Source organism: Chelonoidis abingdonii, chromosome 14, assembly GCF_003597395.2.
Source record: "Chelonoidis abingdonii isolate Lonesome George chromosome 14, CheloAbing_2.0, whole genome shotgun sequence".
In the NCBI taxonomy this organism is placed as follows: domain Eukaryota; kingdom Metazoa; phylum Chordata; order Testudines; family Testudinidae; genus Chelonoidis; species Chelonoidis abingdonii.
This window is the reverse complement of record NC_133782.1, coordinates 20,070,010-20,141,453: the sequence shown is the minus strand read 5'-3', so window position 1 is coordinate 20,141,453 and position 71,444 is coordinate 20,070,010. Positions and strand designations below refer to the sequence as shown.

At 47.3% G+C, this 71,444-nt stretch overlaps 1 protein-coding gene, 1 long non-coding RNA gene and 1 pseudogene across 2 annotated transcripts; 1 reads left to right on the top strand and 2 right to left on the bottom strand.

Moving 5' to 3' along the window:
• Nucleotides 1-17,758: 17,758 nt before the first annotated feature.
• On the bottom strand, nt 17,759-18,834 carry LOC116817348 (P2Y purinoceptor 1-like; annotated as a pseudogene).
• An 8,501-nt stretch (nt 18,835-27,335) lies between these two features.
• Nucleotides 27,336-40,352, bottom strand: CCN5 (cellular communication network factor 5). The gene is made up of 5 exons (XM_032767369.2): nt 39,840-40,352; nt 36,619-36,835; nt 33,645-33,896; nt 33,061-33,263; nt 27,336-30,190 (listed from the first exon to the last, which is right to left on the bottom strand). Exons 1-5 carry the CDS (start codon nt 39,897-39,899, stop codon nt 30,167-30,169), a joined length of 756 nt encoding a protein of 251 aa, XP_032623260.1. The 5' UTR covers nt 39,900-40,352; the 3' UTR covers nt 27,336-30,166.
• Nucleotides 40,353-40,673: 321 nt separating this feature from the next.
• On the top strand, nt 40,674-52,366 carry LOC142047774 (uncharacterized). The gene is made up of 4 exons (XR_012657027.1): nt 40,674-40,769; nt 44,187-44,354; nt 51,221-51,452; nt 51,891-52,366. It is a non-coding gene; the product is annotated as an uncharacterized LOC142047774 (long non-coding RNA).
• The last annotated feature ends 19,078 nt before the right edge of the window (nt 52,367-71,444 follow it).

Genomic DNA, 71,444 nt, shown 5'->3' with positions numbered 1-71,444 from the left:
TAACCGCTAGAGTCAGTGGTGGCTGAGCCCTGTGTAACCCTCACCCATGTCATATGACAGGGACCAAAAAAGAATATCTCCTGATTTCATATTCCACCCCAGAGCTGGCTGCATTTTGGGTTGTGTTCATTCTGTAAAGTTAGTCTGGGTTCTTCAGGAGCAAAGATGCTGTGAAGAAGTAAAAGTGATGATGCTTGATTACTAATCATTAAATTAAGGCATGTCTGTGGTAATAATGCACAGCTGAGTTATCAAAATACCATGATACTTGACTCCTACAATTAATGTAATGACAATGGAATACATCTTTGCTACCTATGGTTTGAGCTTTCCTCACCAGCTATTCTAGCCAATTTAAACATAGGTTTCCCCCAAAAGAAATAGTTTTGCCCACTAAAACATTTTCCTTTACTTCATGCCTGATGCTGTGGATCCCAGTGACTCTATTCTGCATGATGCTTTTGAATTTATCTGCCCGATGGTTGTTTTTATTTTTTACTCCTACGTCATCACATTATTATAATAATCTGTAGTGATGTAATTAACATTCCTGCTTTGTGTGAGTAATGATGTACTAACCCAGGAATTTCCAAAAGATGAATCGGTATTTGATATACTCCCGGTATATTCAGGTGAAACATGCTGCTGTGCTTATGAATGCCCCCGGCCCCACTGTACAAAAGCTGAAGGCACCAGCTTGCAGGTGAATGTTCCAGGAACATCCCAGTAGGATGCTCCTCTTGTGCTAATTTATAGTGTGTCTGCCCACTTTTCTTATCTAGTCTGTTTGCAGAGGTATTACACTTGCGCATGCATTTTGCTTGATGCAATATCACATTACACCAGTAGGGGTATATTGCCCAGTTGGGTCTCTGAATCATGCTCATCAGTTGTCTAATTCTTTTCAGCACCAACAACAAATGTACTATAGGGGCCCAGTTTGTGCTCACTGAAATCAGTGGCAAAGCTCCTTGGCCCAGATCCTTAAAGGTATTGAGGTATTTGAAATCAATGGGGAGCGAGGCCCCGAAGTATCTTTGAGGAGCTGAGCCCTCCTGTCTTCAGTAGTGTAGGAGCAGGCCCTCAATGATAGGGTTATCATATCTGAACATTCAAAAAAGAGGACATTCCACAGGGGGTGTTGGCCCTGCCCACAGTCCACCCCTGCTCTGCCCCAGGTCTTGCCCCTCTCCCTGCTGTGCCCTGCCACTGCACCCTTCCTCACTCCCTGGCCTGCTGTGTCCCTCCTCAGTCCCTAACTCACTGCTTGCCTCCTTCTCCCACCTGCCACTCACCTCCTCACTCCCCTGCCAGAAACCCCCATGCCTGCCCTGAGAATCTCCACCTGCTGCTGGCTTGCTGCTGGCCTCCTCACACCTGCCTGCCTCTTCAACCCCTGCTGCTGGCTCCCTTGATGCTTGCCTCTTCACTGCCTGCCACTGGCTTGCTGCTTGCCTCTTGACCCTTCCTGCCTGCCACTTGCCTCCTCATGTGCCTTCCAGCCAGCCAGCCACTGGCTGCCTCTTCACCACCCCCCACCTGCTGCTGCTGGATCACTGCTTTTTTTTTTTAAATGGGTTGGAAGGGGCCTCAGGAGATCATCTAGTCCAGGGGTCGGCAACCTTTCAGTAGTGCTGTGCCGAGTCTTCATTTATTCACTCTGATTTAAGGTTTTGTGTGCCAGTAATACCTTCTAAAAATGTTTAAATGTCTCTTTCTACAAGTCTATAATATATAACTAAACTATTGTTGTATGTAAAGTAAATAAGGTTTTTAAAATGTTTAAGAAGTTTCATTTAAAATTAAATTAAAATGCAGAGCCCCCTGGATCAGTGGCCAGGACCTGGGCAGTGTGAATGCCACTGAAAATCAGCTTGTGTGCTGCCTTTGGCACATGTGCCATAGGTTGCCTACCCCTGATCTAGTCCAACCCCCTGCTTAAAGCAGGACAAATGCCCAAACAGGTTTTTTTGCCCCTGTTCCCTAAATGGCCCCCTCAAGGACTGAGCTCATGACCCTGGGTTTAGCCGGTTAATGCTCAAACCACTGAGCTATCCCTCCCCCCCTGCTTGCCTACTCACCCCTCCTGCCACATGTCCCTCAGCTCCTAGGCTCAGGGGCAGCCAAGGGGTCTCCACGTACTGCACCTGCCACAAGCACAAGCTCTGTGGCTCCCATTCGCCGGGAAAAACGCCAGTGGGAGCTGCGGAGCAGGGCTTGCAGGCACCGGCAGCGGGCAGAGAGCCTTCAGCCCCCCCCACCAACCCTAAGAGCCAGAGGCACCTGCTGGATGTTTCCCAGGAACCACCCCAGGTAAGCACTGCTGGGACTCCCCACCTCACTCCCCAGCAGGTCCATCTGGCAATTAGGGTCGGGTTGGGTCAGGGGGAGCGGAGGGCTCTCTGCACACTGTTGGCGCCTGCAAGCCCCGCTCCGCGGCCTCAGCAGCTCCCATGCACCTCCCTCGCACTCAGCCTGTCAGTGACGATGAGCACCAGGGCCCAGGGGAGCGCTCCGCCTCACTCCACACAGCCTGGGAAGCTGTGAGCGAGAACTGCTAGCCCCTGCTGAGAGTTGCCAGCGAGAGGCAGCGGGAGAAGGAACCAGCCACCCCTGCGCCCACAGGAGACATGTAAGCTCCTGCCACCATTGTGCCCCAGGGTTGGCACGGCCCGGCTCCCCCACCGGGCAGAGTCCCAGGCACCAAGGAAGGGGGAGGGGGATGCTACAGATTGCAAACCAAGAGCAGAGTTCCTTGCCCGCCTGTGGGGTGCCCCTGCTTCCCGCCTCCCTGCTGGGACATGTTGTGGCTCTGGACATGTGTGTGTCAGAAGTTGCCCTGTGTAAGGGTTACCATATGTCCATATTTTCCTGGATGTTTTTAGATATTTAAAAATTTCTCCCGAACAGCAATTTAAGAACTAACAAGCTGGATATGTCCCGGAAAATATGGATATATGGTAACCCTATGTAATGAGGAGACAGATATCACTGTGTCCAGGCTGAACACATCTGCTGAGGCGCTTATCATTCCATGTACATCCAAGCAGAAAGCATCTTCTGAAGGTGCAGGTATAGTTAGGGGGAATGCAGCTGCTGCTGGCTGTTCAAGGCACGTCCTGAAAGAATGCAACTGCCGTAGTATTGGATTTACCAGGCACGTGCTAACATTCCATTGATTGTAGCGCACAGCTGCAGAACAGATACATAGGAAGCTCGGCAGTGGGGCAGCGTTAATCTGCATCCAGTCCCTGGCTGCACAGCAGCGCTATAGTCAGAGGAAGCCGGAGGTGAAAGTAAGCCGGTCTGGTACGGCGTACCAGCAAGAGCCAGTATGCTGTGCTGGACTGGACCGGCTTCCGTGGCAGTGATTTAAAGGGCCCAGTGCTCTGGCCGCTGCGGGGAGCCCTGGGCCCTTTAATTCATCCCTGAGCCCCGGGGCTTCCAGCCACCTCTGCAGCTGATAGTTCCAGGGTGATTTAAAGGCCCTGGGGCTCACAGCCACAGCCGGAGCCCCAGGGCCTTTAAATCTCGAAAGGTCCTACCTTTTCCGGTTGAGGCTCCGCCTCTTCTTGTTGAGGCCACGCCCCCGCTCAGGATTCCGGCAGTACCGGTGAGTCCTTTAAGCTACTTTCACCTCTGGAGGAAGCTGTGCCTAGTGTGTGCTGCAGCTTTTCAGTAACACACTCCTTGCATCACATGTAGTCTTCTGCCCCAGCTTCACAGACAGGGTTTGACCTCTGCCAATAACCACCCAAAGAATTCCACATTGTATCAAGAGCAGAAAGCGAACAACAAGGAGGTCTCTGACCTGTGCTGTTTCACACAAAGTTCCCTTCCTAGTGCTGGAAATGACCCAGCCGTTTCCTGGGTTGGGGTGCAAGGCACGCTTTTCTCTCTGGCTTCAGAAAAGCCAGTAAAGAATTTTGCATGGAAATCTGCTCAAAAGTATCAGGAATTATTTGTCATTTCTGTATTTTCCATGCTAGTGCAACTGCTTTGAAAAAAGAATGCATCGAGACATTTATAGGAACAGGCCCAAAGTCTTACACAGAAAGAGAGCCTGACACCCAGTCACCCATGCACTGCCCCTGTTGACTCCTTTGTGCATGAGATATGAGTACTTGCACCCTTCGGAGTGTGCATTACCCACCGTGGGTATGCAGTTTTCTTGCAGTATCAGTGGGGACATACAGTACATTTCTTTGCAGCCACCTTAGAAAACCTGACCTTGATATTTTATTTCCCATGTTATAAATAACATGCCTGCTGCAACAACTCAGATTTCCTGATGTGCTTTTGCTGTCAGCTCCCAATATCTGGCCATTTGGGATGCAATCTGTGCAACACTGCTCCCTTTGAAGACCCACCAGAGTGAGAGTCCAGCAGCCTTCAGGAGACAGCGTGAGGTGGTTTTGTTCTTAATGGGTCCTCAAAGAGCTTGTTTTATTTTCAGCTATTGCTTAGCTTGGAAACCTCCTTCCACAAACTCCTCAAGCCCCATCTATTCCAGGGAGCATCCTGGCTCTGTGAGTTATGCTCCATTCTTCCTTTGCTCTGTATTTTAATGAAAAGGTTGTGCTCTCGGGGGTAGAGTCTTGTTGTAATGGATGCATGTTTGCAAACAACAGGCATAATTACCGTGTAAATCTCACACATTACAGCATGATTCCTTCTGCTTACACAACACACATCTCTACCATTTGAACTAAGGGAGAGCTGCCTTGCTGTTTGTACGATCTCCATAAGTTCAGCTAAGGGCCACCTCACTCACTCCTACACACTACATTATATGCTATCATGTATTTACAGCTCTATGGTTTATAGACACGAATAATAATAAAAGCACAATGGGTAGGGAGGAGGTGTCCTGGATCTGAGTTAAATGAGATTTGACTTACCTTAAATGATTGGCTGTTGTTTTAAACAAACTGTTGGGTTCCTAGATGCCTAGGCATTTGGCATCACATAAACAAAGAGACAGATTTTCAAAACCTTTAATCCTCAAATTCACCCATGCTGCTCACTCTCTATGTATATTTACTACATGTGGCCATGCAAATTATTGTAATTGCTTATGCACCAAATATTTTATAACATACTGCCCTACATTTTTATAAATAAGATTGGCTCTATCCAGGAGCGGCGCCAGGGTTTTTGGTGCCCTAGGCGCAGGGCCAACTTGCCGGTCCTGCGGTTCTGGTGGACCTCCCACAGGCGTTCCTGCGGACGGTCCGCTGGTCCTGCGGCTCCAGTGGACCTGCCGCAGGCGTGCCTGCGGATGCTCCACCTGAGCCACAGGACCAGCGGACCCTCCGCAGGCACGCCTGCGGGAGGTCCACCGGAGCAGCCTGCCACCCTCCCAAATCCTGGTGCCCTAGGCGACCGCCTAGGTCGCCTAAATGGAAGCGCCGGCCCTGGCTTTATCCTGCCATGTACATATGTCAGAGGTACTTTGAAGGATGAAATAATAGTGATGAAAAAATAAATGCCCCTCTCATTTAAATTACAGGATGTTGTGACTTTTAATTACTGACTGGAGTGGATCATACACTGGTCATATTTTTTAATGTGATCTCTCAAATGGCATGTTAGGAAAGACACAACATAAAACCAAACTCTCTTGAGTTTTGTATAGCTGTGAGCTGACATCTGCAGGAATCCCAGCACCTTGGCCCCAGGTTCTGCCCGCCAGGGTCTGACACTATTGTGATAAGATCACTGGTATGTGCATGTCAATGACACTTAGCCTCAGAATGTCAGAGCACCTTGCGAGGTTTGGAAGAAAGACCAGAGAATCACATATGACAGGATATTGATCAACTGCCTCCCTTCTTTCCCAGAATCTGAGAAATGATATTGCTCAACTGCCTCCTTTCTTTCCCAGAATCTGAGAAATGGGCCCCTGGACAACTCCAGGTGAAGGGTTAGCTGGATGCAGCATTAACAATACACTCACTGGTCTTCATTTCTCCAAGTGTTGGTTTATAGAGAGAGAGTCTCTGCACCTTTGCACCAACAAGGGTTTACTCTCCAGGCTTTCTTCCAGACCAGTGGGTGCAACAGATGCTTTTGCAAAACTACACACACAGCCATTGGGTCAGTGAACGTGGCTCTTTGTGGGTACCCAGGAGTTTTTGTAGATTCATCTGTTCTTGTCGTAGCTTCCTACTCAGATTTGAACCTTAGCGTTCAGAAAATGAGAAGCTAGCCTGAAACCTCTAAGCTTAATTACCAGCTTAGATCTGATATCGCTGCCACCAGCCAGGAATTTCCAGGGCCTGACTCCCTCGGGTCTCCCCAAAACGTTCCCTGGGGGACCCCAAGACTCAGAGGCCCTGAGTCTTACAACAAAGGGAAATAACCTCCTCCCCTTGTCTCCTCTTTACCCCCTCCCAGGCTTCCCCTGAGGGCTGTTCAGATCCACCCTCCGTAGATCTAACACAAAGAGAATTTCCCTTCCTTCGTTCCTTAGCCTACCCAGAGAAAACTCAAACAGGTCTTAAAAGAAAGCTTTATATAAAAGAAAAAAAAGACATAAAATATTCTCTGTATCAAGGTGACAATAATACAGGGTCAGTTGCTTACAAGAAAATGAATAAACAGCCTTATTCAAAAAGAATACAATTTAAAATTCCAGCAACTACACACATGTAAATACAAAAAACCCAATAAAAGTCTATTGTTTTTCTACCTTTGTATTCACAACTTGGAAACTCAAGATTAGAAGCTTGAAGATAGAAAGATCCCTCTCATAGCGAGAGACAGACAAAAGACCCAGACCCAAACATTTCCCCATCTCTGAGCTTTTAAAAATCCGGTTTCCTGATTGGTCCTCTGGTCAGGTGTTTGGTTCCCTTTGTTAACCCTTTACAGGTAAAAGAAACATTAACCCTTAGCTATCTGTTTATGACAGTTCCTTTCAAAATTTGGCCCTTTTTTGCAGGAGTGGGGGGCCACACTTGGGTGATCTAATGCCTCTGCCTGCACAAGAGACCCAACAGTAATTCCTCAGACAAAGCCCAAGGACAAGAGCTTTGCTTGTGGTAAATCTTGTGGTAAACCTAACAGAACAGGACTCCTCCACCCCCAAACTGAGAGCAAAGTCCAAGGCATCTGGTCAGCAGGATGCAGCCCAGCTGTGTGTTGGTGACAATGAGCACTGCAGTATAGTTGTGCCTACACGGAACCACTAGCTGACCCATTGTCTTGGACATGGCCGATCCTCTCCATGGCGCAGACGAAGTGCACAGCCCTTCTGCATGGCATCTCCTCTGCTCTCATCCCAGTGTGCAGCTCTAAAGCTGGTTTTGGCCTGTACGCCTCCATGTAAAAATGTCCTAGGGTTGGGCCAAAGGCTGACTGCTCTGGGATCATATCCAGATCTCCCCTCACACCGTTAGTGATGGAAGCTCCACGACTTCCCATCACATGAGGCAGTTGCCTGATAATCAGCTTCAAGCTTCCCTTTCTGGCTTGGGTTCCTACTCTCACACCCTCGAAGCCATGGAGTAATTCCTCACCCTCAGAACAGCCTAATTTCCCATCTCAGCCATCACTTTCTCCAGACTGTATCTGCGTGGTGCCATCCTCATATTGTGTTCATCTGCTTTTACCTCAGAACATGTGGGTAATTTGACATCGCTCATCACCACCATAATATGGACCACAGCTCACATATCACATGATGGTTCTAAATAGTCAGGAACGATAGGTGAATCATGTAATTTTCTACTTGTCATCTTCCTTTACCACATGGATATTCCTTTGACTCCGTCTTCTGCTATCTTAGTCAGAATTTGGGCCTCCTCTTACATAAATGGCAACTCTCTACAGTGGGTGACTGACAGAAGTGGAAGACACTACATTACCATGTAAGGGAGTCCATCTGCCATTACAGTCACACACGGAAACTATGACTAGATGGGGTATTTTGCACCATGTAAGTCCTGCAGGAATGTCTCCATCAGCACGAGCACTTGTTTAAAAACCACATCCAGCTCTCTCCCAGAGCCCTGGAAGTCTCTGACATGGAGACATTTATAAGGCCAGCTAGTACAGTGCAGGGCAGCCAACCCGCTTTTGTTTACTGAATGAGGATTTACTGGACACATTTTGTAGCCAAACTTTCTGAAGTAGGGTGGGGGACTTTGTCAGCATTAGATTTCAGCTGGAGACCATGTGTTCTATGCCATGGACTCTGTCTGCCTTTTGGGTCCAGATCTCTCCTACTCACACTTTTCAATAGACTCCCATCTACGTAGCCAACAACTATTAAATGCATTTTGGCGATAGTTCAGTTGAAAGACGAGGAGTCTCGGTAGTTCATTCTGCATTCACTGTTCCACCCTTTCATTCAGTGTTTGCATTTTTTGACCGTCTGTGGTAATCACAGTGCCTTGTTTTGACGTCTAAACAGGTCATGCTTTAAAGGACTTTGTGTTTCCATAGCCACCCTGCTGTCTGTTTTTATAAATTTGTGCTGTTTATGCAAAAATACCCCAGCATTTGTTTGAGTCATGTGTATTTAGCCTGTTGCTAATATTCTGGAATTAGTGCTAGTTGATTCTTGTAGGTTGTTTTGCATGCCAACCAAAACATTGGGGTTTTGGGGTGTGTGCTTTCTTTTAAAGCCAGTTTTCATTTCAAGGGGAACAAACTGTGCATGCGTATGTGTGCATCCACATAAACTTTGCAGGACTAGCTTTATTAGCCTGTCAGCTTAGAATTTCTGATCAGATGCAATGAGTTTTAATTGCAGTTGCAATAGATTGTAGATTGAGAGATGTTTATTTAAATGAGCCAGGAAAGTAATGCCACAAAATTCCAGGCCTGCTCTTGCTTCCAATAAAACTCTCATTGACTTCACTGAACAATGGTTTGGTCCCTTCATGTGTAATTTAGGACTCATCTATACGGGAGGGTTAATCCACGTTAATTCGCATTAGTCTGATATGAAAATGCCTGTGTACACATGCTGCAGTTCATTAGAGCACAGTAACTCCACATTTACTGCAGACTCTGGAGTCCACTTTCAGAGTTTACTGAGTGCTGCAAATTGAGTTAGTGTGATGTATCGTTTGTATGCTGCTGTGTTACTTTGTCAGTCCTCCAACTGCTATCCTACACTGCTTTGCAGGTGTCTGTTACTGACTTGTCTACCTGTGTTCCCTCCAGTGCTCTAGGGTCAAGTTGATCAGATGTCCCCTCCCCTTAAAAACTGGCATGGGGTCAGAGTTTGCCCATTTGCTCCTGGATTAGAATATATCAGTACTGCTGCGATATTACTCCAGAAGCCTTACAACATGTCTTGAGCAGCTGCCTGGAGCCACGCAGAAACCCCTGATCACCTCACTATCTGGAGAGAAGTATCAGTGCAGCAAGCTCTTGGGGTCAGGCACCGCACTAAAGATCTCTTTGTGGACATTGATCAGCAGCTGTCTGCGTGCAAGGGCCTACAACTGCAATGCCGACCAGTTACAGATAAAGAGCAGACGGCTCAGAAGGACTTACATTAAAATCAGGGACACCAGGAAACAGTGCAGTTGTGCACCGATAACCTGTCCATTTTTGGAGGAGCTGGATAGGATTTTGATTGATGACACTGTTACCAACATCCGTCCCTCCCACGAGTGATCAGTGGCAGAACACAAGGAGGCCAGTGAAGAGCTTTCCCCAGAAAGCCAGGATCTCTTTGGGACTCAGGACCCCAATTCCAGCCATGTAGGAAGCGAGCCCAATTCCCAGCCAGAAACCCAGGCCAGGACTGAGGAGGCAAATCCTATGGAGGGAAGCTGGACATGTAAGAGCTCTCTTTACAATTTACTATTATACTAGCTTCTTTTCCAGGTGCCCCACAACCACTTTTGGGGGATGTGAACTATGACCCTTTCTGAGTCTCCAGCCTGGCCTCCCTTCTCCCTTCCGTGGCCCATACTGTCTGTTTTCAAAATGGTGTCTGCTCTGGCCTGAAGCCCTGACCATTGTCTGTTTACTAGCCCGTGTCACTGAGGGCACATCCCAGCTTCCTATTTTCCTTTCCCCTCCCCACATCTGTCCTGCCCAGTGAATGCCCCCCCGTCCACCAATCTTGTTTGCTAGCTCAAAATGGCATCCACAGCCTCTACCCCATCTTACCTCCCCTCCTGCCAGTGGTGAAATGGTAATAAAAGAAGTGGGGAAACTAATCTAAACTAACCTCCAAGTTCCCCGAATGAGAAATAGGTAAACTCTGTTTTCTACTGGCTACACTGCTGCCCCCCATAGCATTCCTGAATAACCGCAACATTCAACTGCAAAATGTTACACTTCATTGAGACACTGGGTACGTGGAAAGAAGCTTGGATACTTGTAAAAGAGTCTTTCCGAGGCACCTCTGTAGCAGGGGCAGGGCCCCTTGCCGTGCCCAGTTACCACCACAGGGACAGCCTTGTCCAGGCCCAAGCTTCTTAGTCCTAGCAGTGGGCCCAGCTCTTGGGTGCCTTCTTACTTCGTTTATGGGTGGGGAAAAGCAAAAGTTCAAACTCAGCAGAAAATTAGCCCCTCCCAGGGTCAGCCAAAAGATAAAAGGTCAGTGGCATCACCTTCCTGCAGGGGTGCCCAGGTAGCCTAATCTGTCTCTCCCTGCCGGGCTTGCTTTTGGGGTTCGCTGGACTCTTTGCGGAGCTGAGGGGTCTGAGGCATGGGAGTTCCTTCTGCTGCTTCAGGAACCATTCCTGCTCAGGGCTTCCCCTACACTGACTGCAGCTTCCTCCTTTTAGAGCCTTCCTCCCTACTACACATGACTGGCAGGGTTGGAGGGCCAGGGCTACCTTAGCACACAAAGCCTTGCCAGCCCCTTCCCTCACAGGGCAGAGTTTATGCCCTCCATCACATCACTATTCTCGGTTTACATAAGGTAGACACTGGCACTGCTTTCCCATAAAGGTATTAAGTCTACAACTCCCTGCCGAAGTATAAATGCCCTGTGAGACGCATTCTTACAGGAAAACATGTTTTCCTTACGGATAGCAAAGCTGTACAAATATTGTGCAAAATACAACATGCAGCTATATAACCTTGGGCAAGGTTGTTTTTTTTCTGAAGCCTCTAAGCTATGCCAAAAGCAGCAGCATCTTCCTTCCAGATGGCCGAGTGCACACTCCACTGTCATTCCGCAACTACAGAAGTGATAGTTAAACAGTTCCTCCATTCTGTCCGAGTGGCCTGCGAATGGCTTCATTAACCAGACAAGCAGAGGTTCTTCTGGGCTAACCAACACAATTGCCACACCATTAAAGTCCATAATGATCTTGGGAGGAGGCAAACTGTCCTTTATTCATTATGTTACACAGAGGTGAGTTCCAACAGATTCTAGCATCATGGACCTTCCCAGACTACCTTGCATTTATGTCTGTAAACCTGCCATGGTGGTCAAGCAGCCTTTTGAGCATCATTGAGAAATACCCCTGTTCTGTTTATAAACCATGAGTCCTGGTGCCGGAGGCATATGGGTCCCATCAGTTGCCCCAGTCCTGTTTAAGAACCCCATGCATGCAAAGCCATCACTAATCTCCTGATTATTACCAGGCTTTACAATCTGGGTCAACAATACCTTATGCATGGTAGCACACCTCTGCATGATCAACAGCGTCAATCTCCCTATACCAACCTGGTTGGCTATGGATTGGTAACACTTGGCAATGGCGAGTGCTTCTCAACAGATATGGGGCACCGCATGTTGGTAAGCTGCCACTGAATCTCTGGGGCGAGTTCACCGCAGACCTCAAAAAAGGTTGCCTTTGTCATCTTGAAATTCTCTTGCCACTGGAGGTCATCCCAGATCTGCAGAATGATACTTTTATGATAATTCATGCTGTTTTCCCAGAAACTATGCTGCACAGTGGCTATGTCTACACTTAAAATACTACAGCAGCAATGCTTCAGTGTAGACATTTTACTACAGCAATGGGAGGAAACTTAATCCACCTCCTTGAGAGGTAGTAAGAATTCTTCCATCTCCCTAGTACTGTCTCCAGGTCAGCTTAACAATATATCTCAAGGGTGTGGAGTTGTAGCTATGCCAGTGTAATTTTCCAGTGAAGACCATCTCTGTGTAAAGCTGCTCTATGAATAGCTCCTGCAGTAGCAGTTACTCAGTGTCATCCTCTTCTTCATAGCCCTTCTTCCTCCACTGCCACCACCGCTGCTGGAGGAACTGCTCCTGCAGCCAAATCATCTGCTCGGTGGTGTGACTGGCGAAGTCCAAACCTGAAGCCACCTGGCTTCAGCAGCAAAAATACAGCTCAAGCAGCCTCTGCTTATGCGCAGTTGCCAGCATAGTGGCACGGAGCATTGTTGGGTCCATGGTAGCTGACAGCAATTTGAAAATAGCACTAGCTCAGCCAGAAAGCGAGGAAACATAGGACAGAGACAGTGGAATTGTGGAATTTTTTGGAATTTGACTGCATGTCCCAGAATTCCACAGACTTCTTTCTGGCTCCATTAAGCACCCCACAATGCTCAGCAAGAGACATCCCAAAGTACGCACTGCAAGAACCACAGGATCCCAGCCTGTCTACACAACAGTATGAACTGAAAGAGGACACAGCTGTCCTGTGTGTATGCCATTAGTATGGCTGGGATGTTGTGAGTTAACTAATGCACATCAAATCGCTGTGGATTAAAACCCCTTCATAGACAAGTCAATCAAAATCCACAATCAGTGCCTGATTTCCAGAAAGTCGGAGTGTCCCTCACTCCCATTAGCTTTCCCTGGAGTTGTGGGTTCTCAGGATTTCTGCACAGCAGACCCTTAGTCGCTGCCCACAAAACAATTTCACATCATACCAAATGGTGAAGTTACGAAAAGGGAAACCAAGAATTAAAAGACACCTTCAGCAGAAAGGAAGGGATTTGAGTCAAAATAGATTCATTCTAGGGTGACCAGACAGCAAATGTGAAAAATGGGGACGGGGGTGGGGAGTAATAGGAGCCTATATAAGAAAAAGACCCCAAAATCGGGACTGTCCCTATAAAATTGGGACATCTGGTCACCCTAATTCATTCTGAATTTAGGGCCCTATCCAAACACCACTGAAGTCAAAGCCCATTCTAACCTGCACTCAGGGCTAGGACTGGGGCTGGTAGGAAGTCAGGGAGCTGACCCTCTCTGTTGCAACCTGCCTACAGAAACTGGCCCTAGATCTTTAGGGCATTCAGGGGATAAAGACTGCATGGAAGACACAACACACATTAAAGATGAACTGCGATGGCTCTTGCGCTATTCAGGGAAGAGCAAACAAAGCAACAAGTATTGAACTTACAAAGGATTACTTTTGCCTTCTCACTTTATAATGGGTTCAGGAGAAGGGGTGCAGGCTTTACAATAGGTTTTACTGCTCATTTACTCGGCAGTGAAGGTTAGCAAGGCAGGCTGGTGGGCCAAAAGCATGTGTATAGTCAATAGAGAGTGTTTGGCTCTGTGCATGAAGGGGACTTTCTTATGCAGTTCAGAGGAAACAAACTCACTAAGAATTAACTCAAGAGTGGCACAAAGTGATAAAAGTAAAAAACCACAGCGTTAAGCCTGACATACTCATAGCCTTAATCCTCTTTAAAGGGGTTGAAACAGTAGGAGCAGGGCTCAGCAAACACAGTCGTTTTGAATTTCCTCAATTTTTGCTGGTTTCTTATAAAATCTTCATTTTATTCTCAGATTCTTTTTCTATAACTTTTGTTTTATTTTGCTCTCCATTGTTCGAATGGGCTTTAAATATGCAGTGGCTAGGGAGAATGCATTTTGCGCCCAAGGTGAAATTCATCCTGCATAGCACAAAGTTTGTACACCACTTATGTCCCATAGGCCTATATGGGCCTACTTCACAATGATGAATTTCAACCACTTTCCATGAACATACACAAGCAGCACCAAAATCACTCACTTTGGAGTGAAATTCACCCGTGATCAAGGTCAGCACTATGCCTAATGCATCACTTACACTCTTTTAAGGACTTTGATCCAACAGCCACTGAAGTCTATGGAGGTCTTTGGGTATGTCTACACTGCAAAGAAAAACCCGCAGCTCCAAGTCTCAGACCAGGTCAGTTCACTCAGGCTCATGGGGCTCAAGCTGCATAGCTAAAGGTAGCAGTGTAGACATTCAGGCACAGCCACAGGGGAGACCCTCCTCCCTTGCAGGGTTTCAGACCCTGGGCTCCAGCCCAAGTGGGACTGTCTACACAGCAATTTTTAGCCTTGCAGCCTGAGTGCCAGAGCCTGAGTCAATTGACCTGGTCTTTTACTGCAGTGTAGACATACCCTGAGAGGCCTCAAGTTCTTAACATGGGGCTTATGTGTACTTAAGTGGTGAATGAGACTTTGTGTGGATCATCCACACTGGAATGATTTCACCCTTGCGATACAGAAGTCTCTTTATAGCCCTGCAAATATAAACACTATGCACATCCCATGAGCACGGCCTGCCAAACCGCAAGAGAAAGTTCACTAAAACCTTTGCTTATGATGCAAGTCTAGCAACAGATGAACCATAAGTATGTAAGTACCTTTGCCCAATAACAAGCAGTGGTAGAGAGCTAGTGGGTTTCTTGTCTCCATAGCCGATGAGAATGTGCTATAAACTGACTTTGGACTCAGATCAGTTAATCATTCATTAAATATGACTGAGGAGTTATCACTGGGCTTTACTAGAAAAGGGTAGGTTTGTAGTGGCGTCTCCAAAGGCTTTTCAAAGGGATGGAGGAAGGGTTTCACTGTTGCCTCCTACACAACTCTCCCTTTCTCAGAAGAACATGATTCATCTACTAAGAATGTACAAAGCAAAATCAAACTATTACCAAGCAGAACTGCAAACAGGCAGACAGCTGGGATGTGAAAGAAACGAGAGAAAAACTTTTTTTAAACAAGAGTGTGGTTGGGGGGTGACACAGCTGTACAAAAAACAAGCATTATTCTGAAGTACATCTGCAAGCTGAGATGAAATATGTGTATGGAAAGGATTGCACTGGGACCTGTTGGCTGACAAGTGGTTGGACAAGTTGACCCAGAGGATCCCTTCCAACTGGATTGCCATTGAATCTAGGATCTGAAACCTGTGATGGAGAGTTATGCCAACTGAGAGCTCTCACAGGCCAGGGCACTGATGGGTACTTATTCTGTGAAATCAGCATTAGAGGGAAACAGTGTAGTGCCATGAAGATATGCCCCTCTGAGGACTCTGCAAGCTGACAAAAGGCCAGTCCAGGGAAGGTCCTACGTCCCTTGGGCCTTCCCACTTCATTGACATTAGAGATGGAAAAGACATATTAGGTCATCCAAGGCTCACAAATCAGGATAATCTAATATGACTTTTGCCTTCAATGGGACTACTTATCATCTTAAAATATAGCATATGCTTAAATGCTTTGCTGGATAAGGGACAGAGTGCTAAGCATCTTGTGAGATCGTGCCTCTAGTCCGTCCTCCAGCAAGAGTGTCATTGCTCCCCCTCTCAATGGCTGGAGTCTTGCCACTCTTGATCTTGCCAGGTAGCTGGGTAAGCAGCAGCTCCTGCATTCAATGCCAATCCCACAGCCAAAACCTGTCACTTCTCCTGTGTCATGGCAAGGCAGGCTTCTAACTCTATTCCTCAGGCCATCTGGCTTGTGTTCTTGTAAGTTTTAAAGAAACCAAACAACTCATCACTGGAAGCACTAAGTATTTATTTGCTCTTTAACATGATGTATTAACTCAGTATGTAAACTAGCCATGGTTTCATTGGTGTATATCAAAGGAGGATCTGAACACTGCAGCAGATGAACGTGATAAATACCAGGCATTTTTCTAAATAGCAAAGTTTCTCTCACTTCGGCAGCTGCACAAATCTGGATCATTCTTATTGTTTAAAGCTCTCTTCAGAATTGAAAAAACCTACTGCTGAATGTCCTTTACTGTTCTAACAATTGCTGAAATATTCAAGCCATCTGAACTGGAAAAGACAGAGAGGAGAAGAAGGTAAAATACCAGTTTAGATAAGATAATAATTGGAGATATACCAATCTCCTAGAACTGGAAGGGACCTTGAAAGGTCATTGAGTCCAGTCCCCTGCCTTCACAAGTAGGACCAATTTTTTGCTGTGATCCCTAAGTGGCCCCCTCAAGGATTGGGCTCACAACCCTGGGTTTTAGCAGGCCAATGCTCAAACCACTGAGCTATCCCTCTCCCAGTAGCTTCTGCACTATGCAGAGGAAACCTGCTGCCAGCAATAACAATCTATCCACTTTGGAGACAATGAAAATACGATCTTTGCTATCAGCTCTTTGGCCTTTTCCTACTTGCATTGCACTGCAGTGGGCTTAAGTCTTCTCTTCCTAAATATCAGCATCATCGGCACGTTACATTTAATGCCCACCTATTTAATGCAATATTGGGACAGGTCTTCATCAAGTTTAAGCATGTGACAGTACCAACAAAATGTGTGACTAGTTTGCAAACGTACAGTTATTAAGATTGTGCACACAGATTGGGCATGTAACTGTGTGCTTATTTTGCATGCATATTTGTATGTCTACTTTATTTTTTTAATCTCTTCCACATTTTCAAATATTTTAGGGCCAAAACTTGCAGAAAAATTCTGTATGCAGTTACCCTGATTGAATGTGCTAGTGTGGCCATTGCTATTGCAAATTACTACTCGCACACATAATGGATCATTTTCATGTATAATGACTATGACGATGAATGCAATCACATCACATGCACACTCAGATTAGGCATGCAATTGCATATCTACTTTCTTGAAAATGTAGGTCTAGGACAAATGCACAAGAGACACTGTAAAATGCAATCATATGCCTACAGATTGTGAAAATTCTCTGTAAGATTCCCCACTGTAAACAGCTTCTGCATGGTTCCAGGCATCGTTCAGAATTCCGCAGTCATTATCCTAATAGAGCACCAGCCTCCTGAAACTTTAAAAGGCAAGTCTGCTGTCAGCAGCTGCACAATCTTGGAGGAGAGATGGAGAAGACCTAAGGCTTGTCTGCCTAGTCAGATACATAACCTACTGTCACTGAGCCTGGGGCATGCTGCCACCCACATAGTCATCACCAACTAACCCAGGAGCTGTCGTATTACTTCATAAGAGATATACCTGTACTGCTCAGAGCTTCTATAGACCTCTTCATCCTCAAAACCCTTTAGAAGCCCACAGTCGGGCCTCACTAGGTAGGTAAGTAAGTAGTAATATGTCCTTTCCTAGGTGAAGGGAGAGAATGTATTTCAAATCCCTGCCTGCTCACAGGATGAAGCACATCGGCTGAGTAGAGTGGTGGGACGTAGGGCGCATGCTCTTGCGGCAGGGGTACCTGCGTTCTTAAATGCATGGGGGAGTTGTTAGCTTGATGGGCCAGTACAAAAGTTGAAGTTTAACAATGTTTAACCCTCTGTTTTGGGGAGAAACTGACCAATATTTCAGAATCAGCAGAATATATACAGATATACACACACACACACCATTTTTATAGAGTACAAAACTGGGCTTGGCAGGTAGGGCCAGGCCCTATAAGGCTGGTATCCACTTTTTTAGTAACAGTTTTTAGTAACTCCCCCATTGGGCTAGCTGCTGCACAAACAGAGGGAGGCTCAGTCCAGGCCCCAATGTGCTTGCACTCTAAAAAGGCAAACCAGACAGCTGGAGGGGCAGGGAATGGGGCACCACACACGACTAAGTTGCCGTGTACCTAATCAGACTATGCTCTTATTTTTTTTAACCAACCAATTCAGAGTTCATCACATGCCTCTTCAAATTCTTCACAGAGAATGATGCTTGTTTTCTTCTGATCTGATTGGCGCTGGGTTCTCCTTTCCCAGAGAGACCCCAGAGACTGGCCAGCCCTTTGACTGATGGTCCTCATATGTGACACACACTCCTCACTGGTCATTAGGTACAGCAGAGGGTTCAGGGCACTGTTGAAGCTGGCCAGGCCCCGGGTCACCTGATAGGAGATATAGATGTTTTTTTGAAGTCTGGGTGCAGGACCCCTGGAGTTTCCAGCTTCGGGACAGCAAGTTAAGGTTCCTGAAGATGTGATATGGGAGGAAGCAGACAGAGAACAGGACCATCACTAACACTATCAGTTTGATACTACTTCTCTTGAGGTTTGGGTCCACTTTTTCATTCCTCCAAAGGACCACCACCACATGGCAGTAGCACCCAATGATTATGAGGAAGGGGATGACAAAGCCAGTCATAGTTACAGCCAGGATGTAGGGCCGATAGGTTCTCATGTCCTGTCATATCATGACACTGTGTACCAGTGCTATCCGTTTTGCTGAAGCCAAAATCAGGAGACACCTGGATGATGACCCATGCCCAGACCATGGCACTGATGAAGAAGGGGGGGCCCAGAGTCTGGCACCTACCCAACATCTTCAGTGGGTACGCAATGCCTAAGTAGCGATGGATGCTGATGCAGGTCAGAAAGCCAATGCTGGCATAGAGGTTGAGGTGGAAGAGGGCCCGCATCAGCCTGCACCAACCTTTCCCAAAGAGCCACACGCCCCCCTGGAGATAGTAGGTCACCAGGAAAGGCAACGTGATCACATAGAGTAAGTTTGCCACCCCTAGGTTGCACATCAGCACACTGAGGGTGTTCCAGCTGTTCCTCCAGGACCCAGCACAGAGATTCCACAGGCCCAGCCCATTCCCCAGCAGCCCCTGCAGGGACACAATGAGGTACACAGCTGGCAGGAAGCAATGGGTGAAAATCCAGTTAACCGGGCACAGGATAGTGGTGGCAGTGCTCAAGTTGAAGTTGGTGGTGTCAGAAACTGAGACGACTTTGTCCACCTTCATGAGTGCTGTTTACTGCAGAGGTTCAAGGGGAAACAGATGAGTGGTTGCTGCAGCGAGGGAACAAGTGAATCCTTAGGGAAGATGCATGAGGGGTTGATGCAAGGGGGAATCTTCCATGTCCTAAGGGTGGTGCAGAAGGGAATCCTTGAGTCCTTAAGAGGAATGCAGGAAAATATCCTCTTGCAACTGGGGTTGAGGGAGGGCTCCCCAGAACCCTATGGGGGAAGGTGAGGTGGGGATGCCAGGTCCCTGGAGGGGAGCTCCCCAGAACCCTATGGGGGAGGGGGAAGTGGGGATGCCAGGTCTCTGAGAGGGGGTGGGGGGTTCCCCAGAATCCTATGGGGGAGGGGGAGGTGGGGATGCCAGGTCCCTGAGGGGGCAGGGGGGGGCTCCCCAGAACCCTATGGAGGAGGGGGAGGTGGGGATGCCAGGTCCCTGAGAGGGGGCGGGGGGTGCTCCCCAGAACCCTATGGAGGAAGGGGAGGTGGGGATGCCAGGTCCCTGAGAGGGGGGCGGGGGGGGCTCCCCAGAACTCTTCGGGAACGGGCAGGAGCAGATACCTCGGTCCCTCCCCTAAGGGGGAAACTCTGGGTCCCTGGGGGGATCCCTCCGGGCTTTGCGGGGCTCCCCCCAATCTCTGCTCGGCTCCCCGCTGATTTTACCCAGCGTCAGGCGCAGAAACCCGGCCGCCGCCGCCGCGCGTGGATCCGGAGTAACTCAGTCCGAAGCTGCCGCGCAGCTCCGCAGTACCAGGTGTGACACACCAGGCCCGGGCTGAGCGCAGGCGGGGCGGGGCCCGCAATGGGAACGGGTAACCGGCGTGGGGAGGTGACCCGGGGACGGGGGTTGGTGCTGCACGGGGGACCTGGGACTCGGGCGTGGGAGCAGCCCAAAAGAGACGTCCCCAAAGGGGCACTGGCAGATAGGGGCGCTGCCTCGGGGACTGGCAGATGGGGGGTAATCCAGGAGGGACCCCCCGTTAGCCAGGGACAGGAGCTGGAGCTGCTGTGCCCCCCGCATCCCAAAGAGCTCTGCAAGGTGCACAGACAGGTGTTACTCCACTCTCCGCCACCTCCCCCCATTTCCTTCCACCCCCCGAGTCCTACTTTTCTCTCCCTCTGACTCCTGCCAGAGGCGGTGCTAGCCTATTGGGGGTCCTGAGGAGAAATATTTTGCCCTCCCCCGTTCTAAAAAAGCGAATACTGCCCCCCACCCCAGCTGCTCAGAGCCCTAAACAATTGCTTAGTCTGCTTATGGCTAGTGCCAGCTCTATTCTTGGCACCAAAAATGATCAATACTAGTGACATGCAGGCTGCAGTCTCCAGCTGAGCTATGCTGCTTGCGGTGGGGTGGGTCATAGCCCGCTAAATGCTGCCCACTGGCAACCACTGCACCCAAGGCTCACCCAGCATGGGATGGGTTTGGGGGATGTCAAGCTGCTCCAGTTCATTTTTGGGTTTGAATTAATAATTCAAGGAGGCAGAGGGAGCTCACAGTAACTGAATATAAATTGTCTCTGTTATTCAGAGCCAGCCCCCGCCTCCCCCACACGGAGATATTTTTGATCAGAGCATCAGGGAGCTACACAATATGAAGCTATTTCTGGTGCAAAGGCTCACCTGGCAGCACTGAGGGGGCAGGAGCTGGAGTCTGACCAAAGGGTTATTCTAAATTAGACCTTCATATCAGCATCTCATACAACCAGAGACGTTGGAGATGGAGATGCTTCATTAGATCCCTATCAGTCCATCCCTTCTATGGGCCAGGGCAGGGTTGTTCCCTACAGTCTATGCCCCATTGTCTCATCCAGTCCAGTTTTAAATGACTTGAGTCACCGCGTCACTTGGTTGTCTATGCCAGTAGTTCCCAAACTTTAACAACCTGTGAAACGCTTTCACTAAAATGTCAAGTCTCGCAAACTCCCCCTTAAAAATGAATATTTCCAGGGATTTTCTCCTTTACCTGAGTATAAATTAGAAGAGCAGTGATCTTGGAAATATAAAATTGGTCTTTAGGACATGCTGATTACACACTATGTAATATTTTTATTACATTATGGAAACGGCAACACTCTTCCAAGATCTCACTTTCCTCCTTGTATCACTTTGAATAAGCCTGTTATAATACAAGGCTCGTAGGTTTCATCAAGGAATATCAGAGGTGAAACAGCATGAAGGGATTTAAGAAGCCAACTCAGAGTTCCTCCTACATAAGCATTCAGTTCTTGAACAGTCCAGGCAAACAATGCATGTTACAACAAAGCTTAAACTTGTTCATAATAATTTTAAGAACAACACTAGCTGCCTAATTAATTTTAAAAACAGAAAAAATATTCACCTCCCTTTGCATTTCTTATAAGGAGTCTTGAAGTTTAAATCTCAGTGTGATAGATATGTTTGCTTTGATCTGCTTAATGTTTGGAAGTCCAGAGGCTCTGGGATGCTGGCCCCAGTGTCCCTAGGCATAGTTCTGTCCGCCATTAGGGAATTTTTTCCCGAGAACCTCCTGTAACATTTTGCGAACACCCAGGGGTTCACGAACCCCAGTTTGGGAGCCACTGGTCTATGCCACCAGCCAGTAAGATATCCCCATCCGGGAAAGTTTCCCAGTATTCACCCTCAAGTGTCCTTGTCTCAAAGTAATGCCGAGACTGCACTATCCTAGTGTGACATAGCCCAGAAATGTTTAAAGCTTTCTGGTGCACTGAGCGGGATGGCGGGTTGGGGTGGGGGGAGGGAGGGGAGGGAGAGAAGGAGAAGACAGAAGATCAATTTACCTGATACTGCTATTCCCCACAACCGGCAACACTACAACATACCTATTGCAATAGTGGCTGCCATGACAGGTGCAGTGGAACAAGTGTTGAACACATTTAGCTCAGGTGTGTACAAGGAGAAACCATAGAATCATAGACATAAGGTTGGAAGGACCTCAGGAGGTATCTAGTTCAACCCCCTGCTCAAAGCAGGAGCAATCCCAGACAGATTTTTGCTGTGTTTCAGAATGGTTTAGCGCACCTGTTGACACTATGCTGACAATAGATGGCAATATGACACCCCCTTTATCTCCAACTCCTACCCTAAACCATAAACAAACCCAAAACCCCACTCTATCCCTACAGCTCTTGACCCGAAAGGGAGAAGTGCCAGAAACTACATATAGTCCACTAGGGACTTCACTATCACTATGATTTTACATGGAAGGTGCTGAAATACTAGGTGATGGGCTGCAGTATAAAATGAAAGAGCAAGAGAGGCAGAGCCAACCAGCCAGTCGAGCTGACACCCATTGTCATCAATGGAATATTTCTGTACACAGACAAGACAGCGTTCCAGCAACATTTACCAGGATGATCCATCTTGGGAACTAGAAGGAGAGTCAGAAACTTGAATCAGAGCAGATTCCTCGTGAGGAGTTACACATTGGTAGTATAGGGAGAAGGATCTCGCAAATCCAAGTTAGTTACCAAATGAAGAACAAAGTAAGGAAGGAAATAGTGAAAAACAGACAGGGCTTCAGAGACCAGCAGAACACACTGGTAGTGGTCATGCTACATCTCACAGCATCCTCCCTCAAAAAGCAGCTTCGTTGGCTATCACAGAAACACACCTGATGTTTTGGGAATCGGTGTAACATTTATGAATTCCAGTTTGGATATGAACTCTCTCAGGGCCGGTGCAACCATTTAGGTGAACTAGGCGGTTGCTAGGGCGCCAAGATTTGGGGCGCCAAAAAGCGGCGCCCCCCCAAAATTTTTAAATGGTTGCAGCGGCCGCTGCGTTAGTTGAGCTGCCGGCGGCAAGCAGCTGCCTGCAGCCCGGCAGCTAGGGCGCCCCCGGGTCAGCATGCAGCCGCGGCAGCTGGCAGCATTATGGCACCCGGAGTTCGGAGAAGCCGCCGCGGCGGTCCGGCAACCCAGGGCGTCCCCCGGGTCAGGGAGCCGCCGCGGCGGTCCGGCGGCCCGGGGAGCCCCCCCCCCAGGGTCAAGGAGCCGCAGCTCCGGTGGACCTGCCGCGAGAGCCACGAGACCTGCGCAGGGGGCAGCGAAATGTCCCGGCGCCTAGGGCGTCAGAAATCCTAGCGCTGGCCCTGAACTCTCTGCATGTATCATTATCACACTGCAAACTCCATTTTGATTGTTAGACTTGCCTGCCTCTCTGCTATCTTTTCACCCCCATCTAGGGGCGAAAAATCCAAAGCGTAGTGACACAATGCTAACAGTGAGCTAGAAATGAAGGGTCGTTAAACCTTGGTAGTATTCTATTCAAATAGGAGCCTCCTTGGACAAAGACAGCAGCATACCAAGAAAACCAGGCAACCCAGGTAGGCCAGTAACTGAGCTATAGATTTCCTGGTGGGGACTTTGATCACCTGATGGGGCTGATTGTGGGTCACCTGACAAAAGGGACTACAACTTTATAAAAGGAGTACTCTTGTCATTTTAAAGTCGAGAGAGGGAAATGAACAGAAGCAGATGGGGGCAGATCCTGGGCACCCTAGAAGACTGATTTAAGCCCAAAGCGTACTCCAGAGTGGAGATGAAACTGAGACAAAGAAGTGCCTGTGGGTGTTTTATTGTTTTGTCTAGATCTGTGTTTTTCATGTGCTAGCTAAAGTAAAGAGTGAATGGTTTGGGAACCTTTACAAAGTCTGTGTGTTATGTGCTTTAACTATCACTGGAAAGGTAAATTTGTAAATCTGATTGCCCACAAGGCTAGAGCACTGGATGTGCTTAAGCTACTGGAGTGTCTTGTGGGAAGGAGTGTCCCTAACTGGTCCTAGGGTCTTGGGGCAGCTGGTCTGTGAGGTTCCCACTCCTGTGAAGGGGCACACATCAGAGTCTGTGTCCAGGAAGCATGCCAGAGAGACCAGAGAAAGAGTCAATACTGAGGCTACCCAAACCAAGGGACACTTAAGAGCACACAGGTCCAACATGCTGGGATGCAAACACTGTAGTCTGGTGAGTGTCCTAGGAAGAAGTAGAGGTAACTTTACCAGGGCTATGACATGTAGAAATTAGAGAAGATAATCTAAGCGAAAGCCAGCAGATTCCCTGCAGGACATGTACTAGCAATTTGTGTAAGCTTGTCACGTAAGTACAGTACTCATAGAGGTTGGACTACTCTAGATAAGAGGGTTTGCCAAAGTGGTACTAATTATAGGCATCTGTGTTGGATTCAGAGAGACAACAGATGCTTTGCAGAGCTGAAATGATTCTGCAGAAGGATATGGATTATTAAATGACTGTGTGATAAAGTCTAGTTGCTAGGAGCAACCCCCAACAAAGTTTCTATGGCTTACTTTTGATAGGAGGGAATGTGAAGTGGTTACCAGATAAATGAAATTTATTCTTTCCATTATTGTGGGCCAAAGTCTGCCTGATAGTAGAGGTACAGATGTCTGGGGCTTTGGCACAAGAATCCTGGAACAATTCAGACAGGAGGGTATTAACCAGAAGTTACTCATTCTTCAGGAAAAAACACCCTCTGTCCTACACAGTCTTTCCTGCCTTCCTTCACCACTAGGAGTTTCGAGTAGCGATCCTTAGGGTTGTGGTTTTCAAACTGCAGTACTGGGTCACGGAATGGAAGACACTGGGTCGCGTTGGCTCTGGTCAGCACCATGGACTGGGCTGTTAAAAGTCCCATTGGTGCTGCTTGGCTAAGGCAGGCTAGTTTCTACTTTCTCTGACACCATGCTGCACCTTGGAAGCGGCCAGCAGGTCTGGATATGCTCTACATGCTGTTCCCACCCCAAGCACCTGCTCCGCACTCCGCACTCCGCACTCCACCAGCTGGAGGGGTTGGTGCCTGTAGGCGAGAGCTGCGTGGAGCCGTTTGCGCCCCTCCTCCTAGGAGCCAGACCTGCTGCTGCCCACTTCTGGGGCACAGCGCAGTGCCAGTACAGGCAGGAAGCCTGTCTTAGCACCCCTGCTGTACCACTGACTGGGAGCCGCGCGAGGTAAGCCCGTGCCCCAACCGCACGCCCCAATCCCTTCTCCCAGCTCTGAGCCCTTTCCTGCACCCCAAACCCCTCATCCCCAGCCCCATCCCAGAGCCTGCACCCCCAGCCCAGGACCCTGACTTCCTCCCGCACTCCAACCCTCTACCCCAGCCCTGAGGCCCCCCCAAACCCAGATCCCCCTCCTGCACCCCAAACGCCTCATCCCTGTCCCCACCCCAGAGCCTGCACCCTGACCCCTGACCCCCTCCCAAACCCCAACCCCCTGCCCCAGTCCAGAACCCCCTTCCACACCCTGAACCACTCATTCCATGCCCCACCCCGCAGTCCTCACTCCAGCCCTCTACCCCAGCCCTCAGCCCCTCCCACACCCCAAGCCCCTCATCCCCAGCTCCGTTGGGTTGTGGGCATTAACAATTTTCTTCAACTGGGTCGCCAGAAAAAAAGTTTGAAACCCACTGCCTTAGGGTACCTTACAGTTACAGTTGACAGGTAGAAAGGTGTTATATCAGGAATATCACAGTCCGCATCTCATTGCTTTTATGAATAATATGTTTATTACTAATGTTAGCAAAATTTGGTGCAATCCCAGACTATTCAGGTAATAGGTTCAAGGCCATTTACTCACCAGCTCAAGGTATTAAAGAAGGTGACTGCAAATCCTCAGCTGTAATGAGCATGTCAGTGCCAGCCCATTCCAAGTACTGCCAAACTGTGGCAGGGTGTGCTACCTCTTTAAGGAATGGTCTGAAGCTTACAGCCAGCATGGGTGCAATCAAGGAGCACTCTTCCCCACCCTGGGGGCTGGCCTATATAAACAAGAAAAGGAAGCTGAGTGGGAGAGGGGTATGGTTGTTTAATTAGAGGGTGCAGACAGTCAGGTCATAAGCCTGGCTCCTAGATACTTTGTTTCTCTGACTGTAGGTTTGCTGGCTCTGAGCTAAGGGCCTTATGAAGAGGGTTAAGTAGCTCCTCACTTGACCCAGCACCCAAAGGAAAGAGAGAAAGCCTACCTCAGTCCCAAAACAATAACAGAACTAGGGACTCTGGTAGCTGGGTTGGTTTGGATGCCTTCTTAAAGGGGACTTTTTCCTTAGTTTGGTTTGGCTTCCTCCTTCTAGGATGCTGTGAACAACCCCAACTGTTCAAAAATCATAAGCCAGGCCCCATTCTGAGACTGGCACAAAAATCAGGGCATTTTTAAAAAACAATACATTAGAGTTTTGATTTGCCTTCTGGCTTTGAGCATTAAGGGTGACCTTTTCAAGCTTTTCTCCACAACCATGAAGACTAGAAACTTATTCTTCTTTAAAAAATGAGACCTGAGAGTCTCACCTAATCATGTGTCCAGTGAGCAAGGGGCTTTCTTAAAAACACCAAATATTGTGAACCTAACAATTAAATTGTAAGCGTTGGTTATGCTACAGTCTATGGAAAGAACAATCCTTCCAGTTTATTTGCATGTATTCATTTATTATTTAGATGTTTCCTGCTTAGTTAATCAGTGAGAAATGGCATCTTGCAGAAAAAATAAAGGATAGCAAAGAAGTGTATTGTCAGTTATAGCTGAGATAAGAACTTCAGGTTTGCTTGTAAAAACTGTGAGCCATGGACTTTCTTATCAGTGTAAGAGAGGAATTTGAGCAACATTTGATACGTATTTAATAAAGGTACCAAAGAGAATTAGTTATAAGTTCTTATTGCATGTGTACCCTGAGCTATGCTCCATTTTTCTGTACAGATGACTGAAAAACATCAGACTTTTTTTTCACCAGTTATCTATATACAAGGACATAGAGAAAAATTGTCAGCATATTTTATCAAAAGGGGTCACCTTAATGAACAAAGAGTACTTACATTTCATATACACATAATAATGGTGTTTAAAGAAAGCATTCCAAAGAGCTTTGCTCCATGGCTTTAAATGCACTATACTCTGCTGGTTAACAAAGAGTCTGACTAGGATTATGCATATTCTTCAGTGAGCATTGTACACTTCTCAGCCAACCACAGGACAGTTTCACCTTTGGCAGCTGTGCTCTGTCTGCAGGAGAGACAAGTACCATCTGTTGTTCAGACTTTTGTTTCTGCACTCCCAGGTGTGTATTTTGGTGCTGTGCTCACATGTTTGTGTGTGATAGGGAGGGGGATCAGATGATGATGACATTTAGGGAATGCAGCCCAAAATGTGGAAAAATAACGGTCCAGATCCTCTAGCCAGGGAGTCAGTGGGGATTTAGCTTGAGTAAGTGCTGAGTTAAGGGCAGAGAATTCAGCCCATAATTTCTCAGGAAGATGAAGAGTGGTTAAAGTAATGTGTATTAATGTTAACTTGACACAGTGAGGGAGAGTGAGATGACACTATAATTTAAATCATCTACACCCTGCTCCCCATGTCCAAGTGGTACACATCCTCATGTACAGAGGCACAAACTAATGCATATGCACACAACTCAAGCATACATGCGCATTCCTAAAGATGTAACCACTGCCCAACAGGTACAACATATGCAGATACATGCACACAAAACTGCCTTTTTGTTCTGTGTTTGTCCAGTGCTTAGCTCACTGGGGTCCTGGTTCATGGCTGGGACTCCTAAGTGCCACACTAATGCAAATAATAATACTATTCATCCATAAAAAGAACAGGAGTACTTGTGGCACCTTAGAGACTAACAAATTTATTTCAGCATGAGCTTTCGTGAGCTACAGCTCACTTCTTCAGATGCATCCATGTACACCCCAGCTGGTACATATGCATGTGTACAGAAATACATCAAATTAAAATAGAAACCAATGTAATCGAAAGATTTAACAGTGTTTAAGAAACGCTGAGAGGCTGCAAACAGCTGACAAAATGTTATGAAATTTTAAATGTTTTTATTTTGCCTGTGTTTCTCTTATCCAAATTTAACCTTCCTGAACTGCAGACATACCCAAGCTGTTTGGGCCTGATTCTGATCTCATTTACCCTAGTGTAAATCAGGTAAAACTCCACTGATGTTAGTGAAGATTCGCCAGTGTAAAACTAGTGTGCGGTCAGAACAGGGCCCACTCCCTTTAAGAGATGCACTAATACAATCTATACAGCTAGATGAGCACATTTTTATTTTCAAATTCACAAATACAAAACTGAAATTGCCAGATCTTGTCTGGATTCATAATCTAAAACACAGCTCCATTCTAGTTGCAGTTCACATTTGTCCACGGGATGAGGAAGTGTGTTGCCTCTGCAGATTTAAATAGAGGCCATTAGAGGGCATTTAAACTTCAGTTTTGAATAACCCTAAAAGTTTATCACTGTGAGAAAATAAAGCTTGGGCTGCCTGCAGAATAACTTTCTTCAGCTGCTCCTGCTGGAACAGCACCTCTGTATTTGAAGATGGCCCTTTCCCAGCTTTGCGGTTCGTTTGCTGTTTTGCTGCCTTTGTTTTGGCCATGGACTTTAGGTTTTTGTGCTTGGATATTAGGTGGGACATCCGGAGCTTCGGAATGGGATCACCAGTGTGTGAATTCTTTGTTTGCCTGGTTGAAAGACATGCCAAGCCACTGGTATTGTAGACGGAATGCAGTGATGTTAAAGAGGATGCTTTCTGCTGGATAGGAGCTTCATTGTTACTTTCAGAGGGAAGTATTTTCAGAGAAGGGAAGGTGAATTAAAACTATCATAAGGAAGACTCCTGTTCTGATGTGCTGTTTGAATATGTGCTGTTTATTTGTGGTGATAGCTGGATATAATGAGCTGATTGTATGTGAATAACAGAACTGTACAAATCAGAGATAAGAACTTATGGTATTAGGTGCCGTCTAGTCCTTTCCCTGAAGGTCAGTACAGAATTGTTCCCTACAGTGTTTTTTCTAATGTTTGAGACAGTCAATGTCTTGACATTAGATGGCAAATGAAAACAAAGCAGAGCAGTATGTGTGACATTTGGGTGAAGGAGCAGCACTTTTGATGCACCCCTCACTTGTGTGTGCCCAAACCTTAATGTATACACATATTAGGAGTTGGCTACAGGCACACTGGGCCTTTGAAAATCTGGCCTGTAAGAAGTATATCAAGAAATCATCCCCAGAACTTGGAAAGAAGCATTCCCCTCCTTGCAGGCTGCATCTGAAGAAGTAGAAGGATTTGGGGTGGCCGTACCCATTACTTGTTCTAACTTTTTGGGTTTTTAGTCATACTTTAATATAGAGGTTCCCAAACTTTTCTGGGAAACTGTGCCAAGTTAAGGAACTCCGAGTCATACTCTATCAGCAGGTAATGATCGCTTCCATTTGACTGTATCTACTCTAACCCCCACGGCACTTGGCCTGCTTCATACTCCTGTCTCACAGTGGTGAGCAGCCAAAGCTGTATGGAAGACACACAACTGAATGGAAGGCAGACCCAGCACAGAGACTCATCCCAAGATGGAGAGGGGATCCTGGAGTACCAATCGCAAAGGCCTGAAGCACCAGTGCTGCTGTGGGAGGGTATTCACTGCTTTAGAGCACGCATCTGGGATAATCCGAGCCAGACATCCCCATGGCAATGCTGATAGCCGGGCGTTCCACATGGGACCCTAATAGAGACAGAGGAGAGGCTGAAATCTGCTAACCTTTAATAATGCTTTTAAATCCATGTACAGTGAATTGCACTCTACAGCACTCTCAGGGCCTGATCCAAAGCCCACTGACATCAGTGGGAGTCTGTCCATCGACTTCAGTGAGCCTTGGAGCCAGCCCGGAGCGCCGAGCACATTTGTATCTGAAGAGCCAGCCTTACTGTACCCTCCTTGCCTCCCCTACTGCAGTGACTGCTCCATTTGAGCATTTCCTGGGGGATCCCGGCACTCCTAAGAGATCACCTCATGCAGGGGGTAGCCAGAACCTGCCTGAGAGTGACAGCCCCAGGCTCCACGTGCAAAACTAACCCCAGACTAACCCCATTGCTTAATTCTGAATGATAAAAACCTACTTGGAAAAGCAGCGACAGCCTGGCCTGCCGGGGCATTATAATGACTCTCCCGCAGAGGGGACCGTGCATGATCCCATGACTGACTGTACCCACACAGCACCATTTGGAAGGGACGTACTATGACAGTGGTCACAAGCTGGCAATAAGCTTACGTTGCCACTGCACGGTTTAAAATACACGTGGCAGGATTTCCCCACATTGTCTAGAGAAACCGTAATGGGCACGAGCAAGGGGGCAGGGATCTTGTTCCAGATTCTTCATCCTCCTTTGCAGCAGAAGTCAGTCAGTTCTTCCCTAGCTTCACTGGGCGTAGAATACCCATTTCTACTGCAACCATAGCGACCTGGGCTTGGGTCAATCCGGCTGCTGGGATGAAGTCTTGACACCAAAATCTGAACGGTGTGGGAGGGGCTACAAACGACCTCTTCTTGCCCTCTGGAAAGACAGAGCAGACAGCGTAACTTTTCTCTTACCCACTGACACTGTACAGCCAACCCGGAGACTAAAGCATCTTAAAATTGTTTCTCTAGTGTCACTAACAGTGACATGTCTCTCAAACCTGAGTGTGAATGACCTGTGCAGCGAGAGAGGAATGTCTCATGGCATTCTAACCGGACATGACTGCTGTGCTTTAAGGCAACTTCAGTGACACCACAGATTACCTGAGTTTCTTACCCTGCAATCATTCTTGGAGTTGGAATACTGTTTTCTTCAAAGATAGATGATGTCTGGGATGGCACCTGCCCTCTGGCCTATTGATACTAGTTAGTAACTATGCCTCGAATCAGGCTTCACCATCCCTGCCATATGTGTGTCAGAACTAACTCCATTTAACACAGGCAGATAGATCTACATTTGCTCCAGGCTGTTGTCTGCCTTTTCTTTCTGTACCCACTAAATATGCAGCACCAGTCTTGCAGCTGCAAAATGAATTGCAGACACCAGTCTGAGCAATTGCCCCTCTAACTACTTGATTTGTGTTTGCAATGCAATTGCAGATTAGGGTGACCAGATGTCCCGATTTTATAGGGACAGTCCCGATTTTTGGGTCTTTTTCTTATACAGGCTCCTATTATCCCCCACCCCCATCCCCAATTTTTCACACTTGCTATCTGGTCACCCTATTGTGGATATAGAAGTGGTGGTGCAAATTCCTCCCATAAAGGGAAAGAGCCCGTTTGGAAATCTGGCCCACAAAATGTAAAGAGAAGTCAAGGTGGGTGTGTGGGGAGGTGGGTGGGGGGGTAGGGTTATACACTGTTAAGTCTATGTAAGGGCTTTTCTAAACACAAACGTTGTACTGCTTTAGCTATACTGCTCCCCCAGTGTGGATGCACCTATATCAGTATAAAGGTGCTATATACTGGGGTAGCCACGCCCATTCAGGAAGGGGAATATGTTCCTCTGCTCTAACGCATCTTTATATTGATATAGGGGTTGCACCAGTAGAACTATACTATACTCCTGATTATACGAATAGCATGGAGGACATGGATTTTATTCAGATAATTGGGAGTTCGTCTAGTTGACAGAGCAGGAGCCATTCAGCGGCAAGAAGGCCTCCCCAGCAGCCGGTAGCTCCTCCTCCTTCTCCTCCTCACTGTCCTGTCCGGGGGTGTTGTGGGGAGGAGGGTTCTGCTCTGCCCTGCTTATTCCCAGGGCTGGGGGACTTCAGAGGGCTCCCTGTGATCCTTGGGGGGAGAGAGAGGCTGTAGTCCTGGTGAGGCAAAGCAGAGACACACAGCCAGGACTGTGCCCTGCCCCACCAGGACTGTAGCCTCCCTTGCACCTGCAGGTATCGGGCATCACCAGCCCCGCAGCAGCACAGGGTGCCCTCTGCAGTTCTGCTGGCACAGGAGGGTATGAGTGGGGCCATGGGGGGAGGGCTGCAGAGGGCTCCCTGCGCTACCACAGGAACCATTCAACAGCAGGGCAGCCTCCCGTGGGGCTAGGGGCTTGTGCTCCTCTTCCTCATCACAGGCCTGGCCAGGAGGTCTCTGGTGTATTAGCCAAACCTCCGCATTATCCAAACCCCTTCCTTGTTCCCCATCATGCAGAGGGCAAGTACATCAGTGGTTCTCAACCTAGGGTACGTGTACCACTGGGGGTCTGCAGAGGTCTTCCAGGGGGCACATCAGCTCATCTAGATATTTGCCTAGTTTTACAACATACATAAAAAGTTCTAGTGAAGTACAAACAAACTAAAATTTCATACAGACAATGACTTGTTTATACTGCTCTATATACCATACACAAATGTAAGTACACTAGTTATATTCCACTCGATTTATTTTATAATTATATGGTAAAAATGAGAAAGTGAGCAATTTTTCAGCAATAGTGTGCTGTGACACATTTGTATTTTTATGTCTGATTTTGTAAGCAAGTAGTTTTTAAATGAGGTGAAATGAGGTGAAACTTGGGGATACATGAGACAAATCAGACTCCTGAAAGGGGTACAGTACTCTGGAAAGGTTGAGAGCCACTGATGTATGTCACGCTGGGGAACAAGGAAGGAATTCAGATAATTCAGAGGTTTGGATAATAGGATTTTGGATAAACAGCAGTTTACTGTATATTGGAAAAAAAAAATCCCCCCCCCTTGCCCCCACAACTGACTTAGTTAGATCAGTACAAAAATCATTGGGTAGACCAGTCCTTAGTCTGAAGGTAACTTACTCTGCAGGATGGTGACAGCTAATGCTGCACACAGGAGGTATTACAAGGTGCCCGATAAAGAAGAGAAGGCCCACAATGCCACATTAGTTTGCCACTTCAAACTGCCAAGCGAACGTCACAGGCATTCTTTAAGGGGTTCATAGTTTAATAAAAACCTCTATTATTCCTGAGATCAAACCAGCTTTGTCTCAGTCCTGATTTGATGTAGATGACACTGATAGTAAGGGGAAAATATCAGGGGACCGGGAGAGTTGTGAATGCACCTTCTGTCAGAGGGTATGTCCAGGCTTTGCCAATTCCATTAGCAGTCGCTGGGTCATGTTGGACCCATCACTGCTCTTGGAGTCTCATAGTTAGTGGGGAAAAACTCAGGTTTGCAGCACTCAATTTAGTTTCAGGTTTGGGTTTTCTAGAGGCAGTTTGTGCCTGCAAAAAGGAGAAAGCCTTTCTGAGAAGCTCATCCTGGCACACAGCTAGCTGGTGAGTGGTGTGTGTGTACACAGGCGGCTAAGAGAGTTACCGTGGTCCTTACGTCAGTGTGGTGGTTGGGATTTCCTTGTTCTATAAAATCTGTTGCCAACTACCGACCTGCTAGCAGTGTTTTACTGGCTGAAGCCAACACTTACTGTATTAGATGTTCCTGGGAGAGCCTGGCAGGGTCTGAGCATGCACAAACGTTGGTGAATTTCGAGCCTGCAGTACCGATTCTGGTTTGACACCCTTGTCGAAATCCCCATGCCACAGGTTGCAGAGCAGGCACTCCACTCTGTGCTCCATTCTTCACAGAGGTAGGATAAGCTTGCTGATGCTGTCCCAGGCGGCCTAAGAACTGGACAAGGAAGAGTCATGGAAAGAGACTTTTAAGCCACACACAAATGTACTTTGCTCTTGGCCAGTGGTACGAATCCAGCCCAGGCTGGTAATGACCAAGGAGCGCCTGCAGTTTGTGAAATGAGTTGGGGGTGGGCTTTTTCCTTTTGATGTCCAGAAGTTGATGAGTGAATGGGCCATGTAGACTGATCTGTCATCTCACCCTTAGAGGGCTCCCTTCAGAACAAAGATAAGGCATTTTTAGGAACTGTTGCCTAGTTGTTCACTGTTGCAGGTTACACAATGCACATTACACAATTGCAAGAATAGGGTCCATTTGGTTTAACCCTTTCAGTGGTGAATGTACCTTCCAGGGCTGCTACTTTACCTAGGACTTTACCTGGCCTGGCATCCTGAACGAAGTGACTGTCTTGCCTCTCACAGATCCATTCCTGACAGCACTTCCCTGGGACCTCCACACGCCTCGGATGGGGACAGTCTGGAGTGGGAAGGCGGACATCCTCGCTGCAGAGGGGTACACAGGTGAAGCCTCCATCTGAGCAGCGGCACTGGATCTTACAGCTGGGCTGGAATACCTCACCATCTCGATAGACCTTTCCATTCACCTCGCAGCTGTCGTCTCCCTCCTCAACTACAACCAACATCCAGAGTAACCCAACAGTAACAAAGCGACCAATCAAACACAGAGAGAAGGACTCAGGTGCCACTGAGGGTAAACATACAATAATTACAAAGGGGAAACGGTCATTTGTGGGCTCAACTTAGGGCCTGGTCCAAAGCCCACTGAAACCAGAGTGTCTTTCCATTAACTCCAAAGGGCTTTGCATCTGACTCAGAGTGGCCAGGTGAAGGAGGTAACCGACCAGATTAGCCAACTGGTTGGCTTTTGCTGGGGCTATGATAAGCTACAGCGTCTATTTGCTGAACTCCTCATACCAGGTATTGAGTTTTTCTCCTTGCTCAGGGGGTGGTGATCACAATGTAAGTAAGTGCTTGGACAAAGAGAAGTAGCTGAATTCTCTCTGTGGTCCACCGGGCATGCCTATGGCACCGGATACAAATGTTAAATAAGAATAGAACTGGTCTAATAGTGACATAATTTATTTTCAAATAAACCTTTTAGTGCGAAGAATTCCTGGATTAATTATTTAAAGAATATCATTTGTCCCTCTGCAGAGTTGGTGAGAGAATGAAAACAATGACGTGTGCTTAATTCTGAGACAAATGCCAAAATGTGTCAGAGAATTTATTCACGATGAATCATTGGACCAGCACTAACTAATAAATAAATAATAACCATCAGTGTGTAGCATATTCCACGAGGACACTCCAAGTCCAGCCTTCTCAGTAGTCTCAGCTACCAGATGGTAGCAGCCAGCCACTGGGGCAGCTCACCAGGATCCCTCATCAGAGGCTGAGCTCATTCTGTGTGCATCCAGCCCATTTCCTCTGCTGAGCCTGAAACCTGGACCCTCATGGGCCACAGGCAGCAGCTCTTGTAGGGGATTCCTCACTGGAGCAAGACAACAGGTGTCTTGCTGCGTTTTTCTTGAGTGAGAGTCACTCTCAATATGATCAACACACTGAATGTAAAGCTTTCAGGCTGCTGCCTCCCTGTCCTGGGTGGAGTCAGAACCCCAAAGACTTCCTCTTGGGGCAAGTCTACAGTACAAAATTAAGTCAGCTTAAGTTAAATCGATGTGCAACCACTGCAGTAAGTGAATCGCTATTGCATGTCCACACTTCACTCCTTGTGTTGGCGGTATGTGTCCTCACCAGGAGCACTTGTGCCCCTGTAACTGTCAGTGTGGGGCATTGTGGAATGGCTTCTGAAGGCCGCGACAGTTGATGTAAGCAACACAGTGTTACACTGACACACTGTCAGCCTAACTACATTGACCTAAGTGCTATGCCTCTCACAGGGGAGGAGTTAGTAAGTTGGTGTCGTGGGCGAGTTACATTGGTGGGAGAGACATTTTAGGGTAGACACTTACAGAGTTAGGTCAATGTAAGGCAGCTTACATCGACCTAAATTTGTAGTGTAGTGTAAACTAGGCCTTGAAAGTGGTGCTGGCAGTGCCAGCTTCCCCTGGATGGAAAGAACTTTTGAGGAGCAGCAGCCACGTGGTCCCGTAGCCCATGTGCTTCGAAGGTCTCATTTGAGAAGACAGAAGGTGAGCAGATATAGGATGGGACCCTATTCTCATTGCCTGCTGTCTGGTGTGTCATCAGCAGAAGAAATGTACCTTGGCAGCGATGTACCCTGTGTGGGATTGTAGGATGCTGTGTTCTTGCCTGAGAGAGTCCTGAAGGGATAAACTAAGATTGAACAGGATTGAAGAGTATCAGGCCACTGAGAGAGTGACTGAAGAGTGTGTCTGTGTGTGTGAGAGAGAGAGAAAGAGGGAAAAAGAAGAGCTTCTCAATAGAGGCTATTGCTTCTCCTCCATAGGGGTCCCATGCTCCTTCCCAACCTTCTCGCCTACTTCCTTGTGAATTGCTCAGAGAAGAGGTTCATCAGCCTGCAAGAGAACACTGACTCTTTACTTTGCAAATGTCCTTCATGTCTGCAAAGTTTTAGGACTGCGACAGCCCCACTGCCCACTAGCACAGCACAGAGCCCAGTGGTATGGGAACTTAGGTACTATGGTATCGAGCATCCCAGAAATACCTGAAAAAGAAGGGTAGGTCCTCCAAACTAGCAGCAACTACCATTTCTTGGGAACCCCCTGAAGGAAGTGATTCGTTGCCCATTAGCGCTTCTAACCAGGGGAAGGTTTGATGTTTGTTCAGCTCACATCCCTGTCAGCTGATCTGAGCTCTCTGAGGACACAAACTCAATGAGTTGTTTATGCTCCTGCCAGCTAACGTGAGAACTCCAGAGAGAACAGAAGCTGATGACGTGGTATAAAACTCAGTCCAGGTTCTGTGTTTATTACCTGCGCTGAGGTCAGAGCCTTTGTTTAACAGACCTGGTTGGGGATGAAATGTCAGATCTGGGGTTCCATATAAGCATGTTCCAGATAAATTTCAGCTCAGTTGTTTTCTTTGCTAGCTCTGTGGGCTGATCGATATTGGCAACATTTCCCTCAAAATTCTAACCGGCTTTGAAACCAGGTCAGCAAAACCATCTTACAAACAGGTTTGAGCCACAGCACAGAGCAGACACCAGGCGTCGAGAACCACTTTTTATTAACCACTCCTCTGAGAGCGGAGAGCAGGTCAGGCTGCCTGGTCTGGCTGCAGCTCCCAACAGTTTTAGGATGGGGTTAGCTGAACAGGCTGGGATTTGAGGGAGCCATTCTCCTGGTGTCAGCCAGGCCTTAATGAAAAGAGTAAAGGGATGTGCTCACAGTTGCAGGTTCCTCCTCTCCCCAGGTGGTCGTCACTGTAATCACAGATGAGGCCCTGGCTCCGATCACACACGTTGAGGTAATTGCAGGGCTCTCCCAGCCGTCGCGCGCATATCCTGCAGCAGCCGCATCCATCCAGAACCAGAGGGGCACCGGGAGGGCAGCGTGGTGGGATCCAGGGGCAGTAGCATGGTGTCCGGCAGAGCTGAGTACAGACCTGCAGAGGCAAAACCATAAGTGCTTGCAAAGGGTTTTTCCTCAGCTTGATGCTGCAGCCTTACAGTGACCCCCCCACTGAGTTCGCCTCAGACTTGCTGGGGGTTTAGTTTCATGGGGGTCAGGGTTTTGTTCCCAGCACGACTCAGCAGACTCTGCATTCCACAGAGAGACTTCAAGATAGATCTGAAAACAACTGTTCCTATAGGGCTTGATACCACAAGATTCTGATCATCTTCAGCCCCCACAGAAACCAATGAGAATCAAGGATGTTTAGCACCATACAGGATTAAACCCTAGATTAGAAGATACTCAGAATGAATTGCGGGGGGCACCCTATGTACTGGTGCAGTTTTGATTTAAAAAAACAATGAGAATTGGTCTTATTGCATTGTCTCTTTATTTCCTCCAATACCTGAGTCTCCGTCTCTTTCCCCCTAACCTTAATGACTATGCTTTGCAGTGAGGCCTGGGGAAAGTCACATAATGGCTTTGTGCCTCAGTTTCCCCATTGGTAAAATGAGGTTGATACTACTGACCTGCCCTGGAACTGGGGTTTGAGTTAATTATTTTTTACACAGTCTTTGTAAAGTACTAGGTAAGCATTAAGTATTGTTACCATTTTGGTACTTTAACAGGAGTTTAGCCTGAGAACAGGTGGTAAGGACTGAATAGAAACTGAATCACAGCCTCAGGACTTGGCTCAACAACAATTATATACACCGACACAGTGTGGTGGTGCAAAAAATGGTGCAGGTGTTAGACAACAGCTCCTAAGTGTGTTACACTGTTAATGGGCTGTGCTAGTCTGTACTTTTGTGTAATTTTGTGGAGCAGTTAAAATGTGAGTTATTGAACACAGTAGTACATTGAACACAGTGAGTTATTGAACAGTAGTACATTGCCTACAGGCATTACATCCTATCAAAGCAGTGGGACATCTTACTATATTCTATGGGTACCCAAAATGAGGCTTGCTTAATCAAATGAGTGAACCCAAGTGAGTGTCACTACTTCTCACTTTGGCCCATAGTGTGTCCTTAGTGATGCTCTGAGCCCCAGCTGCTGCGGCCTCTGCACCAATTTGGCCAGTTGTGCAAGTGGCACATTTGGCTGTAATTTTCAAACAATGAGAGCTTAGTTGCACTTGGAAAATATGGCTGCTCAGATAGAATGAATAATTGCTTTGGAAAGTTTGTGCACAAATGCCAGTTTGCATGGACAGTCAGCTGATCTGCAGTGCAGTGACCTGCAGGAGTTTAGGTAGGTAGATAGATATAAATATTGATTATCCATTCTGTATGCACAATTACCTGTGTGCAAATATATTTTGCAGACACAGAAAGGGCCCTGTTTGCAAATTGGGCTGTGAATATTGATATGTTATCACAGAAAAAATATCAGTAGCTTTCCATTTGTATTTTTCAAATGAATTCATTGCTGGTGAAAGATGCTGGATTGATAGCCCCCTTGTGTACAACATGAACAGCAGCAGAGTAAATTTCCTATGAACGCACGCTGCCCCTACCAATGTGCCATGTATTCCTGCCCACTAAATGCAGCCAGAGCAGAGTTCAGTCTCTATGCTGATTCAGACCTTGGCTTCTCTGCTGAGACTGACAATGAGGGGAGCAATCTGTGGATTCCACTGAAATGTTCATATTAGTTCCCATCTTTCTTTCCCTCTTTCATTAGCAGCATGTCTCATAGCAACACGCTCCCATTCTGCAACCTATACCTGGACAGAATGAATCTTGGTGCTGCTGTATATTTTCCTCATCGGCATCAGTGCAACTCACATGATGATCCTTTATCTCTGTAGTAACTTCAGTGGCAGGCACCAGAGTCAAATGTATCCAAGATAGCTAGCACAATCCCCTCATTAATACTCTTTTATTATTGAATTATGCTATTACTGAGACAAAAGTGTAGTGGGATTTACAGGAATAAGCATAGGTACAATAGCTACAGTTACACTGGCTAGGATGAAATAACAAGGGCTATCAATCATCATTCTTCAGGAAATAATTGAGAGCTACAAGGGTCAGGAAGAAATTTTTTCTTCATGTACAGCTTTGGCCAGATGTATCTTTGTAATGGGTTTTCATCTGCCTATGAAATACCTACTGTAGGCCACTATTGGGGAAAAATTATCCAGACGATTGATCTGATCTAGTTCCATTAATCCTGTTTTCCTCTGTTCCTTTGTAGTTAGCTTGTCCTTAGATGACAATTTGTCCTAATGATTATAGGCCACATGTATGCAGGTTAAAATTCAAATAGGCATCACACTGCAATGATCTCATTGCTTGTGATGTGTCCAACTTAAGGTACTCAAGCAGCATTTCAAGAAATTTGCAATTGAAAAATTCAAAAGTTTTAAATTTTCCTGCTTTTTGCACAGGGAATTGTTTCACACAGCACTTCAGATCCAGGGAAAAAAGTTTTAGAGCAACCAAAATCCTGTAGGAGGCATCAGCTGTACATGTGCTTCACTGCATCTTGGGAGTGAAACTGGACAATCACTGAGTAATCCTGAAAAAGCAGTGCTGGCTGCTTGGCTTGCTGTCCCTAGAGGCTTCAGTGCAGGACAATGAATCTGGAGAAGTAGGTCTGTAAACCATTACTACAATTGTCTGCAGGTAGCAGGTATGCATGCCAGAGCCTTGGACACAATTAATAATGAAGATGGGTCATGCATATAGGTCCAAATTTACCTTGTTGTCATTCCTTTGCCTTTAGTGGAATTGCACGAGAGATACATTTGGATCATTAATTTTAAATCACTGCTACTTATTTCAACATTTCTGATAGTCATGAACTCCCTGCCTCTACCAGCAAGGGTTGCATGAATATGATACATTTTGCAGCCTGCATACTAATAAACATAGTAAGATCTTTGAATTGTTGCAGTTACATAGCTGGTTTCTATTGGTTACAGGTTGCTTTTATAAGTAAGAACCAAAAGCTTCCTTGACTAAGAATAAAGCCCCCAGCTTCCTTACCTTGGAAAGGATGCAGAGAAGAGAGAAGAAGAGAAGCTGCTTTTCCAGTTGGCTTCTCATGCTGCCTTACTCTCTGGCACTTCAGCACATCAGTCCCCAGGCACTTTGGAGGCAGCAATGTGTTTGCAGTTTTAAAAGTCTGGGAGTAAGGTCCTGCTGGTGTTTATACTCTTCCCTGCTCTGATGTCACTCACAGGCTCCAATATAAACATGAGTAGGTTTGGACAAGCATCAAGATTTTTTTTTTTCAAACCCACATTCCAGCTGACATTTCCACTCACCTCAAGGTGAGAATGTGCAGCCCATTGAGAAAGCAAAGAGAAGGGAAATTCTCCCATGGGCTTGGAGAAGCAGCAGAAAAGGGGAGAATAGGCTGTACTAGAATGCAGGAAAGTGTGCACAGCTCAGAGAGATTACAGTAGGGAATGGCAAACTGGCCATAGCTGAGGTTGGTATGAAAGCTCCATGCTTAGTCACCATTTCCTGCTGTTTCAAACTCAGCATGAATAGAACCTATTTGTTTACTGAACTATTTCCCTGTGGATTTTGAATTTCTAGCTTGCAGGACTTGTTTATCCCTGGATTTGTACATTAAAAGTGATTCCACTTTTTATAAACCTTTTTCTGGAATATCTGCCCCATTCTCTCATTTCCTGCCAGTGGAAAATCAACATACACAGATAATCTGGCATCCCCTCCAAACTCCTGACCAGGACATTGGAACAACCAGAGAGGAGCCTGCCTCAGGGAATCCATCCTAGTTTTACATTGAGCCCACATGCTAGGAGAGGACTTTGAAAGTGGAGAGGGTTAGGGTGCTGTGTGGTTACTCATGCAGTACAGCTATCTCAGGGTTAAATACCTCACTCACTATGGAAGTTCAGTGAGTTGCTTTAGGCTCCCAGAAACTGAGGACACACAGTTTGCAAGGTGAGATTCTCTCACTAATTTCAGGTTTATCTCCTCTAAGTCCAGGTGTTGCATTAAACTGGAGAACTGGTTTGTTGCAGTGGCTCACTACGCTGTTGCATGGAGCTTCTGTTGCTGAGACAGAATATTTAAAGGGTGTGTTCAGTTTTTACTGCATGCAGGGGTGTTTGTGTCTGCAAAGGGAAGGTACAAGGGGCAGCTGAGGGACTAAAATCTGGCCCTCACAGTAGTATTGACAGTCCCTAGTGTTGAAAAATAATGAGGCAGGCCTTAAACAATCATGAGATTTTTAAGCCAAAGTTTTGGGTGCTTTTTATTTGCCTTCTGATGTTAAAGCATTTGGGAGGCAGGGGTCATAGTCTCAAGGTTTTCTCCAGAACCATAAGAGCTAGAAACTTACTTAGAAAAAAGAAAAGAAAAAAGAAAGAAAGCTGAAATTCATGAGTCCAGGAAGTGGGGTTTTAAGAAAAATACCAGCTATCTCAAAACTTGGGATAAAATCATGAGATTTGGCAACACTGGGGGAGGGAGGTACTGTGTTCCCTTTTGCCACCTCTAACAGGACCTTGCATGATGGCATTTTCTCCACAATCCAAAGGGGAGGGCACAGTACCAGGGCTGGATTAAGGCAACCAGCCATAGATACATCATGACACCGAGTCCCTGTTGCTCTAACCACATAGTTCCACTACTGCCCCATTGACCCCACTGAGGACCATTCAGGGGTCATACATTGCTCTCAGTCTGACACGACTGCTAGTAGGGGACATCTCCTAAGGTCTGTATCCTACCTTTGATTGAGGAACACTGGTACAGCAGGGTTAAGAAAGGATTCCCCTCCTCCCCCCCATTGTATTCTGGGGTTTGGTTTTGTTTGGTTTTGTTGTCTCCTTCCTCTGAAGCACCACAGATGGCCACAGCTGGAGATGGGACACTGGATGGGGTGGGCCGGTGCTCTGAGATGGTACAAAAAATCTCTCTCTCAAATGCTGGCTGGCTGGTTCTTGCTCACGTGCTCAGAGTCTAACCCAGTGGTGTCCAAACCTTTGTGATCGCTCATCCCATCAGTAAAAATTTTTTGAGCATGCACCCCCGCAATATGTGTATATTTACGTATAAATTGTATACACGTCCTACTGTACTAATATATTATGTACATTATAAAACATACACAAAAACTAGAAATTAAAAAAGGGTGAGATAAAGATGAAAAACAATATTTTAAAAATATTTTTATTTTATTAATGACACAAAACCCCTCTTTGCTCTCACAAAAAATCATTATTAATAATATTTTTAGTGAGAGCAATGTGATTGAATATGCTTCATTATTTCTGAAAATCTTGGTTTAACACTTTGTGATACAGCAATTCGAAGGTCTGCATTAGGTTTAGGGTGCTGGAGGGCACTCAGGGTGGGGTGCGGGGTCTGGGAGGGTGTTAGGGTGCAAGAGGGTGCTCAGGGTGGGGTGCGGGAGGAGGCTCAGGGCTGGGGCAGGCAGGAGGTGCAGAGCACTCACCTGGGGCAGCTCCTGTTTGGTGCAGGGGGTGTGCAGGTGGCTCTGTGGGCGTGGCACCGCCCCCATGGCCCCGATTCTGGGAGCTGCCCCTCCCCGCCAGGCAGGGCCACCCGGAGCGCAGGGGCTTTAGGGTTTGCAGGGCCTTGGGCTAAGGGGGCCCTGGGGCCCTGGCTGCAGCTCTGAAGCCCCTTTCAGAATGCGGCCCTGCGAGTACAGGCTGGAGGACTCAGGAGGAGCAGGGGCAGCTGTGCAGCCAGCTGCTGGAGAGAAGTAGCATTTTCCCTTTCAAAGCTCTGCTTCTCTCCAGCCAGCTTCGAAGGGGAAAGCGCCACTTCTTTCCCGACGCTGGCTGCACGGCTGCTCCTGCTCCTCCAGGGGCCAGAGGACTCAGAGCCACATTCCGAAAGGGGCTATAGAGCTGCAGGCCGGGGCCCCGGGGACCCCTTAGCCCAGGGCCCTGCAGCCCCTAAAGCCCCTACGCTCCGGGTGGCCCTGCCTGGCTGGGGATGGGGGGGGCAACTTCCCCGCTCGCTTGCTCCCTCCGTCCTCCGGCCGCCCCTTTCTCTTTTTTTCCCTCCGGTGACGTTCCTCCCGTCGCACCCCCCAATGGATCATCTTGTGCACCCCCTGGGGTGTGCGCACCCCACTTTGGAGACCACTGGTCTAACCGACCACCGTATATGGGGCTGGGAAGGAATTTCCCCCCAGATCAGACTGGCAGTGAGTTTGGGGGATTTTCGGTTTCCTCTGCAGTATGGGATGGGGTCACTTGCCAGGACAGGCATCGGACATTAGTGCCTCTTGGTTCCTCCTATTCTTCTGAGGACTGTGATATTTTGGTTGTTGGGTTTAGTGGGCAGGTGCTGGGTGGTGTTGGGGTCCTGTGATACACAGACTGGATGATCTGGCTGTCCTTTCTGGCCTCCAGCTCTGTGACTCTAATTCCAGCGTGGGCTGCAGGTGTTAACTACTTCTAGGTATGCCCTGTATTCCTGTCATGTTATGGAGCTGGTTAGATCCCCCTAGCTCTGCGCCTGATGGGAACCACTGGAACCTTTATTTGTATGTCTTTGGATCAGTGTTTACTCTAAAGCGAAGTAGAGGACTAAAATGACAATTAGCACGAAAAAGACATTGTTCTTTATTTTCCTGGATGCAAACTGTCAAAGCCATTGTGTCACTGAGATTGCCTGAAAGGGAAGAGAAAAATAAAAGAAACTTTTGTCACTGTAACGTCAGTCCTAGATCTCTGTTCCTCTCTCTTTGCCATAGAAGCCTTCTGCATTCCTTGGTACTTGAAAGCAGATGCTACAAAGAATACACAAACAAACGCCACCAGGAACATATCTGTTCTTTAAAACTTACAGCAGGAATGGAGCGAGTGGATCAAGAAAAGATTTAGACATTTTCAGTTACCAGCTTGAGTCTCCACCTCCTTATTACCCAGCTGTCTGTGGTAGTCCAAGGTTCTAGCTCAGCAAAGCAATAACTGTAAGCAGTGTGTTAATGAGACCTTGTCCTCTGTGCAGATATGAACCCACCTCCCAAAGGCTGCTGTAAAATGGTACAGAGGGCAGGAATTCCCATTATTCTGGGCAAAACCGATAGTCTCTCCACTTCGGGAGAGGATGTGTCAGACAATCAGAGTCTCTTTCTCAAATCCGTTATCACTCAGAGACACATTTTTCAAATGAACTGGGCAGGCTAGGTTGAAGACCACACAGTGTCCAGTAGAGGCTTAGGCTGCACTTGTTCCAGTTATTCTTTATCTCCTTACAAGCAGCCGGGTTCATTGGTGGAGCAAGGATGCTGCTCCATTAGCACCCTTCAGTAGAAGCTTGCAGTAAAAAGGCTTTAGCCAAGTCAAGCCAGCGTTCCACCTTGTCTCCTGTTTCTAGCTATCTGGAGGGAGCAGTTCTGGTGAAGCCTCAAAAGCTTCCAGGAAAACAACTTGCTGTGGGCTGGAAGCTACTCTACACTGAGCATCACAGGGCCCCAGGCAGGCAGCTGGAAATGGCAGTGGAAGGAGGACCCCACATCAATTACTCCCTGAAAGTTGCCGAAAGGTTGTCTGCTCCTGGCTCAGGTGCAGTGAGTTAATTAATTATTCCCATCTCTCTGTTCATTATTGGGGAGGCTGATAAGTGGCAACAAGTCCAGCTGCAATGGAGAAATTAAGTTGTAGCTGCGTTAATGGAGATGCGATCTCTGCAGTACCTCTCTTCAATTAGCAGCTTCAAGAGCAACTCCTTACAATAAATCAATTAGCAGTCTGCACAAAGCCTCTGGATTTCTGACAGGGCAAAAGAGTGCTCCTGCCATGGTATGCTAGAGCAGAGAGACATGGAAAAGGCTGAGGAGCCAGTGAAGCTCCCCCTCCACTCATCTTCACTGTGCCACAGAGTGTAGACTCACTATGGTGCCAACGGAAGGAGGGGGAGCCTGCCCTTGTCTGTGGTAGATTTATGATCCTCTCCTGGATCAAGTGTGTCCCACCTCATAAAAGTCAGCCCATGTTCCATGTATTGCTGTTAATGAGGAAATAGCTGTACTGTGCACAGGCGAGCTGCTGGCAGTAATACAGGCCTGTGAGCCAAGCACCCCAGCGCACATTCTGGATGTTAGTGATCATTGCTACCTGCCTGGGGTAGGGTGTTGTTGCTACAGAGGGAGGAAGGGGGGCAAAGACAAGCAATGGGGCTTGGCTGAATGAGTGGGAGACCTGGCAGTGTGGTAGGGCTTGTGGTTTAGGCAGGGAACTGGGGCTCCTGAGAGCTAGGTTCAGTTCCTGGCTCTGCAACAGACTCTTGGTGTAACTGCAGGCAAGTCACTTAACCTCAGTTAGATGAGGATAATAAAGCTTACTTTCTCAGTTCTATGCCTGGCTTCTCTAGTACGCCTGAGGGGGTCAGGTCTGGTTCTTGCTACAGCAATATAAATCATTGATACTAGCAGAACCTGGAATAAGAGTTCTGGTTCCCAGGCCCCCTGCGCTAGCCACGTGACCGCACCTCACCATGCCTAGCACTCACAGTCAAGACATGTTCACTGGTGAATGCCTGACTCCAAGACACAGTGTCTTCTGTCCTCTTTATGATCATCTCCCTGTCAAGACTAACAACATATACAGTGAGCTGAACTGCAAACCCTGCTTGTGAGGCTCCTGGGTCATCTGTCGCTGGTGGGTATAGGGAAATAATGCCCAGTGGATGGCAGTCTCCCCTGCAGGCTCAGCTTTCTCTCTGAGCTGGGTCACAAAGTAACTTGTGAAGAGAGCCCTTCAAGGAGTAGGGAGAGTTTGAAATTGCCATAACAAGTGACATCACTAGGAACCCAGGTGAGCTCAGGCAGCGAGAGGAAGTTGCAGCGTTAAAGAAAATAGCAAGGGATGAAGGAGGCCAAAACCACAAATCCAAGCGCAGCCAACTGCCCATACTTAGGATTTTATCAAGGCTGTTTACTGAACAAGTATCCGCAGAGGGATCCACTCCAACCTCATTAGATTTCCTGGCTGCTCGGAGGGAACCCATCCAGGGACTGGGCTTCTTCCCCACAACCTCACTGGCTCTGGTCCTTACGGAGGCTGCCGCACTGGCTGGGTTGCTTATGAGCTGGCAGAGGGAGTGGGATACATGTCATTAACTTCCACCCAAGGTGTTAGTGAGGGGGAGGGTGAGCTGGTGGAGACAGGGTGTCAGATTGGCTCCCGGTGAAACTCAGAGGAGGACTCACTGCTCTACGTTCAGCTCTGCAGAAGGGTCCCTCCAGCCACACGGGTGATGCAGAGGCTGCCATCTGCCTGGTGCCATTGTGCCGGGGGAATGTCAGGGGGAGCAAGCATGCAGCCTGCCTTCCTCTCCTCAGACCCATGGGGAAGTGTGGAGTGGACAGAGTTAGTGTAAAAGGTGCGTGTCTTTCTAAGCAGTTCCCATCACTTTCTGCTCTGTGAGCCTGGTCAGATCAGATCAGCACATAACAGGGTGGGTGCATCTGGCTTTGAAGTTTCTTGCCTTTCCCTCTCGAGGATGATGCCATTTTCCCTTTGACCCAGTTTACTTCAACCCTCCTCTCCTGTCGCCTTCCCACTCCTCCATATCAGCACCTGGGTGAACTCCTGGGCTCGCCCCCATCCCTTGCACTCTCCCCACATCCCCGATCAGTAGTCTCAGTACTTTCCCCTCTGACAACTCTGCAACCCCCCTGGCATGCCATTCTGTCTCCAGCCCCCTGCCCCACCCCTAGCACCTGCTGGTGTTTTCTCCCACGTGCGCCCCAGCAGCAGGCATAGGCTGCATTTGCCCATGCTTTGCAAGACTGTCAGACATTCCCCACAGGAGATGTTTTGTGTTGCCAGAGGATCACGATGAGACAGCACCACATCTACTGGCCTGGCAGGTTTCTGCTCGTCTGGCCCTGATCTGTGGTGGGTTCCTGCCACAGGTGCTGACTTTCTTCTTTCCGTTGCTCCATCCTGAGGCCCCGCCCCTGCTCTGCCCCTTTCCCCAAGACCCAACCCTCGCTCCACCTCTTCCCACCCCGCCCCATCCCCGACGCCCTGTCCCACCTCTATTCCCTCCCCCAGTGCCTCCTGCCTGCCATCAAGCAGTGGATCGGCGGGTGTCTGGTGGGTGCTGAGCACCCACTCCTTTTTTTCTATGGGTGCTGCAGTCCCAGAGCACCCATGGAGTGGGTGCCAATGGTTCCTGCTCAAAAGATTATTAGAGGGGATTGTCGGTGAGAACGAAAGGCTCAGATGAAAGGAAATGAGATTCCTGCAGTGTGTACAATGGCATCACAGGGTCCCAAGGAGCACACGCTAAGGACCAACTCCAGCCCTGCTATAGCCCTGGGAGAGCCACCCGCTTCTGTGAGGGAAGCATGTCACTGATTACCTAGGAGACCATGATGAATGATCCTCCAAAACACTGTGCCCCCTTTCCAGGTGCACTGAAAAGTAGGAGAAATATACTGGTAGCCCAGGATTAGCACTTGGTGTCCTGTTTTCTCTCTTGGAGGCAATCCCCCTGTGATCAGAGTGGAGTGTGAAGGGCAGGAATGTAGGGGTCCAGCTAAGTCATTTCCTCCCAAAAATGAAAACGATTTTTAAAAATCCAGAATCTTCTACAGAGAGAGTGTCAGTGCAACAGGTGTCTCTTCATCACTGGCGCTCACAGAGAGGCCAAGCAAGAAATGATCCATGGAAACTGAACTCCCCATAAGCATACACAGGAGGCTTCTCCAGGGTTGGGCTGAGAGAAACTGGGCAGGTAGGGAAAGCCTGCACTGCCATTACTCCCTGCTGTGTGTTGTAACTGTTCTGAGTCTAAATCTGAGTCCAGCACCATCAGCCTGGCACCACTCATTAGCACAGGAATTACCTAACGAAACCAAAGAATGAAGGGAGGCAGCATTTTATTAATATCCATAAAGATGTATGTCTCCGTATCTGATTCTGGGGATCTTATCCACATGCTGCAACACCTGCACATGGAGAGTCCAGCCAGCTAGAGAAGTGCCTGAAGAAATAAGGCCTGCAAAGGAAAGGCGATCGGCACAGGGGGTGGGGGAGCTAGGCAGTTGGAGACATGCTTACATTAGTCTAGCCTTTAGTTTAATACACTGGCTCAGAATCCTCTTGAGCTGATCCAAAGCCCACTGAAGCCGAGGGTCTTTGCTTTGCCTTCAGTGGGATATGCACCTGTCCCTGAGTAAGATGGAATGAGAAACTCCAAACACCAAGAGAACATTGGCAGGCAGAGAGGTTTGACTGAGGTTCTTCATAGCATCTTTAATGTCTGATTATTTCACTGTTTTAGGCTGCAGTGGTTGCTGGGCACTGAATACCTGAATCATGCCTGCTCCCGTGCTAAAGATGTTGGGGAAGCTAAGTACTGGGGAAGGAGGAGATTTGGGTAGGAAGCAGCTGGGGGGTGATCAGACACTTTAACAAGATATGTGCCCATCGCTGCTGACCATATTACACAACTTGGCCAGTTACTGGATGCTATGTAGCACACTAGAGCAACTATCTAATGTGCATAGTCAAAGGGAAAACAGGCTACATCATGAACCTGGGTGTAAGCTGCAAACTTGCTAAAATACCTGCGTCACCCATGCTAATACCAGGTGCCTTTCTGTTGTCTAGACCACTTACAGAGGTTTATGAGTCTGCTACAGCCTTTGTGCTAATGGATGAAGCCCTTCAGCTCAAACAGCAGTGGCCAGGGGTGAAAATAACTTAAAGGACTTACTGGGACTCCAGAGTCCTTAGAAGGGGGCAGGGCCTTGGCAAGAAGAGGCGGAGCCTCTACTGGAAGAGGCAGGGCCTTTAAATCCCCAGGCGTTTTAAATCAGGATTTAAAGGGCCCAGGTCTGGGGCTGTGGTAGCAGCAGCTCGGAGCCCTGGGCCCTTTAAATCTCCCCCGGAGCTACCAGCATCAGCGGGGCTTCAGCAGCTATTTTAAGGGCTGGGGCGGTAGCAGCTGCCTGAGCCCTGGACCCTTTATTTGCTGCCAGGGGAAGCCAATCCGCCCCGGTTCGGTGCACCGGCTCTTGCCATACGCCGTACTGGGGTGTACCAACTTACTTTCACCTCTGGCAGTAACTTATGCTTACAGCCTCAGAGGTCCTGCCTTCAATCCCTACAGGTGATCCAAGCAGGGCTCTTGTTACAACTGCATTGAATGCTACCAGCCTGTGCATGGAAGGGGGAAGTCCAACTGGCTGGTGATGCTTATTGGAGGTGGGGCTAGGATTAGTTGTTTAGCAGCTCTAGGGAGGTGCACCAGCCTGTAGACTAGAAGATAGTACTGTTCCTGGCCTTGCAAAGGGCAGTCAGTTTTTCCTAAGCACTAAAAGATTGTCCTGAGTTGCGGAAGCGGACTCCTAGTGCGTGAATGGGACAAGCCTGCATTCCAACCCAGCCTCCCACTTCACTTCCAGTGGGACATGCAACTACAGACTTAGGAAGGAAAAATTTGTTTTTCATGGGTAAAAATATTTTCTGCTGATGGCTAAACCACCCCGGCCGAACTGCTTCCAGTACCTGTACCAGTACCATGCTGACTCTGCCCCTGCTGATTGGGGGTGGCCTTGAGATGTCTTCATAGACAAGTGAAAATATAGCATTTCTCATGAGTGACACACTCTGTCTGATTCCTAGACTGTCAGTCATGGTAACCTTGGGTAAAGCTGAGTGTTCTCTTGCTGCCTGCAACTGGAGCTTGGACCATCAGAGGCATCTGAATAAAGGATCTAAGGGAAAGAATGAGGAGGATCTTCATCCCCATGAGAATGACATGGACCATGCTCAGACTCTGATACACAAAGGGACCTCCAGCAGCACAGGACAAGGAGATTGGTGGTTTGCTTTAAAAGTCCTTGTAACATTTCCCCATTGGAGCAGGTGACCCATACGTGTTCTGTACCATGCATGTGATTTCATCATTTGTAATTAAAGCCATATGTTATGCTCTGCACTTTCCATGGTATTAAACAGTTGGCGCCTCTTCTTGTAGTCAGTTGTGCAAGAAAATAGTTGATACAAAGATCTGAATAAAACTTCTTTGAAACACATTGGCAGGTTTTGCAGTTGCTATAGAAATGAAGAAACGGACACAATGAATTTACATTTCATGCAGCTATTCTTCACATCAAAGCCATTTAACATACCACGGTTGATAACATCACATATATTTTCAGTGCATTGTACTCAACTGAAATCACATACATCTGTGATTAATACAGTATAGCCCATTTTCCCCTAATACCTTTCATTTGTTTAGAGCTGTTATGTCCTGTAGCTCCAAGTGTTCACTTTGGCCATCCTGTTCTATTTTGCATTGCAAAGACTAGCCACGATAACAGGCATCTCCACTCAAGGCTGGAAACTTTACTCTGCTTCTTCCAGGTCTTTCACCATCACTTAAAAAATAAAGTCTGAGGTTGGAGAACTGGCTAGTGCAGGGGCTTGGGAATGGGATGTGGAGTCTTTTACCTTTGGTTCACTGATTCAAATCCAGGCCCAAACTAATAGAGACTGAAAGTATTTACCATCTGGTGGCTGTTCAAATGACTTGTGAGAAAAGAATGTAGGCCTTAGTCCAGTTTCTAATGGTCAGGCGACCACATCATAAAACCACAATCTCATCTGGGACCAACTGACCCCCTCTATGTTAGCAGAGGCTGAGAAGTAAGTGAGCAATGACAATGAATTACCCAAAGATGGTCCCGGCAGGTCAGGTTTGAGGCACGTAGGTGGGACAGTGAAGGGTTAGCTTGCCCTGCCAGTGCTCATACTCTCCCTATTCCGTGGAAAAGGGATTTTTTTTCTCAGCGCTGTCTGTTCATCATCTGTCCGGGGCACTAAACTAACACCATTAAAAAAATATTTAAAATGGCTCTCTGTACCCGTACTCCAATTGTCTGTTGTCAAATTCTAAAATGTCCAGAGAGGAGAAGCCAAGAGATTGTACTGGGGAAAAAAATTCAATAATGCAAACTGAAAAAGTAGTTTGCTTAGCCAAATGCATGGAGAAATTTCATAATTCAGACCCAGGGGGGTTATTGTTATTACTGCTACAGTGTAGCCAACCATATATCAACCATTGTGAAAGGATAATAAAAACGTTTTGAGTAAATATTTCATCCTGGCAGTAATTCTGTGTGATTTTTGCTAGAGGCCAGACAAAGATAATTATAATTGTCACCATAAATTCAATATTCACATATTCCAAAGAACAGGAATTTGTATAACAAAGCTTTTGTGCCTGTAGACTTCAGTCAGAGGAGGCTTTTTCACTATTGTTTGGTAAGCAATGTCAAGAATCTTCACATTTCAAACACTACAGTCCTCTGAGAATTTATTTTTATTACCAAACAGGATTAAACGTAAGCGCCTTAAAAAAATCTTAATATATGTTTTGTCTTTCAGCTGAGATATAAAACCACGGTCCTGGCCTTGTGTGGTGACAGAAGAGCCTATGGTAACTTTCGCAGGACTTGCATTGTTAACTGAGGTCTCCTGATCAAATTGCCATTCCTTCTGCCTGCTGCGATTCTCCCGATAGTTGCAGCTACATAGGATATTTTCTTCACTTCCTGTCATAATCTAGCATGTTGCATTACTGTAGGCTGTTAAACAGCTGCAGTGTCCCATCCCAGAGGTAGGTGCACTCCAGATGCCTACATGGTAAAGAGCTTTGGGCTTTTTTTTTTTTTTTTTGGCTGTTTGCATTATGTTCAGGAGCTAGCCTAACATTCTCAATGTAATTCAGAGCTAAGCCAGCCCATTGGGTTAGCAGCCATCAGCAGGGCCTGGAACACAAACAAGTAATCAAAGAGGTCTTAGGCCTGGTCTGCACTACAGGGTTAGGTCGAATTTAGCCACGTTACCATAGCTGCCTAGAAACTGAATTCTGTTGCCCAGCCATGTGTGATGTGTCACCATACGGGCAGGCGCTCAATATAAAAGGCAAAATGTGATCTTGTACCTAAAGCACAAGATCTGCTGTGAATTGCTTGATTCACTGTGAAAGAGTCTCCCTTTTGTTCTCAGAAATGTATCATCTTAAATTTTACTCTCCCTTTTTATCTCCCCCCAGGTGCAAATGTTTCTATGCTCCCCCTATCATCTCTGTCTCTGAGGTTATTGCAGATTAGAAGGTGAAAAAAACGCACTCGCAATGACATGTTTTCCGAGCTCATGCAGTCCTAATGCACTGATAAGGCACAGCTTAATGGATAGAGGCATTCAGTGGCAGAGGCCGGGAAAGAATTAAGTGAGTGCGAAAAGCAGAGGCAGAACTCGATGCTGAGGCTAATGGGGGAGCAAACAGACATGATGAAGTGTCTGTTGGAGCTTCAGGAAAGCTAACAAGAGCACAGACCCCCACTGCATCCACTGTATAGCTGCATGCCCTCTTCCCCAGGTTCTGTATCCGCCTCACCCAGATGCCCAAGAACGTGGGGGTGGGGGGAGCCTCTGGGCACCCAGCCACTCCACTCTAGAGGATGGTCCAAGCAACAGAAGGCTGTCATTCAAACAGTTTGATTTTTAGTATGGCTACAATAAACAATGTGGCCTTGTCCTTCTCTCCTCCCCTCCCCCTACCCCACCCCGGGCTACCTTGTCAGTTATCTCACTTTTTTTTAATTAATAGAAAGAAAGAATGCATGGTTTCAAAACAATAGTGACTTTATTTCCTTTGCCAGCTGTGATGAAGGGAGGGAGGGTGGTTGGCTTACAGGGAATTAAAATCAACAAGGGGGTGGGTTTGCATCAAGGAGAAACACACACAACTGTCACACTGTAGCCTGGCCAGTCATGAAACTGGTTTTCAAAGCCTCTCTGATGTGCAGCAGTGTGCCTAGCTGTGCTCTTCTAATGCCCTGGTGTCTGGCTGTTCAAAATTGGCTGCCAGGCAATTTGCCTCAACCTCCCACCCCGCCATAAACATCTCCCCCTTACTCTCACAGATATTTATGGAGCACACAGCAAGCAGCAATAACAATGGGAATATTGGTTGCGCTGAGGTCTAACCTAGTCAGCAAACAGTGCCAGTGAGCTTTTAAACATCCAAAGGCACATTCTACCACCATTCTGCACTTGCTCAGCCTATAGTTGAACTGCTCCTTACTACTGTCCAGGCTGCCTGTATGGCTTCATGAGCCATGGGAGCAAGGGGTAGGCTGGGTCTCCAAGGATAACTATTGGCATTTCAACATCCCAACAGTAATTTTCTGGTCTGGGAAGTAAGTCCCTTCTTGCAGCTGCTTCTGAACAGCCCAGAGTTCCTAAAGATGCGAGCGTCATGCACCTTTCCTGGCCATCCCACGTTGATGTCAGTGAAATGTCCCTTGTGATCCACCAGTGCTTGCAGCACCATTGAGAAGTACCCCTTGCGGTTTATGTACTGGTTGGCAAGGTGGTCCAGTGCCAAGATAGGAATATGCATTTCCATCTATTGCACACCCACCACAGTTAGGGAACCCCATTGCAGCAAAGCCATCCACTATGACCTGCACATTTCCCAGAGTCACTACCCTTGATAGCAGAAGGTCAGTGATTGCATTGGCTACTTGAATCACAGCAGTCCCCCACAGTAGATTTGCCCACTCCAAATTGATTCCCGACTGACCTGTAGCAGTCAGAGGCATGGCAAGCTTCCACAGGGCTATCGCCACTCGCTTCTCAACTGTCAGGGCAGCTTTCATCTTGGTATTCCTGCGCTTCAGGGTGGGGGAAAGCAACTCACAGAGTTCCAGGAAAGTGGCCTTATGCATGCAAAAGTTTCACAGCCATGTGGATCATCCCATACCTCCAACACTATGCGGTCTCACGAGTCTGTGCTTGTTTGCCTGGCCCAGAATTGGCATTCCACTGTATCAACCAGCCCCACTGACACCATGATGTCCCAATTGCCACAGCCCGTGCTTTCAGGAACGTCTGTGTCCATGTCCTCATCAAAATCCTCCTCATGCTGGTGTCTCTTAGCCCGGTTCTGCGTATCCTCCAGGATAATGTGCGAGGTGTTTACAATGCTCACAACAGCAGTGGTGATGGTGAGCTGAGCAGGCTCCATGCTTGCCGTGGTATGGCGTCTGCATGAGTAATGCAGGAAAAAAGGCACAAAACGATTGTCTGCTGTTGCTTTCACTGAGGGAGGGGTAACTGATGACATGTACCCCAAACCACCCATGACAATGTTTTTGCCCCATCAGGCATTGGGAGCTTAACCCAGAATTCCAATGGGCAGCAGAGACTGCGGGAACTGTGGGATAGATACCCACAGTGCACCGCTCTGTAAGTTGATGCTAGCCACGGTAGTGAGGATGCACTCCGCTGACTTAATGCACTGAGTGGGGACATACGCAATCGACTGTATAAAATCAACTTCTATAAAATTGACTTAATTTTGTAGTGTAGACATAGCCTCAGTTGACAAAGGTGAATCAATCCAGTTACCTCCTTGCAGATTGCGACCCTAGCTCCTGATGTGGTACTCCACCTAGTGGAGATGTTGAAAAGAAAGTGACATATAAAGTCAGATCCGGATTGCACAGTTGCATTTGTGTATTCTGGGGAAAGCGCAGGCAGCTGTCCCTGGCAGGACACTGTGACAGGGGACTTTTCAGAGTAGGGGCAGGAAAGGGAAAGAGGAGAACAAGCGATATGTATGGAGTGGTGTTGGAAAGTCAGCCACTTGAGGAAGAGATTTTATTCCTGTCCTTGGCTCCAGCTGCAGAAGCATTATTGTTCTTGGGCTAGCTCAGGAGAATGAGGCTCTCCAAGCTCATGCGATTGCTGCTTTCTGCCTCCTGGGCTCATTCCAAGTTCCCACTTGTTGTTTTATCCATCCAGTGCAAGCCTGAAGGGAAGATTGCAGAGTGGTCCCTCTGAGTGCTACTGTTTTTCCTGATGGATGGCAAGACAGACCTCAAAGAGAAAAGAGATTTGGTGGGATGGGGGAGTGACATTTTACTGCAAAAACTTTAGGAGAATAGGGACCACATGGTACTTCTGCTGCTTGGTCTCTTCTTCAGCAAATAGCCACTGAGCTGAATGTGCCTTTCCACAAACCTGTGTTTAAAAGGAGAACCCAGCTATGTGGGGGCTATGTGGCCTAAGGGAGAGGGAATAGGAGGTGGAGCATCTTCCTCTGTAATCTAACCTAGCTTCATAGGGAGTGAGAGCTCTGTTATCTGATGGCTGTTTGGCGGCGCTCATGTAAATGAATTGGTGGGTCCTAGAGCTGGTTTACACTAACGCTGTTGGTCAATCTAAGTTATGCTAGTTCAGTTATGTAAGTTACATAACTGAAGCCAACATAATTTAGGATGACTTAGTGCAGTGTAGACAAGGCTGTATGCCAGTGGGAGCATGCTTCTGCCTCTCGTGGAGGTGGAGTACAGACGTCGACGGGAGAGCACTGTCCCATTGACTTAGTGTGTCTTCACCAGACCTGCTAAACTGACACTGCTGTATGGATGGCAGCAATCGTGATTTAGCCAGTAGTGTAGACATGGCCTTAGTCTGTTTCCAAGGACAAGATCAGCCATCTGGGTAGTTGTAGCTGTGGCAGCAACCGCCTTCATCGGCAATGGTCTAGTTTCACCAGGTTGCTTGGTGTATGTCACGCTGTCTGGAGTGGCTCATGACTGTGAGTGCCTCCCGCAGGCCAGACACCCCAACTGGGAGTACATTCTATAATTAGATTTCACTAACCCAGTACCACAGGTGAACTCTCAAAGTACAACAGTAGTCTCATAATGAAGTCTCAGACAGTCCCCTTAGACACTGCAGACTATCTTGCCACCCAGGCAAACTGGACTATGTGATAAATGTCTCTTACACACACAAATCACAAAATATTCAGGTTACACTCAGTTCCAAGAGACTATTCACTCACCCAGGTCAATTAGCTTCCTAGATCTCACGAAGATAACACTGGTAGCCAATTCTAAAGTGAACTAACTAAAGATTTATTAGCTAAGAAAAAGGAATGAGAGTTGTTGAGAGGCTAAAGCAAATCAAAGTATATGTACAGGTGAATCTCCAGCAGTGCTCTGTTAGAATCCAAACCGTGCAGAGATGCAGAATTTTATCTTGTGTCCATATTTATAGCTTCTTCTCACAGAAACCAAGCTGTCAGCAACAGTCCCCATGCAGGGCCCTTCTTCATGCACTTAACAAAGCCTTTGATGTTTGATCTCACACACAATAACCATTTGCTTTCCAGGAATTAGCACTTTCCTGTTAAAGTTTTCATTTCCATTCTACGAGGCTTCTTTCTCGTTTGATGGGTTGCTTAGTTACAGGGGTATGCACAATACAGGTGTTTGCTGTTCCATTATAACAGGGTACAGATAAGTGAAAACAATGCATGTAACATCCTCCAAGTCTTCATGAAGTTTAAACAGTAAACACATTCTTATACATTTTAACATCTACTTTGAACTATACTGCCACCCAAGTGAGCTGGTCTGGCTTCCAGCTGTGAGTTTGTCAGATCACAGCTGACACCTAGGCCTTTGCCAGACTGGGCGCTTAGGTTAAGAGTGTCACAGTATGGACATTCTATTAGGATGGAAGACCAACGAAGCACAAAGCGCATTTACCAAGGTATGCTGTTACATGGCAGCGATTGCACCACTGGTGACCATGTGATCAACAGTCATGCTAAGACTGGCAGTGATTGACATAGAACATCCAGCCATACCGTCTTAAGGACCTAGATGGAGACCAATCCAACCAGTGCTCCATCTGCACGGAGGCCACGGCCCTTTGGATGACGATGAGAAGGAGTCCATTTCCAAGCAAAAGGTGTCCCTGTGCCAAATAACTACCATTGCAGCTAGCACTTGTTGACATCCTTGTTTGGTGAGACTGAATTCTCTTCTCATCCATAGAGAGGAGCCCTGCTGGATCAGGCATGAGGCAAATTAGCAGGTCTACATGGGGAAGCCCCAGGGCCTGATCTGGGATTGAGTGGAGGACTTCAGTCTCCAGAGCCATCAGTTCAGCATCTTTCATTAACACTTGATTCACACCCAATATTCAAAGAGAACAAACTGCAGCCAAACAGAGGTGGGTTGCCCTGGAGCTCAGCTGTGACACCTGCTTCTGTTGAACAGCCACAGCCCTCAGTGCGCTGCAGTGCTTCAGATGGGAGTTCAGCTTTTTGCCTGAACATGGGGACTAGCTTCTTACACTGCAGGTGCTGGCAGAGCAAGAGCCAGGCTTTCTCTACAAACTCCCCATCTGCAGAACAATTTCCAGTGGCAACCTACAGGATTAGAATCCTGCAGCTGGGGATGTTGCAGCCATGGCTCCATCCACTCTGTCCACCACCATCCGTGCTGGAGACATTTGGAGGCGTCTCTCACACATAGAGATCCTATAAACCAGCTCAAGCTGCTCCTCTTGTCAGCATCCTAAGCCAAGTCAATAAAGACACGACTGAAACCTCGGTGTGTGTGTGTGTGATCCAGTAGAGAAAAACAAACCTCTCCGTCTCCATACGGTTATGAAAGCAACGATGTCGCCTGGAAAATATGTACCGGAGAGCAAAAAGAACTCCCTGTATCAGGGGGTTGGGGAGGAGGTGGGCACTCACCCAAATATGACTAATCCCTGGAAATTATTTCTGATGAACATAATTACTTCGGCTCCAGCCCTGATCAATACGAGGAGCTGAAATGCCCATAAAATGGCCCAGAATGCAAACTATGCACAATGATTTGTGAAAGGTATTTGCCTTGGAGTTCTGTCTCAGCTGTTGTGCTAACTGTGAGGCAGGGTGACCCACTCTTGTGGAGCGGGAGGGAGGCAGCTTGAGAGCTAAAAACTGATCTCTCCCCTCCCATCCCTTAGGGAAAATCCACATTGCCTTCAGGAACATGAGGATAGGCAGCTGCTTTGCTCGGGTCTAGGGCCTAATTAAAAGCAAATGGACTGTTTGGCTAGGATTATTTTGTATTCTAGCGCAACACAACACAGCTGGCACCACAGTGCCCTCTACAATAGTGCCATTCTGCTCTTGCTTACCAAGTCGGGGAGGATTCAGAGAGCCTGCACCCTCCATATTGCAGTGCAGAGACCAGGTACAACTGCAGTCTGTTCCCCAGCATGCAGGGCCTGCTGCTGATTAGTGCCCCTAGAAATGTTGGCCACCACAAAGAGGGCAGGAAGAGACAGTGTCTTGGCCCCCTTGCCCTCCAACTGGCCAGCATTGCCAGCCAGACACAGGGTGATGGATACTCCACAGCCCTGGAAGGGTGAGCTGTCATAAATAGATAGCTAAGGGTTAATGTTTCTTTTACCTGTAAAGGGTTAACAAAGGGAACCAAACACCTGACAAGAGGACCAATCAGGAAACCGGATTTTTTAAAAGCTTAAGGGAGGGAATTTGTGGGTCTTCTTTGTCTTGGGTCTGTGTCTGTTGGTCTGTTCTCAGCTGCGAAGGTTCTCTATCTTCTAATCTTCTATTTCCAAAATTGTAAGTACACGGTAGAAAAAACAATATAGGCTTTTATTGTTGTTTGGTTGTATTTACATTGTTGTAGCTTGCTGGAATGTTTCAATTGGATATCTTTTTTGAATCAGGACTGTTTATTCATTTTTTTTCTTTTAAGCAATTGATCCCTGTATCATTGTCATCTTGATACAGAGAATTGTGATGTTCTTTTTTCTTTCTTTTTTTATATAAAGTTTTCTTTTTAAAACTTGTTTGAGTTTCTCTCTGGTTTAAGCTAAGGAACAAGGAGGGAATTCTCTTTGTGTAGATCTACGTAGGATAAGCTATGCAAGCACCATGAGAATTGGTGCGGAAGGGGAAAGAAGGAGATAAAATCATTTTCTGTTCCCTTGTAGTTTGGGCGTTTGTCTCTTGATGAAATAAAAAGGTTAGACATGCTTCTTGGTATCTGTGATGTAAAGAGATTGCATCAATACTCTCGTTATCCAGAGAGGAAACATAAGTCTGGGTGGGAGAGAGGAGGGGGAAGGGAAGTGGAGTATTTCCCTTGCCGGTAAGACTCAGAGCTTCTGGGTCTTGGGGTCCCTCCAGGGAAAGTTGGGGGACCAGAGCGAGGCAGGCGCTGTAATTCCTGTCTGGTGGCAGCGAGATAAGATCCAAGCTGGTAATTAAGCTTGGAGGTTCATGCTAACCACCCAGATTTTGGACGCTAAGGTCCAGATTTGGGAGTAAGGCTTATGATATGGGTGAGCCCATACTTCCACTCTCTGAAAGCTGCTGCAATCAGATGCCTGATTCAGGGGCTCTAGCGTCAATTTTCTGTTCACTGACTCTTCCAAAAAAGAAACAGGAATTGATTTGGGTTGACCCGAAAACAATGTTGTTGGGGTATTTTTGACGTTTTGGAGATTCAAAAAGGGGGAAAAAAGTTTGGGGTCAAATGAAATGTTTTGTTTTGATGGGAAAGAGGAGTTAATGTTTTGGCATTTTAAAAAAATGAAATAGAAGAAAATTACAAAATAAAGTCATTTTGACAGGAAAAATCAAAATTATAGAAACCAAGTATTTTGACTTTGTCAGAATTGTTTTTCCTGGCTGACACAATTCGGCAAAGCCCTCACAAATTTGCACAATGTTTCAGTGGCACCGAATCTGCATTTTTCGCCCAAGAATTTCACCCAGCTCTACTGCACACTGTTTCTGGGCTGTCAAGACCCCATTGAGCCCTTTCTTGTCTAGAATTGACTCTGGCCTTTGAGATATTGTCCTGTCACTGATCTCAAGGGATCACAGTGAAGTGGGACCAGAGGAAAAACCTGCCCTGGGAAATCCCCAGGTGTTGCAGGCTGTGATGGGGTCAGTCCCTGGCGATGCCTTGGGGATTCAGGAAATTTCCTCATGAATTGAGAAGCTGAAGTTTCCAAGGCCTGGATCTTAAAATATAAAATATGAAGAGATCCCAACAGGGATGAACTGAACCTCAAACGGAGGAACTTCCCTGATACAGTGAGGAACAGGAAAATGAGTGTGTGTCTCTTTTTCTGTTTGTGTAGATGGAGTCCCTTGTTATTCCTTCCTCTGTTTCTCAGTTAATCAGCTGGCAGAGACTGGTTCCGAGTTAGCTAATAATATTTGTACTGGCTTAATGACACCTGATAAAACACAGAGAGTGGAAAAACCCAACGTTTAGGCAAAATATGAACACCTCCCTCTGCCTGGTTCTTTCTCAGAATGGAGCCCCTGAGCCCCAGAATGGGAGAGGTCTAGAAATATAAAATCTGGATACGTTGGCTGCTGGGCTGGAATTTATTCCTGTCCACCCATATTGACTGAGCATCGAACAGGGACGAGTGTTTGCAGCAAACTATGGGAGTATTTCACAAATACCATCGCTCTCCCTGCCACGCTACAAGGAAAGGGCCTGTGTAGTAGATGCTGATTTAGCTTTCCAGGGTATGTCAGCGAAACCCTCCAGCACTCATTTAATGGAAACCTATAGGCTTTCCACCATGCTTGTCCTGCTCCCTTTCAAGGGAATCCCATTGGCTACAAAGTAGAAATATGCCCAGCCAAATCCCCGAGCCCTTCCCTGTATATACCTGCCCTACTGAACCCCAGTTATGGAACCACACAGCTTAGTGAGCTGTTAGAACTTGCTGGAACTTCTGCATTTTCTGCTAGTGATTTCAGAAGCATTTTATAATTATTTATTTAAAACAAAGCCAAAAAAAAAAAAAAAAAAAAGCCCATGCCTGGCTTACTGAGATGTATCGTGGTCTGAATTAGTGTCTGCTAATTCTAGGTTGTGTCCCGTATGCCATAAATTTATGGGTTGTCATGTCTCCTTGCTTAATTCAGCCTGTTCTGTTGGTAGTATTGCACTCTGGAATTCCCTCACTCGAACCACCTGGCCAGACGGGTCACCAGTAAAGGGGTCGCTTCTGAATCTCCCTTTAAAAAGCCTAAGCAGATAAAGTCTCCTGCCCAGCTTGAAATGCGAGAGGCAGCTTGTGGAGAGCTGCAGTCCTGTGGATTGAGAGGAGGCCTTGAGGGCCACTGTAACATTCATCTCTAAGTGGGAATCTGGCCTGTGTGGTGAAATCTGTTACTATCCTGAAGGCAGCCCAGATTTCTCTGACACAGAGCAAAAATAGCAGGAGCCCCTGCTGGGGATCAACAGAGCAACACTTCCTTCCATAACAATTTCCCTCAAACCTGGGAACAGGACCAGCAACTTGGCTCACAATGGAGATGGAGTGGAACTGCCAGCAAGTAGCTTCTTCCGCAAGTACGCTGGCCCTAGTATCACATAAACACAGCCTGGCCTTTATTTGGGAATTGAAATGCACCCTCACCCCGCTATCCCTCAGGAGAAGGGGCAGCAAGACCCCATGGGGTTTGCTTCTGCCTGCCTGGTGATACCAGAAAAGGGTGCAAGTGGCTTGATTATGGGACTGTCCCGAATCCAAATCACCCTGCACTCACCCAGTTCAGAGGACGTTACATTCTGTCCTTCCACAAATCCTTTTTAAGAAACAGTCTGAAATGCCAATCCTGGAAATGGAGGAGAGGACTGAGAAGTGAATGGTGAAGGAAGCATGGACACAGGACTACTACAGACTTGAGCTTTCCAGATCAGGGACAAATCACACTAAGGTGCAAGTTTTCCTAGTGAAGCAGCTGCCTGCAATGAGGAAGTTTGCACCCATCAAGTCATCAGGAAAGCACATTAAAGGGTCTTCTCACAAGGCTGCTCCTCTCACATCCCAGACTCCAGATTGTGACTTGAGCACTCAAAGGATTTGCACGGGCAATACACTGGCAAAGTACATATCACGTTCCCCACTACAGGCTGGCCCAATAAAGGGTAAGAGCCTAGTACTGCTGTCACCTAATAGAGTTATTCCTTTAGGTCAAGAGATACAGGTCTGTGGTGTGGATATGAAGGTCCTAAGTGCTGATGACCAATCCTTGGTGTTATACATGACACAAAAGATAAGCTGCTTGTAGTTTCAGTATTAACCTCTTCTTCTCCCTGCTTGTATGTGTCTCAGTCACAGTTTGAAAAGAAGATCCATTCAAATGAAAGAGCTGTTAAAAACTATCTCAAAGCTTTGGCCACACTGGAGCATATCCTGGGACATGCCCAACTCTTTGGAGCAACCCAGAATTACTCTGGCCAGATGTAAATCATGGTTGCCCCATGATTTGGCTTTGCTGGAAACCACACTTAGTAGATGTGGACTGGGCCTGCTGGCAAAGAGAAACAGTGGCACAGGTTACCTGTGACCACTATAATCATTAGCTGACCCTCGTCAAACCACAGGCATTCTTCACTTCTCCCAGTTCTGTTGAGATACGGCAGCTCTTTCTACGGTCTGTGCTAATATAGTACCCCCTTGATCTGGTGTCCAGGAAAAGATGCTTTCAGAGCCCAAAATCCTTCGTCTGTATCCTGTTGATGAAGCCTGTCTGCATGTTCACCCAGCCCCTGAGCCGTTGTATGTTTCAGGGCTAGGAATCAATATTTGTGAACTAACTTTCTAAGCAGAAGAAGGGGTTTTTCACCATTGTGCATGCAAAGCCACACAGTTTTGGTGGTTGCATGTGCAGATGGTTTGAAGTGTAATGGGTCAGTTCTCTGAACAATTGCTACAATTGCAAGCACAAGCTTGATAATTACATGTGCAAGGTAGCTATACAAATGCAAGCACATGTTTGTGTGTGTCCTGAGAAACTGGTCACATCCATATTTATCATTTATATACATTTTTTGCAGTGCTGTTCTAGCTCTGTCGATTCCAGGCTATGAGAGATATAAGTAGATCTGCTAACATCTTTTACTGGCCCAACTCAAATGGAGGTAGTCACTTGGAATGAAGTTGGCATTTGGGGTTAGATTGTTATGCATAAAAGGTTTGAAGTGGACACTTAAAGGTATCAAGAAGCGTGATGTGTTACAAATTGTTGTAGTGAGCCATAAAACCAGTGTCCTTATTAAGTCCATGGCTCTAGGTGTCTAGCAGAGTTAAGTTCCTAGGCTTGTCTTTTGAAGATGTTGTGCTGGGTTTCCTTTGAGGACAAGTATTGAAAGATCAGATATGGAGGATCACTGCGTGAAAAGTGTTCGCCCATGGGTGATAGTGTGGTTTTGTCTTTTATCATTTTTCTGTGGGAGTTCATTCAAGAGCGTTGTGATTTGTGTGGTTTCACCCACAGAGTTATCAGGGTCACCTCCACCATGCCTTACACATTCTGCTTAACTATCTGTCCCAATTTGTATTTAGCTCAGACACTCTGCTTCCTTACCCAGAGCTGAGGAAGAGCTCTGTATAGCTCAAATGCTTGTACTTTACACCAACAGAAGTTGCTCCAATAAAAGATCTTCACCTACCTTGTCTCATTCACATAACTGCTAGCCATCATCTTTGTATTTCGAGTCCAAATTTGTTGCCATCCTACCTCTATTTGGGGGGTTCTCGGTGCCATTTCTGCAAATTATCAACACCAGGAAAAGCAAAAGCTGGAGCTGGAAGTTAGAGACAATGTTGTTTAGGCTGATGAAATGTAGAACCGTGTTGTTTGGCATTTTGGTTTTGGTACGTGCCCTGCATTCTGAGTCTTTATCCCACATCTGGGCTTTGGCAGGCTGAGAATCCTGCTTTTCAGGTTTAACCATGGAGATCCCTCTCCTCTGGCCCATAGCTGTGTCCTACGCGTTTGTTGTCATCGCTAATGAAGACTGTGGTGCTAGCCACACTGCTCCCCAGGCCTCCTCCTCCTGTTCTCAGCTTTGTGCCTTCTTTGATGCTATCTGCCACGCTTAGACCAGCCTCCTACTCTGCCTGTGCCAACCATCCTCTGCCTCACTGCAGCTGTGGATCCCCTGACTCTGACCTGTCAGGCAGCATCGTCTTCACGGCCTTGGGCAGCCCAGCTATTGCCCCGGTGTTGTTTTCTCTGTGTTGGACTGCAAGCTGCAGGGATCAGGGGCCTGTTCTGCAATGGGTCATGTACGTTTGGTATTGCCATAGGGTTATCATTAGGAGCAGGAGACTCTGGTTGCCCCACCTCGTGAACAGGTATTGGAATCTTGAATGGAGACGCAGGTTAATTACTGTGGATTCCCTGGGGCAGGTGTGGCTCATTAGACCCCACCTTGAATATAGGAAAGGAAACTAGGATCACAGGCAGATAACCAATCATCATGCCCCTCTGTAGAGCAGCCAAGCCTAGGCTGAGGTTCGGGGAGTGTTTGAACTGCCTTTGTGTTAATATAACCATGCCCCAGGAGGGGGTGACTCTCTGGAGCAGTGTGTGGCTTTTCCCTGGCGCAGGGGGGTGCCTTGTCAGCCGATAGTCATTATCATCAGAGTGGGCCCCTTGCTCTTGGGCAATGTTCTCTTTGACACCCAGTGGTGAGAGATAAGCCCTTTCCAGGGACGTGCCTGTCTGGAGGGAGAAAGCACAGGTTCCCTTCCTTTGCCCAGCCTCTCCCCTCCTGCCTCCAAGCACAGAACCCTGGAAACATCTGCCAGGAAATAGCTGACAGTGTTGAACAGGAAGGCAGGAAACTCTGGGTTTTTATTTCTAAACACTGTGGCACTAAAGCTGTTTGAGGAGTTAAAAATAGCAATCCAGGGAACCTGCCTTTTTCCTGTTTGCTTCAAGCTCACACTTTCCTGCCTGTCCCTGCATTCAAACCTAGCCCAGTCTGGCCCCTATTCCTGACCTCCTGAAACGGGACTTTGGTACAAGAGGGCTTGCACTAGTGAAAACTATATTGCATTTGCAGCACAACTGAAAGAGGGCACGGGCGGCAAAGTTTAGGCACAGCCTCAGCTCGCAGCCCTGGGATGGGGTACCTTGCAGGAGACCTGGGAGTGGGGACGCATGGGGCAGGGGGAACATCTGAAAAACAAAAAGTACTCAGCTATAGAATTGCCTCCCCCTTGGTCTGTGTGTCTGCCTGTAGCTACATATGCCTGGGTCTCCCCTGCTTGTCTCTGTGCCTTATGTCTGTGTACTCCCAGCTCTCCATGGTTCTGGGTCTGTCTCTGTCTAACTACATCAAGGGCTTCTGCTGCATCCATCACTAGAGTATCTGAATGCTTCCCAGGGAAATGAGATCTGTGTTACTGGGTCCCTAGTGGATTTCATGGGGTCTTTGCTTTTCTCCCTTCTCTCACTCTCGGAAGCTCTACTTGAGGTACTATTCATTTCCGAAATCTCTGGCTGTCTCTAGCTTTCCCTATCTCTGCATGTCTCTATGACTTTGTGTCTTGGTGGCTGTCTCATCAGGTCTTTGTGGCCCTGTGGGTGTCTGTGGAGGTTACATCCTGTCTCTGAGTGGCTGCACTGTTGCCCTAGCAGTAGTGCTAGCCTTTTCTAGTGCCTCTCCACAGCTAACTGGGCAGCACTGACTGGTCCAGTGTGGGTTCTGCCAGGGCCAGCGCTTCCATTAGGCGACCCTAGGCTGTCGCCTAGGGTGCCAGGATTTGGGGGGTGACATTTTGTGCACTCCCCATGGGGCGCGGGGGAGCTTCTGGTTCCACTCCCGTTGCACCACCGAAGAAGGACCTTCTGCCAATGTGCCACAGAAAACAGCGGCAGGTAATTGAGCAGCTCAATGACTGCCACTGTCACCTGCGGCATTTCGGCGGAGGGTCCTTCTTCGGCAGCGCAATGGGAGCTGAACTGGAAGCTCCCACGTGCCCCGTGGGGAGCGCACAAAATGCCGCCCCCTGAATTCTGCCTAGGGCACCAGAAACCCTGGCGCCGCTCCTCGGTTCTGCTGAACTGAACCATCAGTTGTGAAGCTCCAGCTTGAAACCGTGAAATCCCTAAATTCTCATTGCTCCTGCCGAAGGCACAGATTCCTTTCTGGTTCTCTGCCCCAGCCAAGAGCTCCCTGGCCATGTGGGACAGCTGCCTGGCAGATGCTGAATACTTCCCAGCGGTGTGAAAGAAAAGGGCCAGTGTTAGCAAAGGTGGTTCTATCTGCATACCCCTCTTCCTCTTGGAGGACAATGCCTTCTCCTTGTAATTTCGGGGCATCTGCATTCCCACTCCCCACCCCAGCTCTGCCAGGTGGCTCACCTGACACTGCACTTTCAGTCCATGCGTCTACGTTAAAAGGAGAGAGTTTGTTTTGTTTAATCTGCTGCTGATCTCAGAAGCTGTTTTGTGTTAAGTGTAGTTACAAAGAGTGGGCAATAATCAGACCAGGGAGACCCAGCTGCTCCAGGGAGCTGGATGCCAGTTCCGATCCAGGCCAAGTTAATAGTGAGATGCATTTCCAGTTGACAGCTGCTTGGTCTCCCATGTGCGAAATGGGTTGGGTCTTTTCACTCTGTCTGGTTCCTATGGTCAGGTGTCTTCATTACACAAACCACACTCACAGTTGGCACTAATGGGCCCCCTTGTTGGGAATCTCAGCAGAAGCCAAGAACAGAATGGATCAGGGAGACAGAACTCCCAGCTCCTTCCAGGCTGGGGCTGAGACCCATTGGCTGGGCAGTCCTGTTGCTGCCCAGGGATACAGCACCAGAAAACAAGAGGCAGTTTAGCGAATCCTCCCCTACCGCTTCTCAAGGCCATTCCCAGCATCCTGCTTTCCCCCTTCTGCTTCATCCCCATTCTCTTGAGTTTGTCATGAGCTGAGACCAGGAGTCAGGTGGGTACTTTGGATGAAGGGAGGGAAAGCCTGGAGTGTCAGAACGAGCTGACTTGGAAGACCATACACCGTGGAATTGGTTTTATTCTGAGTCAAGCTGTTCATGAGGCCCCTTGGCTGAAACAAGCTTCCGTGCAGGTGAAATAACAAGCAGGCCAGCATAGGAACAAGGCACAGATGGGAAGATTAAATGAAGGGTTTGCATTCTGAGTAGTCTCTGTGTTTGTGCAAATGATCCTGCACTGTTGCATGCATGTGAAGGCAGAGTCCAGATTTCCAAACTGTGTGCACACTTCTGACATGCCTGTATGCAAATACTCCAGTGCACACGGTGAGCTCTGCCATCCAGGTGCAGAGACCCAACTCGTGCATTGAGGGGAGGGGCTGTTAACAAAACACCAGGACCCTGCTGCTGCTGCAAGTAATCTCTGTGATTAAGGAAGTCTTCTTTCCTGAGTGGAGAGGCTCTGTTGCTGACATATCCACAGGGATGGTGGGGATTAAAGGAAGATGTGAACACATATCACTACCCTCTTCTCTGCATTTGGTGCACTGGTGTGGGGAAGAGATTCTGCAGGTCAGTGGGAGCAAAGATCTCTCACCAGATATTTGGAGAGGCAGGTCCACATTCAATGCTGACATAAATGGGTGCAAATACACTGACGCCAATGGACCTGGGTGTGCTTTGTTAGCCAGTGAATTTGGGCTCAAATATACACGGAGCTTGAGAGAACAGGGCACATGAGTCTGCTGTTCTCCCACCCTCCAGAGCAAGTGAAACATTAATAATGGGGTGCAGAGAAATGATTAAGGAAATGATGTCGGAATAGCAGCATACCTTTCATTTGCGAGACAATATCCTGTCCCTGATCCATGTGGTTTTCTTGCACATTGCAGGTGTTCAGATTAAAAGCTAAATGCTCATTTCTCAGAAGACTATGCTGGCTGAATGTGTCTTGGATGGAGGCTGGTGCCTGATTTATTATGTACTTGGCTCTGGGTGCTTCCAAAAATTAAGTCCTGGCACATGATGAGACACAAGTGTGTGTACGTATGGATTGCATTAAGCAAAATCCTGTCCTGTAGTAATGTTATAGGCGTGACTCAACCACCCCGATGCTGAGGAATTCAGAGTATGGCAGAACAATCCATCCTGATTTGCATTCCTCTCCCCACACCCCAGTTCTTCTTTTTAAAGTGATTTTCACATTGATGAATGGGGCTGGCTGGCAGCGCTGCATAGTCAAGTTCTCTCTAAAGCCACAAAGCAGAAGATCAAGCTTTCCCAGCAGTGACCTAGAAGGACCCCACCTAAGCATAAGGCCGAGCTGCTTCTCCAAAGATTTTTGACCTGCATTGCAATGATATTGAACAAGTGTCCATATCACATGGGGACTGGACTCCTTTCCCATCACAGGTCACTAGTTTTCAGACAGCAATAGTTCTTGGTCACTGTTAACCCCAGCTGAAGTGGAACCAGTCACCTACAGATGAAAGGCTCTCTCACAGGGTAAAAAATTTAAGGCCACAAGAGGTCACCAGATCTATTCTAGTCTGACTTGTGTATCACAGGCCACCACCAACACCACCGAGCATCTGCACACTAAATCCAGCAATGGAAATGAGACCAAAGTATTACGGCCCTCTGGGGACTAAACTGTTATGTGCCACAGGCGGAGGATAGGAGAGACCGAGGTGCATGAGAGCCTGAGACCCCTACAATGGCAGGGAACTGATTAAGTGAGACATAACCAGATAATCCTGAAAAGTGACCTATGCCCATGTGCTACAGAGGAAGGTGAAAAACTCCCAAGCTCACTGCCAGTCTGATCTGGAGGAAAATTCCTTCCTGATCTCAAATATAATGATCAGTTAGACCCCGAGCATGAGCCAGCCAGGCAAGCACCTGAAAGAAAGAATCATAGAATAGCAGGTTGGAAAGGACCTCAGGATGTCATCTAGTCCAACCCCTTGCTGAAAGCAGGACCAATCCCCAGACAGATTTTTGCTTGAGCTCCCTAAATGCCCCCCTCAAGGATTGAGCTCACAACCCTGAGTTTAGTAGGCCAATGTGAAAATTACTGAGCTATTCCTCTCCCCTCAGAGCCCTGGTTCTCTCTGTCCAGTGTCCCATCTCCAACTGTAGCCATCCCTGATGCTTCAGAGGAAGGAGTTAAAAAAATCCATAACTGATGGGGCAGAGGGGAAATTCTGAAAGCAAGAATTTTTAGGAACATAAAACATAAAACAGAAGTGAGCCCCAGGCCTGTTGAGCCCTATTCCTACTATCACAAGCAGCCCCATCATACAATCACAGTCATACATTTGTCCCTCTCTCTCTTAAAAACAATTCAGTTGTTTGCCCCTGTCATGGGGTGTCCACCTCCCACAAGAGCAGGTTAAATTAGGTTAATTAACCTAGTAGGCTGCACCTGGGAAAAGATTTTTAGGCTTGAAGGACCAGCACTAGTGAAGATGGAGCCCGTGGGGAAGGAGCAGGTTGGGTCTGTATAAAGAACAGAAGAGGGCTGCTAGGGGAGTAGTCTGCAGTTATTCCCTCTGAGAAGGGAGAGGTGTTTGGGGCTGCAGAGTGTGGCAAGAAGCCAGAGAAAGGAGTAGTCTACAGCTGCTTCTTGGGAGGATGGCATTTGGGCCCCTAAACCCAGGGGACAGAGCAGGGAAATGGGAAGGAGTGCAGTGAATTAGTGACCAGGTCTGAAAGCAAGCAGATCAGAGTTGCTAGACAAAGGGTCCCTGGACTGGAACCTGGAGGAGTGGGTGGTCCTATGTTCTCCTACCAGCCTCTGGGGAAGTGGCACAGGACTCGGCCTGGACTGGAAGATTGTCTGGAATATGTAGACAACTGACCCAGTGACACTTTGATAGCCCAGAAGAGGAGGACTATAGTGACCTGGCTGGAGGGCTGAGTCATGAGGAGGGAGCACCCTGGTCCTGAAGAGGAAGAGGCCGAGGCCATAGTGCAAAAAGAGGGCATCAGACCTGAGTGAAGCTAATCCCCAGACCTAGCCACATGGAAGTGCCCCAACAGTGAGTGAACTCCGTCACAGCTCCCACAACTCCTGTTGGGAGGCTGTTCCAAAAACTCACCTCTCTGATGGTTAGAAATCTTATGTTGATTTCCAGGCTGAATTTGTTCATGGCCAATTTATACCCATCTGTTCTTGAGCTAACGTTGTCCTTTCGCTTAAATGGCTATTTACCTTCCTAATGGACTTATAGACAGCAGGAACTATGTCCCCTCTTAGCTGCTTTCTTGCTAGACTAAACAAGCCAAGCTCTTCTTGCATCCTGTCATAAGAGAGGTCCTCGATTTTCCTGCTCATCCTCGTAGCTCTTCTTTGTACCAGTTCTGATTTAAATGAATCTTTCTTGAACATGGGTGTGGAGAACTGTACACAATATTCCCACTGAGGTCTTACCAGTGCCTGGTACAACATCATTAATACTTCTCTATCTCAGCTGAAAGTGCCTCACTTGATACATCCTAGGATTGCATTTGCCTTTTTTCACATTACACTGGTGGCTCATAATCATCCTGTGATCGACCCCCAGACACAGGTCTCTCTCCTCCTCTGTAGCAGAAATTCCTATTATTAGATCCTAAGTGCATGACTTTGCACTTTGTACTATTGAGTTTCATCCCATTTCTCTCACTCCAGTCTTCAAGGTCATCCAGATCTTCCTGTATAATATTCTGATCCTCCTCTGCGTTGGCAATGCCTCCCACCTTTGTTTGATCAGCAAATGTCATTAGCACCCTGCTACGTTTTGTGCCACGGTCATTAAGAAAAATATTGAATAAGATTGGTCCCAAGATCAATCCTTGAGGAAATCTACTAGTAACCTCCCTCCAATTCAATAATCCACCTTTCAGCACAACCTGTCGCTTCTCAATTTTAGCAGTTCCTTACAGTCCTTGTTCTGATCCTCATCTTCTCTAATGTAACTAATAATTTCCCATGTGGTAACATCTCACTTGCTTTACTGAACTCCAAGTACTGCACTTCCCTTATACAAAAAAATCAGTTATTTTCTCACAGAAGGAAATCAGGTTAGTCTGGCGTGATCTACTTTCGGTAAACCTGTGGTGCTTTGCAGCCTCTTTACCATTTACCTCCATGAATTTAATGATTCTTTCCTTCACAATCCATTCTAGCGCTTTATATACTACTTAGGTCAGACTAACAGGTCTAATTTCCTGGATCACTTTCCCCCCCCATTCTTAAATGTAGGTTATGACCTTCACTAATCTCCAATCAGATGCTACTACCCCCAAAAAAACAGATTTATAAAAAATCCTTGCTATCAGACTAGCAATCGCATGTGCCTGTTCTTTCAGTACTCTGGGATGCAAGTGATCGGGTCGTTCCCACACCTCTGATTTGAGTGTGTTAAGCTCCTTCAGTTTTTTTTTCACCTCAGATGTGGTCATTTCCATTTCTAGACACTCATTTCCATCAGTCGCACTGCCTGAACGCACATGTTCCATATTATTGAAAACTGAGGCAAAGTACTCATTTAGGTTTGGGGCCATACCTAAATTATGTTTAATCTTCTTCCCATCCACGCTGCAGAGCAGCCCAACCTCATCCTTCCTTAGTCTCTTTTTATTCATGTAACTAAGAAACCTCTTATTTGAATTTCCTTGGCAAGAGCTAAGCCAGCTTGGCTGTTCACAATTCTCAGTTTATTCTTTCATTTTCTAACCTCCATGATATAGCTTTCTTTGCATGATGTAGCTTTCCTTTTCCATTTCCTAGAGGCTTTCTGCTTACCTTTATGAGGTAGTTCATCCTGCTGGGTCTGAAGCCTTTCTCTACAAGTTTTCCCCTTGCTTGGGATGCAAATTTCAGATAGTTTTTGTATAGTCGATTTAAAGAAATTCCACATGTTCTCCACATATTAAGTTCTTGATCTCTTCAGTCTACTTGACTTCTTTAATTCCCTTAACTTCTCCAGGTCTGCCTTTTTTAAATAAAAAG

Bases quoted from the DNA above. Each gene is read 5' to 3' on its own strand.
- CCN5 (XM_032767369.2), bottom strand. From the start codon at position 39,899: ATGAGAAGCCAACTGGAAAAGCAGCTTCTCTTCTTCTCTCTTCTCTGC. The intron at 33,897-36,618 runs GTGAGCACATCC...TGTTGGTTGTAG, and splicing joins GAGAGGAGGAACCTGCAACT to TTGAGGAGGGAGACGACAGC. The intron at 30,191-33,060 runs GTAAGTGTTGGC...CTGTCTTTCCAG, and splicing joins TCCCAGGAACATCTAATACA to AGGGCAAGAAGAGGTCGTTT.